Source organism: Hyperolius riggenbachi, chromosome 1 (genome assembly GCF_040937935.1).
Source record: "Hyperolius riggenbachi isolate aHypRig1 chromosome 1, aHypRig1.pri, whole genome shotgun sequence".
Classification (NCBI taxonomy): Eukaryota; Metazoa; Chordata; class Amphibia; order Anura; family Hyperoliidae; genus Hyperolius; species Hyperolius riggenbachi.
The window spans coordinates 168,484,533-168,556,621 of record NC_090646.1 but is presented as its reverse complement, the minus strand read 5'-3'; the positions used below and the strand labels follow the sequence as shown (position 1 = coordinate 168,556,621).

At 45.2% G+C, this 72,089-nt stretch overlaps 1 protein-coding gene across 1 annotated transcript; it reads left to right on the top strand.

The window, feature by feature from the left end:
* Positions 1 to 15,400: 15,400 nt before the first annotated feature.
* On the top strand, positions 15,401 to 33,345 carry MSMO1 (methylsterol monooxygenase 1). Its single transcript, XM_068278834.1, has 6 exons — positions 15,401 to 15,557; positions 16,976 to 17,272; positions 20,081 to 20,229; positions 24,375 to 24,501; positions 24,881 to 25,035; positions 30,036 to 33,345. Exons 2-6 carry the CDS (start codon positions 17,024 to 17,026, stop codon positions 30,232 to 30,234), a joined length of 879 nt encoding a protein of 292 aa, XP_068134935.1. The 5' UTR covers positions 15,401 to 15,557; positions 16,976 to 17,023; the 3' UTR covers positions 30,235 to 33,345.
* The last annotated feature ends 38,744 nt before the right edge of the window (positions 33,346 to 72,089 follow it).

Genomic DNA, 72,089 nt, shown 5'->3' with positions numbered 1-72,089 from the left:
GCCCTGGCTACCTATATGGGGGGGATGCATCTGGTTACCGAATACTTTTGGCTACCTATAGGGGGCTGCATCTGTCTACCTAATATTGGAGGCCAGATGCAGCCTATACATTTAGGGCCCTTTTCCACTAGAGCGTTTGCGGTTGCTAAATTGCAAATCGCTAGCGATTTTAAAATCGGTACGAGTTGCTAAATAACATAGGAATCGTGGTAGGTAATTTCCACTACTGCGATTAGTTTTTTGCTAAATCGCGAACGCGCTGCGAAATGATTTTTGCTGTGATTTTGCTATGCAGTGCATAGCTGTAATGATCCGCTCAGCTGGCTGCAAAGGCAGACAGCTGTTTGACCATTCCTCAAGTCTGTGGGCTGCAGGTCTCTGGAAGAGAGACCTGTCTTCACTTTGCAAGTTTCAGACCTGCTTTGCTGCTGAGGAATTTGCATATATTTGTCATGCAAATTGCCTAGTCGCCTCCCTTGAAGGCTTGCAGCATAAATACCATGTGATCCCACAATCCTTTGCTGGTCATGATGGTTTGTTACTGATGAACTCTCCTAGAGTATCAGCCCTGTTTGTTTGTTAAAGGTTATCTTAGAGTAATTCCTTGGGACTGTACTAGGCAGCTCCTCTAGTGCAGTCAGGTTGCATGATCTGTTTTGCCTGTGTTGTCTCTCTGCTGCGATTGTTCTGCTGCCAGCGGCTGTCGACAGGAAATCGTTCTGTCTGTCTGGGGGTGCTAACCAGAGCAGCGGTTGCTACTGGTAGCCCCTTCTGTTCATCTGTCTGGATTGCATTAGTCCTAATGGTAGTGGCAGTGCCTCCTTCTGTATTCTGCCTCAGGGGTGCTAATCAGAGCAGCGGTTGCTACTGGTAGCCCCATCTGTCTGTCTGTTTGGATCGCACTCGCTCTAGCGGTAGCAGCGGTGGATCTTCCGTGGCGGAGTTCCTGGAGTGTAGACCATAGTCGCGGTGACTACTGGCTGCACTCATCTGTCTGTCTAGTCTTGTGTTTGCGCCTGCTGTTGCCTGGTGTGAGGCAACCGATTAGCAAGCGTCTACGCAACCTGTTTGTCTGTGTTGATCGCTTGCTTTCGCAAGCGTTCATTCTGTTGGTCTCAGTCTATTTGTGTTCATTTATATTACTTGTGGTTAGTTAGGGTGGCACGCTTATCACTGGGTGCTTAACGCGCGGTGATCGTGCCGAAACGCGTTCGCTGTTGCAAATGTATGGTGTTCGCGTTTAGCTAGCGTTTGTTATTTTCCTTATCTTCTCATTGTTGTTTGCTGTGCCTTTGCTACTCTCGTGCTCTGTCCTGCTCAGTCTTGTGTCACTTCTGGCAATCTCCTCTCTCGCGATTGCGTTCCTACTTTGTTTCTGCTGTTGTGGGTTCACCGTCGCTGGTTGGCGACTAGATTGGTGCGCACACATACATTCTGTCCCTGTGCTCATTCTCATTGGCAATCACATCTCTTGCGATTGCGTTCTCACTTGGTTTCCATTGTTGTGTGTTCACCGTCGCTGGTTGGCGACTAGATTGGTGGACATACATACATTCCTTCTCTGTGCCTATTCAGTCTTGTGTCGCTGTTATCGATCGCCATCTCTTGCGATTGCTTTCCCACCTGGTCTTCACGGTTGTGTGTTCATCGTCGCTCTGGCGACTAGATTGGTGTACACCCATACACCCTGTCTCTGTGCTCTCTCTCTTTAAGGGCTATCTTGCCCTGCATCGCTTCCCCTCGTACAATTCCTATCTGGCATCTGTGGCTGTGCAGAGGATCTGTTCCTCTGCACTCCACAGCTCCATCGGGCGGCAGAAATTCCCCTCTACAGGTGCATAGCACCATTGCTGGGTTCTTTCAGATTATACGCTTGTGGAGGATTTCCGCAGTGTCAGCGCGCATCCTGTGCGCTGACCACGGAAATAATTCCACAATCGTTACAATAGCATAACAAAATCGCGATCGCAAATGCTGGTAAATCACCTGGAAATTTTGGACGACTTTTGCTGAATCGCAATCGCTAGCGTTTAGCGTGAATGCTAGCGATTGCTAGTGGAAAAGGGCCCTTACAGGGTGAAGAGCTACCTCTGACAAATAGTGGGGGCCACCTATAGCTAGCTATATTGGGGCTACTGAATACTGGGGGGGCAACTCTGGCTACCGCATTGCAATCGTACGCTCAACTCTATGGGTGGGGGGGGGCAATTTATACACCCTCGCCCTGGGAGCTCTATAGCCTAAAAACTGCCCTAAGCATCATAATGACAAATGGAAACTCTGGAAACTCCCAAATGGCCTTGATCCTCTAATCGTGATGTCATGCACAGAGCGCTTCCGGCTACGCACACAGCCGGGCCCGACTCCGGTGACCTGGAAGAGGCTGCCGGAGGGACTTTAGGTATGTAAAGAGGGATTCAGAGGAGAATGGGCTGAGCGGTGTGCATCAGGACAGCTCCCCATTCATGCCTGCTCCCCCCGTTTCTCCTAATGTTTTAGGCCTCGTTCACATCATTTAACGCAGATGGCTGTGCGATCGGAACGCAACGCGTCCGATCGCACGCCATCTGCGCTCCTATGCGCTGCGCTGCAGATCCCATTCATTACAATGGATGGGATCTGCGCTGCGATTCACAAAAATGCCATGCAGCGCATATGATGGGACCAGCAGAAGGGCTGTCTATGCCCTTCTACCGTTCTTGCGTGTCGCACACTATATGCGCTGCCAAAATGCGCACGGCAGCGCGTATAGTCTGAACGAGGCCTTAGGCTCTGGTATCCTTTTAGAATTCTGTTGTTATTTTAAGGATTAAAACCTTGACTTTAGAAATCACTCCTTAACTTAAAGGGAACCAGAGAGGATTCAATATACATACCTGGGGCTTCCTCCAGCCCCATACGCACGGATCGCTCCCACGCCGCCGTCCTCCGCTGCCTGGATCCGCCGCCACCGGGTCCCGTCATTGCCGCGAGTCGGCAAGTCGGCCGGCGGACGTGGCCAATTCTCCGCATTACAGGGTGCTCTCTCTCCATACAGATACGCATGTGGCTGCTTACTGCGCTGCCGCATGCGTACATGTATGGAGGAAACCCCTGTGATGCGGACAATTGGCCGCGTCCGCCGGAAGTGACGGGCCCGGTACCGGCGGATCCAGGAAGCTGAGGACGGCGGCGTGGGAGCGATTCAGGCTTATGGAGCTGGAAGAAGCCCCAGGTATGTATAAAATCATTTTCTTTTTTCAACCCCCCGTTCCTCTCTGGTTCCCTTTAAGGACAACATCCTTATTTTAAGGTTTGCCTGAGGTAAATTGCTTAGTAAATACTAAATGCTTTATCACCATGGTGATAACAGTAAAAACAGCACAGAATTGTTATTAAAGACAGGAGATGAGCTTAGTGAATGGTGGCCATTGTCACCGGAATGGCAGTGCAGAGACCAGGTAGGAATGTATCCCTGTAATGTAGTCGCAGTGCAAGCTCAGGGGTTAATATACTAACTAGAGATGTCGCGAACCGCCGATTTTCGGTTCGCGAATCGGGTTTGCGAACTTCCGTGGAAGGTTCGGTTCGTGGAAAAGTTCGCGAACCGCAATAGACTTCAATGGGGAGGCAAACTTTGAAAAATAGAAAAAATTATGCTGGCCACAAAAGTGATGGAAAAGATGTTTCAAGGGGTCTAACACCTGGAGGGGGGCATGGCGGAGTGGGATACATGCCAAAAGTCCCGGGGAAAAATCTGGATGTGACGCAAAGCAGCGTTTTAAGGGCAGAAATCACATTGAATGCTAAATTGCAGGCCTAACGTGCTTTAAAACATCTTGCATGTGTATACATCAATCAGGGAGTGTAATTAGAGTACTGCTTCACACTGACACACCAAACTCACTGTGTAACGCACCGCAAACAGCTGTTTGTGTAGTGACGGCCATGCTGGACTACTGCGCAACATGGCGAGATTGCTCTTCCTCACTCAGTGATGTCAGGTAATGTGTGACTTCCTTCTCAACTTTCCATGGCATTGTTAAAAAGCTTACGTTTTGTTTTTAAATTACATTTTCTACTTGCTGTGTACTTGTTCAGTACCGCTACAATGAGAATCCTGTGGAGGCGGGCAAGTCTGCCATTGTGACCCCGGGTAATGGCCGGGGAATGAGGGGTTTGAATCTGGTGTGGAGCCTGAGCAACGGCTACCACTACACATCCAAGGAGGGCAGCAGGCAGGCATGCACGCCCGCCCGTCCCGAGCTAGTGACCCAAAATAACAATACAGGAGGAGGACTTTCGAGGCCCTGCTGTGTATTTGAAATGAATGTACTTTAATTCCTTTAACGAGAACCAGTTATGGCGGGCAAAGATGACACCACATTCCTTTCACGAGAATCATATGGAGGCGGGCAAGTCTGCCATTTGTGACCCTGGGTAATGGCCGGGGAATGAGGGGTTTGAATCCGGTGTGGAGCCTGAGCAACGGCTACCACTGCACATCCAGGCAAGGAGGGCAGCAGGCAGGCAGGCATGCACGCCCGCCCTGAGGTAGTGACCAAAAATAACAATACAGGACTCAGGAGGACCTTTTGCGGCCCTAATTGTCATGAATCAACTTTAAGGGCTCGATTCACAAAGCGGTGCTAAACCAGTTAGAGACTTTAGGCATGATAACCATTGCACCACACTGGTGAAAAGCCAGTTTAGGCGTGATAAGTTTAGGCGTGATAAGTTTAGGCGTGATAAGTTTAGGCATGCTAAGTTTAGATAAGTTTAGATCGCGCGCAAAGTCCTGCACACAAAGCAGCGCCATTAAACTCTATACGAAGTGCACCAGACTTTGCTAGCGCAAAACTTTTGATCAGCTGTGCACTGCGGTGCTAACCCAGTTGGTGCTTAAACTTATCACACCTAAACTTATCCCACCTAAACTTATCATGCCTAAACTTATCACACCTAAACTTATCACACCTAAACTTATCATGCCTAAACTGAGTTTAGGTGTGATAAAGGGCTTTTCACCAGCGTGCTAACTGTTAGCACCGCTTTGTGAATCAGGCCCTAAATCCTTTAACGGGAATCCGTTATGGCGGGCAAAGATGACACCACATTCCTTTCACGAGAATCATATGGAGGCGGGCAAGACTGCCATTTGTGAGTGACCCCGGGTAATGGCCGGGGAATGAGGGATGGAATCCGGTGTGGAGCCTGAGCAACGGCTACCACTGCACATCCAAGGAGGGCAGTAGGAAGGCATGCAATACAGGACTTTGAGGCCCTAATTGTAATGAATTAACTTTAAATCCTTTTAACGGGAATCCGTTATGGAGGCTAAGTCTGCCATTGTCACCGCGGGGAATGAAGGTTAGATTCCGGCCCGAAGTGGGAGCCTGCTGAGACCCATGCTGTAGCTGCCCTGACCGTGCTTTGCAGACCAGGCATCTGTGGTCAGATGGACCCTTGACCCAGCGGAAGACAAACCAAGACGAAAGCATTTGCCAAGAATGTTTTACGGAGGGCAAGTTTTTTTGCCCTTTTTTTAAATTGTTTAAAAATGATAGATGGTTGTATTTTTAAATTGTTTTAAAGTTTAGATGGTTGTATTTTTAAATTGTTTGAAAGTTTAGATGGTTGTATTTTTAAATTGTTTAAAAGTGTATCCATTCAAGTGCAAGTTATGCACTGACTGCCAGGTATAATGTGCAGTCACAGATGCAGTGAAAGGTATGCAGTGACTGCAAACAGCCGTTTGTGTAGTGACGGCCGTGCTGGACTGGTGCGCACCATGACGAGAGTGCAGGTGATGGTGGCTTTTCAGCCCATATGCTCGCCCGGCTGATGTAGCTGAATGACAGAACAGTGACTGTCCAGCTGATCAAATTTGGTCTGACCACAATGAAGCAACGACCTTATTATCTTTTGTGTGCCACCCCCACCCGAGACCCTCAAATAGCCGGCGGTCATTGCTTCATTGTGATGCGCAAGCCCCTTCACCGCGGCAAGGTAATGATCACGAAGGGGGATGGGCACATGTACACGCACCAGAAAAATTACTAGCAGCGGCCTTAAAAATTCAGGAATCCGCCTAGAGTCCTGGACCCTGTTGGTGGTGGCAGTTAAGCGGCCTGCAGGCAGAGATGCTGTGTGTGGGGACTGACTTAGTCTTCGGTCGTGCAGTAGCCCTCCGTGATCCATTCCTCATTCATTTTGATAAAGGTCAGGTACTGAACACTGTCGTGACTTAGGCGACTTCTCTTCTCAGTAACTATGCCTCCAGCTGCACTGAAGGTCCTTTCTGACAGGACGCTTGCGGCAGGGCAAGAGAGAAGTTGTATGGCAAATTGGGACAGCTCTGGCCACAGGTCAAGCCTGCGCAACCAGTAGTCCAAGGGTTCATCGTCGCTTTTCGCAGAGTCTACATCCACACTCAAGGCCAGGCAGTCGGCTACCTGCCGGTCCAGGCGTTGGTGGAGGGTGGATCCGGAAGGATTATGGCGAGGAGTTGTACTAAAGAACGTCCGCATGTCTGACATCACCCTGAAATCGCTGGAGCGTCCTGTCCTTGCCTGCGTGGACTTGGGAGGAGAAGGGTTACTGCCAGTGGTACCTTGATTGCGTTGTGCAGCCACATCACCCTTAAATGCATTGTAAAGCATCATCGACAGCTTGTTCTGCAAGTGCTGCATCCTTTCCGCCTTTTGTTGAGTTGTTAAGAGGTCCGCCACTTTGTGCCTGTACCGAGGGTCTAGTAGCGTGGCCACCCAGTACAGGTCATTCGTCTTGAGTTTTTTGATACGGGGGTCCCTCAACAGGCTGGACAACATGAAAGAGGACATCTGCACAAAGCTGGATGCAGACGTACTCTCCATCTCCTCTTGCTCTTCCTCAGTGACGGGACGCAACGCCTCTTCCTCCCCCCAGCCACGAACAATACCACGGGAACGTGGAGCAGCAGAAGCCCCCTGTGATGGCTGCCGCAGTTGTTCTCCTTCCGCCGCCTCTTCCTCCTCCACAGAAACACCTTCCTCATCATCACCATCATCAGAGTCTGACTCCTCCCCTTCCCCACACGACTCCTCTTCTTCCTCCTCCTCCCCCCTCTGTGCTGCCGCTGGTGTTGTGGAAACATCGGGTTCGTGTGTAAATGGCTACCACGACTCCTGCTGCCCTAACTCTTCTTGTTCACGCTCCTCCACAGCTGTATCCACCACTCTACGCACGGCACGCTCCAGGAAGTAGGCGTAGGGGATCAAGTCGCTGATGGTGCCCTCATCGCGACTCACCAGTTTGGTCACCTCCTCAAAGGGCTCCATGACCCTGCATGCATTTCGCATCAGTGTCCAGTTGTTGGGCCAGAACATCCCCATCCTCCCAGATTGTGTCCTTGTACTGTAATTATACAGGTACTGGGTGACGGCTTTTTCCTGGTCTAGCAGGCAAGAGAACATCAGCAGGGTGGAATTCCAGCGAGCGCAAATCAGGCGTCTCACCGGCAAGTTGATTCTACGCTGAATCTCCGCAAAGCGTGCCATGGCCTTGTAAGAGCGCCTGAAATGCCCACACAACTTCCTGGCCTGCTTCAAGACGTCCTCTAAGCCTGGGTACTTGGACACAAATCTTTGCACGACCAGATTAAGCACATGTGCCATGCAGGGTATGTGTGTCAGCTTTCCCAAATTCAACGCAGCAATGAGATTGCTGCCGTTGTCACACACCACGTTGCCGATCTCAAGCTTGTGCGGGGTCAGCCATTGCTCCACCTGTTTGTTAAGAGCAGCCAGGAGAGCTGCTCCAGTGTGACTCTCCGCTTTCAGGCAAGACATGTCTAACACTGCGTGACACCGTCGTACCTGGCATGCAGCATAGGCCCTGGGGTGCTGGGGCTGTGTAGCTGGAGAGGAGATGGCGGCACCAGCCAAGGAGGAGGAGGAGGATGACGACAGCGAAGCGGTGATAGCAAGTGGAGAGGAGGTGGCTGGAGGCCTGCCTGCAAGCCGTGGAGATGTGACAAGTCGGTCCTCTGCGCAGCCACGTACTCCCTGCTTGCTGCCATCGGTCACCAGGTTGACCCAGTGGGCTGTGTATGTAATGTAGTGGCCCTGCCCGTGCTTGGCAGACCAGGCATCCGTGGTCAGGTGGACCCTTGACCCAACGCTGTGTGCCAGAGATGACACCACTTGCCTCTCAACTGCACGGTAGAGTTTGGGTATGGCCTTTTGTGAAAAATAATTGCGGCCTGGTATCTTCCACTGCGGTGTACCAATGGCCACAAACTTACGGAAAGCCTCCGACTCCACCAGCTTGTATGGTAATAGCTGGCGAGCTAATAATTCCGCCACGCCAGCTGTCAGACGCCGGGCAAGAGGGTGACTGGCAGACATTTGCTTCTTCCGCTCAAATACTTCCTTCAGCTGGGTACTGCTGTGGGCAGAGGAGAAGGAACCGCTGAAGGGAAGAGGCGGTGTGGAGGAGGGTGGCTGTGAAGGTGCAAGGGAGAAAGTAAATGAAGATGAGGGGGAGGGGGAGAGGAAGAGGGGGAACAGGTTGGAAGAGGATTTACGAAAGCGGGGGGGGGGGGGGGAAGAGGAACAACTATAAGGCATTTGCCCCACTAAACATGTTTTTACAAAAAGCAAGTCAGATCATTACGCTCGTTAAGCCCTAATGGACCTAAGGCCTCTGTGATGCTAATTAACCAGGCCTCCTTTTGTAACAGAATTTTCTCTCTATCACCTCCACGTCTAGGATTGTATCTTTACAATATAAATGCAAGCCTTCTGGGTAAATGTCACAAAACCCTTGGGAATAAAAAGACAGCATACCTGCCTAATAAGTCATTTACCTCCATGGCTCTTCCCCAGTGTCCAGGTGTGATTGCCGAAGACAGTGCCTCAGGGTCCGTTCCATCCCATGAGACTGTGCTTTGTGCAAGCCACTTGATGCTGCTCACACACCTTCCATTCATGCAGGAGCAGCAGGCAGGGGTGCCTCCAGCCTGTAACACTAGGGTGCATGCCATGCACTTTGACATCATTATGGATATTCAAACAGGCTCATTGCAAGATGTAGGGGTGCAGGCTATGGAGAGGCTATGAAGCCACCCTGAAATGTGAGTGGGGTAGGAAGTCGTATGACTGCTTAGACCCAGCCTTACTACTCACTAGTGAGGGACGATTGGATAGGTACATATTAACCCTTATTAGACTGCCAGCTTTTTTTTTTTTTTTTTAAAGCTACACACCATTGCCAACAATGTTTGAATTATGTTATCTAAATGTCTTGCCCAAGTCTACTCACTTCAGGTAAGATACTCTCCAATGTAGAGTGAAGCCTCTGCATACCCTAGAGCCTTGATCCCTCCCCCCCAAGTCTCCCCATAATTTAACTCCCCAGGGCCCCTCTAGAGTGTGGCAAAGTAGCATGCCACCTGTTCTTACTGTTACACTCCTCTGTCAGTCAATGGGCTCCCTGTCATCCACCACTGGCTGCATCTTTTCTGTGACCCGCACAATGTTACCTAATAACATCTGCCAGGTTATGTAGGAGAGGTGTTCCCGTGAGGATAAAGACAGGAGCGTACAGAGCCATGGACAGACAGAGGAGTTTGCCCTCTAAGACAGGTGAGACGCTACTCTGCTGAGGACTGCAGGGGGCCTGGGGAGCAACAGTTAAGTTGGGGGGAAACCTGGTTGGGCCGGAAGCCAGGTAGCTCAGGGTTGGCAATTGCCCAGGTTGCCCCTATTGTAGCGCTGGCCCTGGTCCCCGATGAAGCTATTTGACCTGCTAGGTCAAATGCATCCTGTAATGATCTGCTCAGCTGTCTGCACGGGCAGACAGCTGTTTGTCCATTCTTTAGGTCTGAGTGTTGCAGGTCTCTGGAAAAGAAACCTGTCTTCGCTTTGCAACTTTCAGAGTTGCTCTGCTGGTGAGGAATTTTCATATCCTTGTCATGCAAATTGTTTAGCTGCCTCCTTTGATGGCTTGCAGTATAAATACCTTTTGCTCCCAGAATTCCTTGCTGGTCATGATGGTTTGTTCCTGCTAAACTCTCCTGGAGTGTCAGCCTTGCTATTGTTTGCTAAAGATTATCTTAGAGTATTCCTTGGGACTGCACTAGGCATCCCTTCTAGTGCAGTCAGGTTGTATTATCTGTATTGCCTTGTTCTGTCTCTCTGTCTCGATTGTCTTGTCGCCAGCGGCGGTCGACAGGAAATCGTTCTGTCTGTCTGGGAGTGTAGGCCAGAGCTGCGGTTGCTACTGGCTGCTCCATCTGTCTGGATTGCATTCGCCCTAGTGGTAGTGGCTGTGCTTCCTTCTGTATTCTGCCTTAGGGGTGCTAACCAGAGCAGCGGTTGCTATTGGTAGCCCCATCTGTTTGTCTGTCTGGATCGCTTCCGCTCTAGCAGTAGCAGTGGTGGTTCCTTCTGTATTCTGCCTTAGGGGTGCTAGCCAGAGCAGCGGTTGCTACTGGTAGTCCCATCTGTCTGTCTTGTCTGGTACGAACGCTTGCTGTAGGCTCGGTGAGGTAACCGTTTAGCAAGCGTTCGCATTCTCTATTTCATGTTTGTGTTTCATTGGTTAGTTAGGGTGGCACGCTTATCACCGGGCGCCTAACGCGAGGTGATCGTGTCTTAAACGCGTTCACTGTTGCGAATGAGTGCGGTGTTCGCGTTTAGCTAGCGTTCGTTACTTTCCTTGTTGTTTTGATCGTTGTTTTGCGCTATGTCTTTCTTGTTGCATTTGTGCTCTGTCTGATTCAGTCTTGTGTCACTATTGGCATTCGCTACACTTGCGATTGCGTTCCCACTTCGTTTCCGTTGTTGTGTGTTTACCGTCGCTGGGTGGCGACTAGATTGGTGGACACACATACATTCTGTCTCTGTGCCCTTTCTCTACACTTGTGATCTGTCCTGCTCGGTCTTGGGTCACTGTTGGCAATCGCCAGTCTTGCGATTGCGTTCATACTTTGTTTCTGCTGATGTGTGTTCATTGTCGCTGGGTGGCGACTAGATTGGTGGACACACATTCATTCTGTCTCTATGTTCTCTCTCTTTTAGGGCTATCCAGCCCTGCATTGCTTCAACTCGTACAATTCCCATCTGGCATCTGTGGCTGTGCAGAGGCTGTGTTCGTCTGCACTCCATAGCTCCATCTGCCGGTGGGAATCCCCTCTACAGGTGCATAGCGCCATAGCTGGGTTCTCTCAAATTACACGCTTGTGGAGGATTTCCGTAGTGTCGGCGCGTGTCCTGTGTGCTGACCACGGAAATAATTCCCCAATCGTTACACATCCTTAGACAGCCTTGAGAAGTACGTGCATCCCCGAGTACTTCAAAAGCACCCAGGAACATAAGTACTTCCGAAGATGAGCACATTCGCATTGCGCACACTCAAGCCCAGTCTCCCATATGCGCAGTGTAGATGCACCCTTCTTCAGAAGCACCCAGGAACACGAGTACTTCCGAAGCTCGTCTGAAGAGTATCGAAGGCACACCCAGTCAAATGACTTCATCAGGGGACGGCACTAGAATGACGGGATGGACTATGCTATCTAGAGGCTTCCCTCTACATAGAGATGTATCTTACCTGAAGTAAGTCTACTGGACATTTATAGGCCCATATGCAATTCAATTTTTCACCGGAGTTTTCTCCCAGGTGATATTTTCATATCTCGTAAATAAAATCACCAGCAAGCAAGAAAATGCTCCAAATAATTTTGATAACTGTTTTACAGTTACTTTTTGGTACTTTTCCAATTGCAAAATGTTGAAAAGTTATTTTAAATACAAGATGAAAAATTATCACCTAACTAGGGAGAAAAATTGAATTGCATATGGGCCTATAAATGTCCAGTAATGCAATTCACTTTTTCTCCTGAGTTTTCTCCTAGGTGATATCTTTAAACTCGTGAATAAAATGCCTTTTAGGGCCAGTTCACATTACAAAACGCGGATGTGGAACGCAACGCGTACGAACGCACGCCATCCGCGTTTGTATGCGTTGCGTGGCTGATCCCATCACTGAAAAGCATGCGTTCCCGAACCGCACAGGTCCGGAACTCATGCAGTGCGAACATCAGACAGTGCACTCTATGCACTGTCTGATGTCGTGCGTGTCGGGCCATCCGCACGCGTTTCCAAAACGCGACTGTAAATGCCTGCAGTCTGAATGGGCTCTGCTGCTTTCACAGTGGGACGTTAAAGTCCCACGTTAGTGTAGCCCGTAACACAGCCCAACTCACAGTAATGAAAAATCAATGTGCTGTTCACAGTGCCCACGTTGCGTTACATTGTAACGCTACACGTTGAATGAAAGCGCAGCATGCTGTGCGTTATACTGGGCTTTAGCTGCGTTAGACTGCTTGCACATGCTCAGTGACTAGCCACATGGCTAATTAAGATTACTGCAGTGTGGTGACGTAACCTGGACTCGTAGTGTTGTCCGGATCATGAATGAATCGTTCATTTGACCCAGATCTTTTTTGAGTCAAATCATCCGGATCATCACAATGAACGATTCGGTTCACAGTGGATGTCTGCAAGAAACAGAAACATACAGAAAGTACAGTGCAGAGAAAGTAATGTCCTGCTAGTCATTTCACCCCCAGTCTGCTTCCCTAGTAAAATGATTTGGTTCAAAGATCCGGAACTTTTCAATGATCCGATTCGAATCATCCAAATACTTGAAAAGATCCAGACTTCCCATCACTATCCTGGAGCGCTGTTCTAGCAGTATATAGAGATGCGAAGTTCGGATCTTTTCAATGATCTGGATGATTCGAATCGGATCATTGAAAAGATCCGGATCTTTGATCTGAATCTCGGATCATTTTACAAGGGAAGCATTCGGGGGTGAAATGACTAGCAGGACAGGAGAAGGGGAGAGGGGTGGACACACAGAGAAGGGGAGAAGATGGACAGAGGGCAGGGAGTGGACAGAGAAGGGAGGAGGGACGAGCAGAGAGCAGAAGTGTTTGTTTGCACACAATACCCACATGCTGCAGTCATATGCTTTACATATATTTCACCTATATATTCATCTGTATACTTTGAATGCAAACGTGGCACAGTGAAAGAAAGCATTCCCCAAAGCATTCCCAGAAGTGAAGTGCAGCTGTATAGAGCAGTGCAGGAGGATCATATTGCCCTGCAATCACAGTGCCTGCCCTGTCCTAGCCCAGCACGCTGTCTGTAACGTTACTGAGCTGTGCCAAAAGTTTCCAATTTGTTCACTGTGCACAACTACGGAACAGACAGCCTATAATGAGCAGCACATTTCAGCCAGTATGTGTGCTCTACACATATCTGGCAGTGGCACCGATGTCCCCTCTCTCTCCTCTACCTGTGGCTGTGCAAGGCTGCCTCCCCTTCAACAGAGCGATCCATCTCTGCTCTGCTTCCAGGACCCCGCTGCCCGCTGAGAGGGGGGCGTGTCGCTCCTGGCCCCGTCCCATTTGCGATCCGAATCACTCATTTTGATGATTCGCATGATTCGACTCTCAAAATAGATTCGGATCAAAGATCCGAATCGTTCATGATCCGGACAACACTAGCAGTATAGATAGAATGAAAACAGCGCACCAAGAGCTGCATAACGCTACTCAATCTGACGTCCAACTTTAACACCTCCATGCGTTGCGTTAGGGGCACGTTATGCGACCTTAACGTCCCCTAAAACGCAACGTCTTGGTGTGAAAGAGGCCTTAAGCTTCTAGAAATCAAGATAATACTCAAAATATTTTTGATAGTACCTTTTCACCTACTTTTTGGTACTTTTTTAATTGAAAATGATGTAAAGTTATTTAAAATTGAAGATGAAAAATTATCTCCTAGGAGAAAACGCAGGTGAAAAAGAGAATTCCATATGGCTTATAGTGTCTTAAAAAAAAAAAACATGCAGTTTTAGTCCCTACTTATCTGGAGCTAATGGGTCACCAGGTCAGTGGTGTATCTAGGGAAATTGACACCCGGTGCTGATTATTTACAGACCCCCTCCCCCCCCCCCCCCAAAAAAAAAGGGATGGGTTGACGAGTTGGGGTGCCAAGCGTGTCGCTGCAAATTTTGGGACTTTTGGCAAAAAGGAATCGTCAGGATGTGGAGGGGTCACCTCAAGCTCACTAGTTCCCAATTTACAGGTAGGTCACCTAAGGCACACTAGCTCCTAATTCATACCTCCCAACTTTTTGAGACGAGAACACTCCTGGTCATGCCCCTAGTCACGCATACCATAAAGATTTCATAACAAAAACATGTTGTTTTTTAATTCAAACAACACTGGTCCTTTCTATCTTGGTTCATTTTCCTTCATAGTAACATTTTAAAATTAGTAATATATCAATTTAAACGATGGGAATAAAGTTTAGAGTCAATCAAACACATTTTTACTATAAATATATATATATTTACATAGAAAGAGGGACAAATGAGGAGGAAAGAGGGACAGAGGGATAGGGCTCCCAAAAAGGGACTGTCCCTCTGAAAAAGGGACAGTTGGGAGCTATGCTAATTTACAGGTGGGTCACCTCAAGCTCACTAGTTCCAAATTTACAGGTGGGTCACCTCAAGCTCAATAGGTCCCAATTTACAGGTGGGTCGCCTCAGGGGCGTAGCAATAGGGGTTGCAGAGGTTGCGACCGCATCGGGGCCCTTGGGCCAGAGGGGCCCCGAAGGGCCCTCCGTCAACTACAGTATTTGCTCTCTATTGGACATGTGCTCATAATAATCACTTTTATAGATGCTTTGAATAGTAGTAATCATTAACAAGCTGTTCCCCATCCCCTTCTTGCACCTCTGACACTGTAATTGCCATTGGCAGGTTTTGGTGCGCTATATCAATTTATGTATAGAGTGCTTGGGGGGCCCCATTGTAAAACTTGCATCGGGGCCCAGAGCTACTTAGCTACGCCACTGGGTCGCCTCAAGCTCACTAGTTCCCAATTTACAGGATGGGCATAAAGTTTAGAGTCAGTAAGAAAGCACATATACTGTACAGTATTTACATATATCAGTATATATCATCAGTCCTGAAGTAGGTGCAAATAAGGAAGGACAAAACGGCTTGGTTCTCAAATAGGAAGGAACAACTGGGAGCTTTGTGGCCTGAATACATGAGAACATTTCTTTTTTTCATATAGGCGTATAATCAAAGTGCGACCTCCCTACGCTACATTCCCGCGACTGAGATTTAAACCCACGTGCTGTTTCCATAGCAATCCGCCCAGCTATCTCATCTCAGCCTTAAGCTCCGCCCACGTAGCGGGCTTTCTGAATTACGCTACCCATGGGGGCGCGGTAACGTTATGGTGAACAGAGGAAACAGCAGCAGCCGATTGGTTACTTGCGGAAGTCTGCCTAGGCTCACTCCATGCCAGCAGCCAATGAAAGTCCGAGCCGCTCCCATGACGTGTGGAAGTGCAGCAGTGCTGGCCAATCAAATGCTGAGAAAGGTATCGCTCGGTGTTTGCGTGACAGCTATGACTTGTCTGTCCCGGTGCAGAAGAGGAAAAAGAAGAACGTATAAAGAGTAGAGAGACGTATAGGTTGCGCTGACACAAGCCTGCTGACTCGGGAGGGTGAGTGTTACCATATACAGTACATACCTGTAACCGCATATACATGCCTGTGTGTGCATTATACACACCTGTCTTCACCAAATATTATACATTCTGTATTATACATACCTGTCTCCACAAATCCACATATACATACCTGTCCGTGTATTATACATACCTGTCATCACCAAATATACAGTACATACCTATCTCCACATATACATGCCTATGTGTGCATTGTACACACCTGTCTTCACCAAATATTATATATTCTGTATTATACATACCTGTCTCCACAAATCCACATATACATACCTGTCCGTGTATTATACATACCTGTCATCACCAAATATACAGTACATGCCTGTCTCCACATATACATGCCTATGTGTGCATTGTACACACCTGTCTCCACCACACATATACACCTGTCTGTGAATTATACAAACCTGTCTTCGCTACACATACATACCTGTCTATGTATTATACATACCTGTCCCCTCATGCCTGCATTCTGCACAGGTGACTGCAGCTTCACAGTTGTGTTCTAGAAAATGGTGAACGTATCTGTTATACTAGCACAGTGTATAGTACTTATTGCTAGCACAGAGTGTCTCTATTATTACTAGCATTGTGCATATTTCTTATTACTAGGACCATGTATATCTAATATTACTAGCATTGTGCATATTTCTAACTGCTAGCAGCATGTATATCTATTATTACTAGCATTGTGCATATTTCTTAATGCTAGCACAGTGTGTATGTATATATATATATATATATATATATATATATATATATATATATATATATATATATATATATATATATATATATTACTACTAGCATTGTATATATTTATTATTACCAGAGCAGTGTATATTATTACTAGTGTTATGCAAAGTGATGTATGTGTGCATAACTGTTTAGATCTTCGCATGTTAAAAGGATGTGCTTTATTTATTTTTTTGTCATTTCTTGTAGAGATCAGGTGTTAATTATTGGTAGATCAATGGATTAATGCCACCAGGGAGTTTAGTGGTAGCAGGGAGAGCCGTCATTCGGCTTTCCCCGCGCCGAAGTGAGCGGTGCCCATACAATATGTATTTCCTAAATGTATGGCGTTGTGAACACATATTTTGCAATGCAAATAAAACATATAATAATAATAAAAATGAGCATTAGCATGTGTAGTTATGACAATTTAATATGATATATACACATAGATACTCAATAAGTATTTATTGTTAATAGAATAGAATTAATAGAACTACTTTTTACATATAGGTATATTGTGATCATATACAAATGTGGGTTACAACAAATTGTTTCAAATGTTCATAGCCAGACAGATACAAACCGAGAATCTAGCGCTGCTTATTATTTTTAAAATGAGTGTTTTAATAACCATCATTTTTTGTATCTTTCTCATGCAGGATCCCTGAATATTACCCCTGCCAGTCTTCATTTAATAGCAGTTATCAATGGCGTCTAATGACAGCGTGCTGACATCAGCTTACCTTGCTGTAGAATATATTGACTCTCTTCTGCCAGATAATCCTCTGCAGCGACCATTTAAGTATGCCTGGACCTACATGTTAGACAACTACACCAAGTTCCAGATAGCCACGTGGGGATCCCTTCTTGTCCATGAAGTCATCTATTTCCTCTTGTGCCTACCTGGCTTCCTGTTCCAGTTCATACCTTACATGCAGAAATATAAAATTCAGCAGGTGTGTCTCTTCTCTTTACATGGCTTGCTTAAACAGTCTTCTATTTAGAGTCACTACACAATGCTAGTAAGGAATATGGAGACTGAAGTACTTGGGATTTGCAGTTCTCTGGATAATGCACTTTCTCTAATATTACAGTGGAATTCTGGGCAAATGGCTAAATGAGCAATTTAAAGAGAGTCTGAAACGAGAATAAATCTCGCTTCAGACCTCATAGATAGCAGGGGCATGTGTGCCCCTGCTAAACCGCCGCTATCGCGCCGCTAAACGGGGGTCCCTCACCTCACAAATCCCCTCCGAGCAGCCGGGGATCTCTTCCTGGTTGGGGCAGGGCTAACCGCTGCAGCCCTGCCCCACGCGCGTCTGTCAGCGCATATCTCCGCCTCTCCCCTGCCCCTCTCAGTCTTCCTTCACTGAGAGGGGCGGGGGAGAGGCGGAGATGCGCGTCTGATAGACGCGACTAGAGGCAGGGCTGCAGCCATTAGCCCTGCCTCCAGGAAGAGGAAATATATGACCAATTTTACGACCAACTTTTGCGGGGGTGGGTTTGGGGGTGAAAGGACCCCCGTTTAGCCGCAGGATAGCGGCGGTTTAGCAGGGGCACACATGCCCCTGCTAACTATGAGCTCTGAAGCGAGAAGTATTCTCGCTTCAGAGTCTCTTTAACCACTTTACCTCCCTTGCTACGCTTATCTACTCCCCACAAAACTTTACTTGAAGCTCAGGGGAGTAGATAGGTGTACTTGTGGTAAACAGTGTGCTGTATGCCCAATAAGATATCTGATTATGCATATAGGGTATCATTTTAACCGTGACAAGTGAGAGAATAGATTTTGTGTTGTTTGACAACTGAGGGCTAAGTCATGTGATTTTTTTTTACCGGAAAACTGAATGAAAAGCAATAAAAATGTTATTTTCATGTACTCTATACCCCTAAATAAATACTTGTAAAAACAAAAACAAAAGTGACAGCATTGAAAAGGGAGAATACACAGTTACCGTAGGGACTTAGCTTTTAAAATATGTATGCCATGAGAGTGTATTACTGTTAATCATGAAGATAAGGGCTTTTAATTACTGATAGAGTACAATGAGAAAACAAAAAACACAAACCAGAAACTAATATATTATCGCCATACATTGTACTAGGAACATTATTTAAATGTTGAGATAACCAGGACAAATTAGCAAATACAATGTGTGGGTTTTACCTATGGTAACATTGTTTATTTGAAAACTATAGTGCATGGAAATGGAGAAATAGTGTATTTTTTCTTTTTTTTCTAATTTTTCCCTTTAAAATGCACAGATAATAGCATAATTACTAAAAGCAAATATCACCCTCACAAAGCATAATTTGTGGCAAAAAAACAAGATATAGATCATTTACATCTGATGAGTAGCAATAAAGTTATTGGTGAATGAATGGGAGGAGCGCTGAAATGTGAAAATTGCTCTGGTTTTTAAGCAAAAAACCCTGTGGTGCTGAAGTGGTTAAGAGAAACCCAAGGTGGGGGCATATGAAGGCTGCCATATTTATTTCCTTTTAAACTATGCCTGTTGCTGCCAGACATGCTGATCTTTCTGGACAGCAGTGTCTGGAAAAAAAGCATGGAGCTAATGTCACATTTTTGTCAGAAACATCTGATCTGCATGCTTGTTCAGGGTCTATGGCTAAAAGTATGAGGATCAGCAGAACAGCCAATGTGCATTGTTTAAAAGGAATTAAATATGTCAGCCTCCATATGTCTCTCACCTCCAATTACATATGTTGAAGCTGTTGTATCTGTAGTAAACCTCTGGATATAGTAAACTCAGTCCTCAGGTCCCAGCAACTGTATTTGTATAAATATACAATGTATCAATTCTGATATAGTAATCTTCTGTTCCAGGAAAAGTAGTAAACTACTTTTCCTGGTCCATTGAAGGAAAGGGATTCTATTGTTTGGTGAGATAATTACATGGTTCTGCATAGAAAGGAAGTGAACACCCCTGTTTTTTATTTAATGCTACAGTCTCTTGTGTCACCTGCCTGCTCACTACACCAAAAAATGACCTGTGTGATTATTTCTGTTGCATGTTAAGTACTACTACAGTGCTGGCATATTACACAACTCTTTACAAAGGAGCTTGCAGTCTAATGCCCCAGCATAGTTTAGGGACAGTCTTGGCAAAATCCTATTCATTTACTAGGGCAGGATGATGATATAGTGTCTAGGGTTCTCATCTTAGAGCACTACAGAGCCAAGATGCTATCTGTATGGAGTTTTTGTGGGTACTCCATTTTCATCCCAAAAACATGATCAGTAATTGGTTCCTCTTAAAATTCATGGCTTTATGGTGCATACACCCTTCCAATTTTGATTTGCTAATATAACCACCTCCATGTATTATGAAGACCAACAGATCTTGAATACTATGAGCCGCTTGTGTAGATAAACCCTCATACTACATGAATGTGGTAAAATATTAAAATAATTGAAAGTGTGTACCAGGCTTTAGACTGTGGTATGGACTTTTGACTATGACTACAGTGTCTCTTGTATGCCGGGAGATGTAGTTTGTGGATGTAATCGCATCCATGGACTACATTTCCCGGCATGCATTGCTGCACATGCAAGAGACACTGCCATAACCATATGTTCAAAAGTAGTAAACAAAATACAATAAGATAAAAAAAAGAAAATGCCAGATTTTTTGTACAGCTCTAAATGGAACATTTGGGTGCAGTGTATTGCTTCATGTGCAGTATATTATGTATATATTTTAGCAGCTCTTCCTATGATTGTATCCATGTGTTTATTACAGGACCGGCCAGAGACATGGGAAGGCCAGTGGAGATGCTTTAAGATGCTTTTATTCAATCATTTTTGCATCCAGTTGCCTCTGATTCTTGGCACATTCTACTTCACAGAGTTCTTCAGTATTCCCTATGACTGGGATACCATGCCTAGATGGTGAGGATTTATTCATCTTATGTATTTTCTCATTTATTGGATTGTTCTCTCAGGGGCATGGCCAATGCTTAGCAAATCCCCAAGCTTACAATATAACACCTACAATATATCTGTTGTCTCGCATCAGAATACAAATAGTTTGTAAGTATATTTCTAGCAGTGGTTCTCTCAGGGGCATGGCCAATGCTTAGCAAATCCCCAAGCTTACAATATAACACCTACAATATATCTGTTGTCTCGCATCAGAATACAAATAGTTTGTAAGTATATTTCTAGCAGTGCACTAAAGCTATGTTCACACTGGTGCAATGCTAACGCAGTGTGATTGTATTGCAGTGGTACATTCACATCAGTATGTTAGCCAGTGTGGTGAAATCCAGCAGCATAACAGGAGACATGCTGTGTGGTAGCAGACAAAGTACATGCTTACAGTTGCAGTGAAGCATACCTGTAATTGATTGTATGCTTCACTGTGTGCATTGCATCACATACCAAACGCACAATGTGACTTTTCCCTTCTGTTGAGTTGCAATCCTGTTTTTACAGGAAAGGCAAGGCCCCAGTGTAAACCTAACCTAAGGGTCCTTTCACACTGTGTCCATTGCGTTACGTCGCAAGAGACAAAACAATTGCATCCAATGTAATTATATTTCTAAGCCCTGGTGCACACCAAAAACCGCTAGCAGATCCACAAAATGCTAGCAGATTTTGAAACACTTTTCCTTCTTTTTCTGTAGCGTTTCAGCTAGCATTTTGCGGTTTTGTGAAGCGTTTTTGGTGTAGTAGATTTCATGTATTGTTACAGTAAAGCTGTTACTGAACAGCTACTGTAACAAAAAACGCCTGGCAAACCTCTCTGAAGTGCCGTTTTTCAGAGCGGTTTGCGTTTTTCCTATACTTAACATTGAGGCAGAAACGCCTCCGCAATCCAAAATCTGCAGCAGCCTGGGAGTATGCGTTTCTGCAAAACGCCTCCCGCTCTGGTGTGCACCAGCCCATTGAAATACATTACCCAAGCGTATCCGCAGCCGCAAGCGGATCGCAAACCGCAGCAGAACCGCTCTGGTGTGCACTAGGCCTATGACATGTTCATATCAGGTGCTGGGTTCCATCTGAGTAATGCACAGCATGCTTTGCCCTTACTGGACAATGTACACGTTTACAGTGGCAGTGAAGCACACTTTCAGTGTACTGTATGCTTTATTGTTTGCGTTGCATCACACTTCTAATGTGCGTTGTGACTTTTTACCACTATTGCAATCTTATCGTTAGCAATGTGTATAGTGTGAATGGACCCTTAGAAAAATATGGCTGCCACCATGACAGAATCATGGCATAATGCCCTATGACAACAGTGCCAACGTATTACCAATACAGCAAAAATAAGATTTTTTAAGACAAGTACACAGAAACTGGTACAATTTACCACAGCAACCAGTCTTTTTTTTTTAATTCAGCATCTTAAATACAGTTGCTCTGGGCGACTGATGCACTTCTGCCCCAGGCCTCATTCACATTATCAAATGTAGATTGCCATCCATAGCACTGCTGATCACATTCACTACAGTTACACTGCATTTAGGACTTCAGCGGGAACATGTCATGCTTCCAGTTCTCTACATTCTTAGACTAGCTGCTGGTGGTGCAGTGCTTGGGCTGCTGCCAGCTTGAAGCTACAGTTCTGGTTCTCTGTTTCCTGCTCTGAAGAGAAAGGAGAAATCCCACATTGGTGATACAGCCTGCTTGGGGAAAACGGGGAGATTTGCAACACATCTGTCTCATTTCAGCACAATTCCCTGTATAGTCTGTTGTTGTGTTAATCATCTGTGTACAGTCTACAGAATCTGTCCTTGATCATGAACCCTCTGTCACCAGTAGTATGTGAGTCGCGGTTATGTACACAAAAACATGCACGTCTACAGATTGCATGCTTATCTGAAATATCTTTAGGCATGACTTATGTGTTTTTGTTACTGTCATTAGTCGAACTGCCTTCAGTGTCTAAAGGATGAGTGCATTTTTTGCAGTAAAGGAGTTACCTTTTCCCTTAACCTGCACTTAAAGAGTACCAGGTGACACGATGGGTTAAACATAGGTCTATAGGTGTAACATAGGTATATACTGTGTGTGACATATATATATATATATATATATATATATATATATATATATATATCCAGGGCTGTGGAGTCGGTAAAAAATCATCCAACTTCGACTCCTCAGTTTATGAAACCTCCGATTCCAGGTACCCAAAATTGCTTCGACTCCAACTCCGACTTCACAGCCCTGTATACATCTGAAATGCTTGGGGCACACACTGATAAGGCAGGGCACATTGGAGAAGACCCTGTTGCTGGATAAGGTGCTAGGAAAGATTGAAGACCAAAGGAGTGGGGAATGGCAGAGAATGAGATGGCTAGATAGTATTTTGGATGCAACACACAGTAGTCTGGACAGACTTCAAGATGCAGTGGAGGATAGAAGGGCTTGGCGGGGTCATGTAAATTTGTATGTAATATGCGCCATTACCTTTGGGCGCAGCCATAAACGCCTATAGTGGCGCCCTGGGGGTCTTAAGGGTTAGGCATGGGGGGGTGTTAATGTTAGATGCCCAGCAGGGGACAAGCGCAGGAGATTTGACTGCACACTGAGTAAATTTGATGCCGCCAGAAGACTGAGCAGAAGTTACTGTACATTTTAAAACACTACAATTCATATATACAGCAATTATATCATTCCCCACTACCCACTTAGAGGGGGAATAGTAATTCACGTTGCCAGGACTTGTGCTGCAGCAGGATAAGCCATATACCGGCTGTATCCTGCGCCCAAGTCTCCCAGTGGCGATTACATATGTACGCACAGGGGAGTTTTAGTGTTAGGCACAACCTGGGGGGATGAGTTAGTGTTAGGCATTAAGAGGAAGGGTTCTGTGTGAGAACAGGGTAATAAAACATAGTAAACTATCAGTAAAATTACCGATATTCGACTATAGTGGATAATAGAAGATTGGTAAAATGACCGATATTCTTTTACCGTTATGTCGCACCCATTTCTACTTGCAGCACTGACATATGTATGCACCTGGGGGGCTGTGGTCAATGGCGTTGCAATGAGTCACAAACGACTGTATAACGACTGAATAATATATAGTACTACTAGTCCTGCTAAGAAATTGTCTGAGAACAGTTTCTGTTTTACTGTACAGCAAGTGTTAAAGTGACACTGAAGCAAAAAAAAAAAAAAAACCTCATGATATAATTAATTGGTTGTGTAGTACAGATAATTAATAGAACATTAGCAAAGAAAATATTGTCATTTTTATTTTCAGGTATATAGCTTTTTTTATAACAATATCATTGCAGTTTCCACAATACACTCAGAATTTTAAATGATTTCACAGAGCAGGCTACTGACCCTTTGAACTTTTCTCTGTAGAAAAACCATAAACAAAGAAGAAACAATGAGAGACAGTTGAGATAAGTGCTTCAAAAGACAGTGCTGTCCACAACTTTATAAAGTCGCAGAGCTCACAGAAGCTCTTTTGCATATATGACAACTGAAGTTTATTAACTCTTCCTGTACTGGAAACAATATGAGACTCATATCTGTGCTAATAATGTTTTAATTCTTTCTACTACACATACAAATCATTATATCATAAGTTTATTTTCACTTCAGATTTCCATTGAAAAAAACTCTTTAGTGATATTTAGTCTGATATCCTGAAAAGTAAATAGAAGGGAAACCCCTGTTATCTGGCTTAAAAAGAACTGATTATAACATTGTAGTGCTGAAAAGTCATTACACCTGTTTGATTTGCAACTGAAAGAAGCAGATTTTACATCAGACTGCAGTGGCTGCTGTTTAGAACACAGTTTTACAAATGGAGCCTTTAAACTGAAAATAAAAGTATGCGGCTCATCTCTCTGTTACTGGTGTTCTATTTACCATTAGTACTACTCATTCATACATTTAATTATCTCATACGTTTTTTTGTTTGTTTGTTTTGTTTCTGGTTTGCATTTGGAAATGTAGTGTCCGGACCACTGGTGGGTGGGGGTCATTTTATGACACTGATGGATTGTTTGCAGTAAATAACATCTGTGTGTAGCTGGTTAATATCTGATTTGATATATTTGTAGGTATATGTTGCTAGCCCAGTGTCTCGGCTGTGCTGTCATTGAAGATACCTGGCACTACTTCCTGCACCGACTGCTGCACCACAAGCGTATCTACAAATACATCCACAAAGTGCACCACGAGTTTCTGGTAATCACAGCTGGATTCTGATTTATTAATATTCAGATTTCTCAGAGCTAGTATGGCTGAGGTGAGCCAGCAAGAACGTCCATAGGGAACAGTTCTCCAGTCACAGCAAAATCTACAACTTGAAGCATTGTAATTGTCAGAATAGTGTGGGAGTACTATTACTACAACCTTTCTGAAACCTAGCAGTTTGAGAGAGTGCTGTCCACCCAATCACGTTAGCAGAACTTCCCTATGGACATTCTCGCTGGCTCACTTCAACTATACTGGAGCTGGTTGAAAGATAGAGAGATATAATCATAAAAACACACAGGCTTGAAGAGGATAATAGTGTCCTGGTGAATTGGTGGAAATGTCTGACGTGTTTGTATGTATTTCACAGTCCCCATTTGGGATGCAGGCTGAATATGCTCATCCTCTGGAAACACTGATACTAGGAGCTGGATTCTTCATCGGGATCATGGTGTTCTGCAATCACGTCATTCTCTTGTGGGCGTGGGTTACTTTCAGGCTCATGGAAACAATAGATGTCCACAGGTAAGAAGAGTTACCATCTGCAAATGACTATATACTGCAATAGCTTGCTCTTGCCTTGTGAATTAATGTGTGACTTTGCCACAGTCTTTGTGGCATAGGAAAAAAACTTCTAATTAGGTTATGTCTGTAGCTACCATAAGTCTGCTTACCACCCACCAGATTGTCTTCCTAGCCCTAGACCCCTTCAGGCCTCATTCACACCTAAAATCGCAAGCGTTTTGCGTTTTTGTGGGTTTTTTTCCCCCTCCCGGCGCTCCACTGCGCTCTGTGTTTCTGGTAGAAGCTGTTTTTGAAGCACTTTTCCAGAGCGGATTTGTAATTCACTCCCTGGCGCAAGTCAGGAAGTGAACCCTTTGACCCGGAAAAGAATAAATACAATTGTATCTATTCTAAAGAAACGCGAACGCAATCGCCACATAAAGCGGTTTTGTGAGCATTTAACACTCTTCCTATACTTTCCATTATAGCAAAAATGCCCCAAAAATGGTACAGGCACCGCTTTGCTGAACGCACAGCGCATGAACCACGCTGATATGAACCTTCTCATAGAGATTTATTGCATAAGCGTTTTGTGGGTGATTTTAAAAATCTCCTGCGCTTGAAAAAAGGCAGAAAACGCCCCTAGTGTGAATGAGCTTCAAGTACACCATCATTGTTGATGATTTGTTATTTACAAGATGAGTTGTTCTTACAAGATATTTATAGTTTCCCTGCATTGCTTTTTTTTTACACTTGGGCCCATATGCAATTCACATTTTCTCCTGGGTTTTCTCTTAGGAGATAATTTTACAACTTCGATTTAAATTGACTTTTTAGCACTTTGCAATGGAAGAAGTACCAAAAAGTAGGTGAAAAAGTACTGTCAAAATTATTGTAAGTATTTGTTTGCTTGCTGGTGGTGTAAAATGCATTTACCGTATATACTCGCATATAAGCCGACCCGCATATAAGCCGACCCCCCAACTTTTACCTGAAAAAACAGGGGAAAATGATTGACCCCCATATAAGCCGGGGGTAGAAAATGCTGGCCGCCTTATTCCCCTAGTGTGTCCCAGTATAGCTAGTAAAGTGCCCAGTATGGGTAGGTAGTGCCCCAGTATAGCTAGTATAGTGCCCAGTATAGCTAGTATAGTGCTCAGTATAGCTAGTATAGTGCTCAGTATAGCTAGTATAGTGCCCCAGTTTAGCTAGTATAGTGCCCCAGTTTAGCTAGTATAGTGCTCAGTATAGCTAGTAAAGTGCTCAGTATAGCTAGTATAGTGCTCAGTATAGCTAGTATAGTGCTCAGTATAGCTAGTATAGTGCTCAGTATAGCTAGTATAGTGCTCAGTATAGCTAGTATAGTGCTCAGTATAGCTAGTATAGTGCCCAGTATAGCTAGTATAGTGCTCAGTATAGCTAGTATAGTGCTCAGTTTAGCTAGTATAGTGCCCCAGTTTAGCTAGTATAGTGCTCAGTATAGCTAGTATAGTGCTCAGTATAGCTAGTATAGTGCCCAGTATAGCTAGTATAGTGCTCAGTATAGCTAGTATAGTGCTCAGTTTAGCTAGTATAGTGCCACAGTTTAGCTAGTATAGTGCTCAGTATAGCTAGTAAAGTGCTCAGTATAGCTAGTATAGTGCTCAGTATAGCTAGTAAAGTGCTCAGTATAGCTAGTATAGTGCTCAGTATAGCTAGTATAGTGCTCAGTATAGCTAGTATAGTGCTCAGTATAGCTAGTATAGTGCTCAGTATAGCTAGTATAGTGCTCAGTATAGCTAGTATAGTGCCCAGTATAGCTAGTATAGTGCTCAGTATAGCTAGTATAGTGCTCAGTTTAGCTAGTATAGTGCCCCAGTTTAGCTAGTATAGTGCCCCAGTTTAGCTAGTATAGTGCTCAGTATAGCTAGTATAGTGCTCAGTATAGCTAGTATAGTGCTCAGTATAGCTAGTATAGTGCCCAGTATAGCTAATATAGTGCTCAGTTTAGCTAGTATAGTGCCCCAGTTTAGCTAGTATAGTGCCCCAGTTTAGCTAGTATAGTGCCCCAGTTTAGCTAGTATAGTGCTCAGTATAGCTAGTATAGTGCTCAGTATAGCTAGTATAGTGCCCAGTATAGCTAGTATAGTGCCCAGTATAGCTAGTATAGTGCCCAGTATAGCTAGTATAGTGCTCAGTTTAGCTAGTATAGTGCCCCAGTTTAGCTAGTATAGTGCCCCAGTTTAGCTAGTATAGTGCTCAGTATAGCTAGTATAGTGCTCAGTATAGCTAGTATAGTGCTCAGTTTAGCTAGTATAGTGCCCCAGTTTAGCTAGTATAGTGCCCCAGTTTAGCTAGTATAGTGCTCAGTATAGCTAGTATAGTGCCCTGCCCCGCACTGCCCCACACGCTCCCTCCCTCCCTCCGCGGCCGCTGCTGCTGCTGCTATTACCTGCTTCAGCGGCCGCTTCCTAATACGGGTTCCCCTCTTCATCCTGCGGACTCCGTAAGTGTATCACAGCAGCAGCGCCGGGCGCGCTGCTGTGATACACTTACGGAGTCCGCAGGATGAAGAGGGGAACCCGGATTAGGAAGCGGCCGCTGAAGCAGGTAATAGCAGCAGCGGCCGCAGAGGGAGGGGGCGAGCAAGCGGGCGGGCGGGGGGCGCAGACCACCACCCACGACTCGCATACAAGCCGACCCCCCAACTTTTGGCCCCCTTTTTGGGGGTCAAAAATTCGGCTTGTATGCGAGTATATACGGTATTTATTGAAAATATCACCTAGGAGAAAACTCAGGTTAAAAAGTGAATTGCATATGGGCCTTGGTGCTGGACACATAAATAGATTTTGAGGTTTAGTTGCCTCATTCCTACCTGAGCTCTGGCAGAGATGAAAAAGCCGTCTTTTGGTCATTTGACCAAAGCTGGTGGGGTGAAGAATACTAGGACCAAATGGGAGATATTGATGTCTTCTTATCAACTGTGATCCTATTTGATTTAGACTAACATGTAATTAGAAGTGAATGCTTTCATTTATACATTTAATTTAACATGTGTGTGTTACCGGTATGTGATAGTGCCAAGACTACACTGCAAATTTATAGCGATATTTGATAGTATGTTTGTTTGTTTTTTTCTTACTAAGAATAAAGTAGTGTTGTGTCATCTTTTCTCCTGACACCTCTTGAATTCCCCTCTTATACCTTTTCTTATGTTACCACCGAGACAATAGTTTGCTATGAGGAACATCATTTTTCAGAAACCCGTAAACAATAGAAGTATTTAGCTGAAATGTCAATGAGCCAGATTCAGTAATCGGTACTGTATGCAGAAAGCGCATGAAAACATTAAAGGGACTCCGAGCAGTGCAGAAACTATGGAAAGATGCACATCATTTTAAAGCTCTCTTTCTCCTCTTTCCAATGATATATAAACCGCCACCCTGTGCCTTTTAGTTTTCGCTATTTTCGAGATTGAAATTGCCGCGGCCGCGATTTCGATCACGAAAATAGAGAAAACTAAAAGGCGTAGGGCAACGATTTAGGTGTCGTCAGAAAGAGGAGAAAGAGAGCTTTAAAATGATATCCATCAAGCCATAGTTATATTGTATTACACAGGGCGACTTTTTGTCAAAGTCAGCAGCTGCATTCAGCAGAATGGAGCTGCTGACACTCTGGAAAGTGTCGTCCTGTGTAATACAATATAACTATGGCTTGATGGATATCATTTTAAAGCTCTCTTTCTCCTCTTTCTGACGACACCTAAATCGTTGCCCTACGCCTTTTAGTTTTCTCTATTTTCGTGATCGAAATCGCGGCCGCAGCAATTTCAATCGCGAAAATAGCGAAAACTAAAAGACATAGGGTGGTGGTTTATATATCATTGGAAAGAGGAGAAAGAGAGCTTTAAAATGATATGCATCTTTCCATAGTTTCTGCACTGCTCAGAGTCCCTTTAACGGGCTTTACACAAACTGCGTAGCTTGCATTACACCAGTAGTGTAACTCACGATATACATCCAACAGTTCTCAAAGGTGTGGCATCTGCTTCCTGTTAGGGCATTACTTCAGCTTTCTGCAAATAAAAAAATCCCAACCCTTCTGTACTCTCCCTAAATCTAAAAATAAAACCTGGAGACCTAGCTGGGAAGCTTTGTGTATGGGGAGGTGTGCAGTCTCTTACCTCACCTCCCTTGTGGCTGCGTCCCCCTTCGTTCTTTGTAACTTCTCCGGTGTAGTGGCAGCATATTGATGTTGTGAGGGTGCCCTCACACTGACACGTAGTACGCTGGCGCTCCTCTCTTGTCATAATCAATGTGCGCCTGGTTGATGCGTTCCAGGCGCACATTGATTATGACAAAAGGGAGGCACCAGCGTACCACGTACAGTGTAGGCGTGAGGATAAAGGGCAACCTCACAGCTTCAATAAGCCGCCGCTACAACAGAGAAGTTACAAGGAACGAAGGGGGACGCAGCCACAAGGGAGGTGCGGTAAGAGATCACACACCTCCCCATACACAAAGGGTCTCCCCCTCTCCTAACTCCTAAAAAGTATGGTTTTTGTCTGTCTATCAGTCCTTCAGTATCACAGTGCCCAGGGTGAGTGCCCGGTTGTTAGCTGTATTCCAAACTGCTCCTGCAGCATTTACTGCTATGCAGAGGAGTAGCTTGTAAGACAATATGAGCAGTCAGGTTATTGAAGGTGCTGTACTGGCTGACTACACACAATGCCAGATCTAATTTCTGCAGAGAAGGCCTACTTGTTAAGCATGCATAATGCTCTTTGATAGGGTGTCACCTATGAAGGTAGACTGCATAAAATGCAGTGGGCAGAGCGATAATCCAATAGTCAGTGATTGGGATTCTTTTCCTGCCTGTGAAAGACACCCTTCCTATGACTTTATGGAGGGTTACATGTAAATATTGACTTATTTATTGACTTACTGTAGAAAAAAAGACAGTTTCATGGATTGGTCAAAGTGTAACTTTGCAATGATCTGTTCTGCAGATTGTAACACTGATATTGTCTTCCTGTTCTTTAGTGGCTATGATGTTCCCCTGAACCCATTGCACCTGATCCCGTTTTATGCTGGAGCCCGCTTCCACGACTTCCACCACATGAATTTCGTAGGTAACTATGCTTCCACATTCACATGGTGGGACAAGATCTTCAGCACAGACTCTCAGTACCACAACTACAGAAGCAAGGTCAAAGCACAGGAAGGAAAGAAGACCAAGTAATTACATTTTACAAGCACTTCTTGATTTTTCAGACTTACAGATCATCAATTGCTCTTAAATCCTTCGGGCTATCACAGATTGGTGAAGACATGGACTGGCAGCCGGTCCATGATGGTAAAAATGTGGAAACCAGCCACAAATCCAACCGCCGCCAGCTAACCGAAGCCACATCGGGCCTTAATGTCACAGTGAGAACCCCATGTGACCCAGAACTCAAGCACACCTGACCGCTACTTGCCAAGTGCAACTTTTTAAAATCGTACCAAGACTGCAAGAACAGTTCAGCATTTGATGGCTTCCATTTGGTGACTGAGCTGTCCATAAAAATGTAGTGTCCACTTTGTGAAATATTTACTTTATTTTTTTTACACATTTAACATTTTGTTAGAGACCGCAGGGGGCAAACAAACTCTGCTTCATTCCTCCAGTTCCTCTGATACAGGATCTGTAAGCACCTTACTCTGTACAGCGGGTCTCTACCTGTTGGAATCAGGGCCTCATCACACTGGATTCCTGGCTTTATTTTACAAGGCAAGGAGCAGCAACCGATCTTCAGTTATCTTTTACTGCTAGGATCGGGTCACTGCATTTACTTTTCTTATTGCTTATTAAAAATGGTATTGTAATGAGAAGAGTATGGAGGCTGCTATCTTTAATTCTTCGTAAAGCTTTATAAATACTTGTTGGGCTGTGTTGCTGATCCTCTGCCTGTAATTCCTCCCGATTCACTGACCAGAACAAGTGTCCAGATCAGGTGTCTTGACCAGGGCCTGACTACCCTGACTGCATGCATGTTGCATATGTGTCTCGATCTGCTGACGCTAAATGATCAGCGTGACACGTGGGGTTTATATAAACAAATACAAATGTCAGCTTTCTTACTCCTCTCACTGCAGGACCACTAAGCCTATCTCTTTTGTATAAACCAGCGCTTGGCTTTGCAGGGATTACATCATCAGTAAACATGCTTAAACTCAGATTATGACATTTGTGGGTGAGGGTTGAATGTTGCACTTTGAATTAAAGAATACTGTTTGGCTTCATGTAACCATTTTTTCAGTAAGGCAGAGGGCACACTTGTCTATTTCTATGTGCATTTTTTGCTCAGAAAAAACGAATTAAACTGAGAACTCATGCTAATCACACCTAATGCGTTTTTCAGACGTAGAAAACAACTGACATCCTGCAGCATAATTCTGCCCTTTTTGCCCATTTTGTATATCAATTACAGTAACTGCTGCTGCGGTGTTTTTCTGTATAAAAACATATGGTTTACAGAAAACGCACACAAAAACGTGCCCACTAAACCTCCCGCCATGCTCAGAAGACCTAGGGCTGGATTCACAAAAGCATGCTAAGTGTTAGCAGGCCTGTGAAAGGCCCTAAGCACGCCTTAAGAGCTTTAGGTCGCGCTAGGCTTCGCACGCTAAGTTAACGCGCACAAAGTTTAGCGTCGCGCGGTCCGCCGAACCGGGTGCGCCCGAATCGGCGCACCATGCGACGATTCGGGCGCACCCTGTGTGATGTGTGCGCCATTTTTGGCACACCCGGTGCGACGCACCGCGCGGCGCTAAACTTTGCGCTCGTGAAGTAAATGTTATGAGCGTGCTAACTACTGAGCACTGTAGTTAGCACGCCCAAAGCTTTTAGGTTTTGTGAATCGAGGCCCAAGACTGACGCGAATGAGCAAGTTACCAGGGCTGATAGCGGTTGAACAGCAGACCGCGGGAGGATGGCGTGGGACTCACATATGCTTAGAGGGCTGAAGGTTCTCCGTTTAAATCACTTTTTCTATGCAGAAAACGTGTACGAAAATAGACAAGTCCAAAGCTTTGTGGGAAAGGCCACACTTTTTTTCCTTTTATGCTTCTTAACTGCATTCCAAATTACTTGTACATTGTACCACGTGGCGAACCTTCAGGTATCAGCTCTAATAGTCACCAGGCAGACTGACCACTTGTGCTGGATAGTAGAGTGTGTCTTCCTTTGTGCAGCCTGACAGCGCAGCCTGAATGACCAGACCTCGCACACAATGAGCTGGGGTGTACTCACTAAACTGCAGTAAGCAGAATAATGTGTGTAAAGGTTTCCTGCAGAGCAGAGTTTAATACATTACATGAATATGCACTACTCATTGTGCGGTAAGACTTTATGCACATAATTTTGTTCACTGCATCTTATCACATGCACTCAAATAAGACTGAAATACTGCATATTCACTTCAGGGGAATCTCATGGGATTTGTTCCCTCAGTTTTAATTTTGAATATATATATTGTGCCCAGAAGTATTTAAGAAATGCATTGATCATTGGCTTCATTTGGTAGCCACACACACGCCTTGTGTTATGGTATTTACAGATTTAGTCTTGCCATAATACAATAGGGATGATCACTGAGATTCAATTCATTCTGACTTAAAAACTACCTCCAATGGGAAAAGACAGAGCAGTGTCTCATTGTGCAATACTTACCTGATCCAAAGTAATCGGGTCACAGGTGACGCTCCTCCTCCCCCCCTCCTCACAAACACACCCATGTTTCCGAAGTCTGCCAAAGCTTTTCGAAAACCTCTTTCTGCGTTGCCACAGCCCACCCTCACCTCGGCAGCCACCAATAGCCAGAGCCTTGACAGAGAAAACACCCCGGCCGCAATATCGAGGGGGGCGGAAAGATCCCCTGCTTGGAGGAGTTACATCTGTAAGTATTAAACCCTGAGACCCCCCTTCTCCTGTATCATTAAGACCTAGCCTTACATGAGAGGCGTTGTCTTTTTTACTTTAGGTACTCTTTAATGCAGCATTATAACTATTGAAGGCATCTTGACAATGGACCATTTGAATCCCCATAAGGTAGAATTCGATTGGTCCATTTTCAAGGTGCATATATTTGCATTCAACAATTGTATACACCTACATCAGCTTGGAATAATTTGCTCCTCATTAACCATCCCTATTAAGTCTGTGTGTGTCTGCTACTGAGAACCTCTGATCTTAGACCCCTTCAGAAATGAACGAGCACTTACATTGTGTTGTGTATTGTCTTTAACTTGTTTCAAGCCTTCTTTGTTTTTGTTTTGTAATGGTGAAATAAAAAAAAAAATCATCAGTCAATGCTTCTGCTATCTATTCTACTGTGGAGTTTGTGAAAGTCAAACTCAAACACAAAACGGGCTGAAGTTTAACACAGGACAACCTCCCTTACAAAGTTCCCTGGTGTCCAATGGACCCCCTCACACCCCTATACAGTTCCCTGGTGTCTATTGGCCCCCCCTCCCTCCCCTATACAGGTCCCTGGTGTCTATGGGGCCCTCTCCATACAGGTCCCTGGTGTCTATGGGCCCCACTCCCTCCCCTATACAGGTCCCTGGTGTCTATGGGCCCCACTCCCTCCCCTATACAGGTCCCTGGTGTCTATGGGGCCCTCTCCCTCCCCTATACAGTTCTCTTGTGGCCCTTCTCCCTCCCCTATACAGTTCCTTGGTGTCCAATGGCGACTCTCCCTCCCCATACAGTTTCCTGGTTTCTAGTGGCCCCCTCCTTCTCCTATATAGTTTACTGGTGTTTAGTGAAATCTCCAAAATACCCCCCCCCACACACACACACACACAGTTCCCTGGTGTCTAGTGCTTTCCCTCTCACCCCTCATATGATTTCCCTGGTGATTTAGTGCTTCACCTTCAATATTCCTTCCTGGTGGTCTAGGGCATAGGTTCTCAACGTGTGGTATGCGTACCCCAGGGGGTACTTCTGAGGGTTCTAGGGGGTACTCGGGCTTGATTATACTTAACCAAAAATAACAAATTTAGAGTTTTAGAAAATGATAAATCTTATTTAAACAGCACCAAATGAGTATTTTAGCTAATTAAAAGCAATAGTTAATGCTTGGAAATGGTTTAGAACCAATTATAATGTACTACGATTAAATATATATTTGTCAAGGGGTACGTGTGATAATGTTTACTATGCTAGGGGGTACTTGGTGAGTACAGGGTTTTAAAAGGGGTACATACCAATAAAATGTTGAGAAACACTGGTCTAGGGTGAGCCACACAATGGAAAGTGGGGAAACCACTTGCGGGCCAAATTTGAAGGCTCTGTGGGCCAAATTTGAAGGCTCTGTGGGCCAGAGATTGACGTGTATATTTTAGACTGTTTTACAGAAACATATAATTTCAGAATATAATTTACAGAAACATATTTTTTTGTAGAGAATTGCTCATGCTCCTGTAACTCACATCAATGCAATTATGGAGGTGTGGCATCCATCTGTAGCCACAGTTGGGCATCCACCAACAGAAATACTCAAGGAATAATGACAATATAGAGCTTCAAGCGTTATGAGGACATCTGTGGTGTTTGGAAGTTTACCTGCACGCTGCAGCTAAGTACAGTGGCTTGCATAATTATTCGGCCCCCTTTGAGCTGAGTGCTGTCAGTTGCCCATAGACATTGCCTGATGGGTGCTAATGACTAAATAGAGTGCACCTGTGTGTAATCTAATGTCAGTACAAATACAGCTGCTCTGTGACGGCCTCAGAGGTTGTCTATGAGAATATTGGGAGCAACAACACCATGAAGTCCAAAGAACACACCAGACAGGTCAGGGATAAAGTTATTGAGAAATTTAAAGCAGGCTTAGGCTACAAAAAGATTTCCAAATCCTTGAACATCCCACGGAGCACTGTTCAAGCGATCATTCAGAAATGGAAGGAGTATGGCACAACTGTAAACCTACCAAGAAGGCCGTCCACCTAAACTCACAGGCCGAACAAGGAGAACACTGATCAGAAATGCATTGAAGAGGCCCATGGTGACTCTGGACCAGCTGCAGAGATCTACAGTTTAGGATGGGGAATCTGTCCATAGGACAACTATTAGTCGTGCTCTGCACAAAGTTGGCTCTTATGGAAGAGTGACAAGAAGAAAGCTATTGTTAACAGAAAAGCATAAGAAGTCCCGTTTGCAGTTTGCCACAAGCCATGTGGGGGACACAGCAAATATGTGGAAGAAGGTGCTCTTGTCAGATGAGACCAAAATGGAACTTTTTGGCCAAAATGCAAACGCTATGTGTGGCGGAAAACTGACACTGCACATCACTCAGAACACACCACCCCTACTGTCAAATGTGGTGGCAGCAACATGCTCTGGGGGTGCTTCTCTTCAGCAGGGACAGGGAAGCTGGTCAGAGTTGATGGGAAGATGGATGGAGCCAAATATAGGGCTATCTTGGAAGAAAACCTCTTGGAGTCTGCAAAAGACTTGAGACTGGGGCCGAGGTTCACCTTCCAGCAGGACAACGACCCTAAAGATAAAGCCAGGGCAACAATGGAATGGTTTAAAACAAAACCTATCCATGTGTTAGAATGGCCCAGTCAAAGTCCAGATCTAAATCCAATCGAGAATCTGTGGCAAGATCTGAAAACTGCTGTTCACAAACGCTGTCCATCTAATCTGACTGAGCTGGAGCTGTTTTGCAAAGAAGAATGGGCAATGATTTCAGTCTCTAAATGTGCAAAGCTGGTAGAGACATACCCTAAAAGACTGGCAGCTGTAATTGCAGCAAAAGGTGGCTCTACAAAGTATTGACTCAGGGGGCTGAATAATTACGCACACCCCACTTTTCAGTTATTGTTTTGTAAAAAATGTTTGGAATGATGTATGATTTTCGTTCCACTTCTCATGTGTACACCACTTTGTATTGGTCTTTCACGTGGAATTCCAATAAAATTGATTCATGTTTGTGGCAGTATGGTGACAAAATGTGGAAAACTTCAAGGGGGCCGAATACTTTTGCAAGCCACTGTATGTCCAGTTTGTTATGTTTTCCTTAAAGATAACCCGAGGTGAGAGTGATGTGGAGGTTGCCATAATTATTTCCTTTTAAGCAATACCAGTTGCCTGGCTGTCCTGCTGATTCTCTGCCTCTAACACTTAACCATAGACCCAGAACAAGCATGCAGCAGATCAGGTGTTTCTGACATTATTGTCAGATCTGACAAGATTAGCTGCATGCTTGTTTCAGGTATTATTCAGACACTACTGCAGCCAAATAGATCAGCAGGGCTGCCAGGCAACTGAAATAAATATAGCAGCCTCCATGTCACTGCCACCTCAGGTTCACTTTAAAAAGGAAATGTATTGAAAATAACATAATTAATAGAATTGCTTATTTTTTACAATACTCATTTATAAATTATTTAGTCAGTGTTTGGCCATTGTAAAATCTTTCCTCACCCTGATTTGCATTCTGAAATTTAGAACTGGTGGTGACATCTTTAGTGCTGTCAGGTGATCTCGTCGGAATGTTTGTTAACTGAGTTGCCAGTAGAATTAATGATTCATATCCCAGAATGCTCTGGGAGGAAAATTCAGCATTGTTTAAGAGCCTAGCCTATGACCTCACTGGGAGGGCACTGCTACACACCAATATACAAATATAGGAAGTGTCTCATACTGTAACCAGTAAAGTTAACATAAAAGTAGGTATTCTGAACAATTTACTGCATTTTACTATGTCACTACAGTGTCTCTTTACTGAAATGGCGTATATTTATCATTTCACTTTAGATAAACCCACATAAAAAAATTATTTTGCATAAATCTAGGAAAGCCTGGATTAATTGAATAAAGTTCTTTCTGCAGATGCTGATTGTAATAAAACTACTGATTCACTAACTGATTTGACCCTGGAAAGGGCTCCACATGTATTTCACCTAATAATCAGTGTTGATAAATCTTGTCTAACCATGCTAAACCAGTGGCTGGATAGTGTATTAGTTAATGAGAGCCTGAGGTGTGCTGAAATAAAATAAAAAAAAGTAGGCTAACTGATCTGGGGTAGGGATGCTCGGAAAATTCCGCGGAATTATAAATTCCGTGATTCCGGCCGGAATTAGGTTATTTCCGATTCCGGTAGTCAATCGGAATTCCTATACCTCTCAAACGGAATTCCGCGGAAATATTATAATTATAATATTATAATTCCGACGGAATTTTCCGAAATAGCACAAAAAACTCTCTCTCTCTCTCTAAACATTTATATTGTTCTTTTCTCCAGGCGGCTTCAAAGCGCCAGAGCTGCAGTCACTAGGATGCGTTCTATAGGCAGTAGCAGTGTTAGGGAGTCTTGCCTAAGGTCTCCTGCTGAATAGGTGCTGGCATACTGAACAGGCAGAGCCCTTAAAGAGAACCCGAGGTGGGCAGATGGGCGTTAGACAGGACACAGAGGTATGTTCTCTGCCTCATGACATGCCTCTGTGTCCCCAACACGCCGCTCTCTGCATACCCACCGCTGTGCTATAGCGCCCCCCCCCAAGATTAGTAACAATATTTATTGCTAACTGCTGCAAGGAGAGACTGTGTGTCTTTCACAGTGTGCAGGGAGGAGGGGGAGTGGCAAAGGGGGGCAGCCAGGGAGAGAGAGAGCTGCCCAATGGCAGCTCTGGAAACCTTGCAGGAACGCCCATGGCAGGCATTTTGAACAGGGAATCCCTCTCCCTGTGTTTACCTCAGAGTTAGCAATAAATATTGTTACTAATCTTGGGGGGGCGCTATAGCACAGCGGTGGGTATGCAGAGAGCGGCGTGTTGGGGACACAGAGGCATGTCATGAGGCAGAGAACATACCTCTGTGTCCTGTCTAACGCCCATCTGCCCACCTCGGGTTCTCTTTAAGGGCTCTGCCTGTTCAGTATGCCAGCACCTATTCAGCAGGAGACCTTAGGCAAGACTCCCTAACACTGCTACTGCCTATAGAACGTGTCCTAGTGACTGCAGCTCTGGCGCTTTAAGGCCGCCTGGAGAAAAGAACAATATAAATGTTCTGTGTCTGTGTGGCTTATGTTCTCCAGTGTTTGCCATCTTTAGTGGCTGCCACTTCAGCAGTGGCAGCGCTCACCCACTAATTACTATTAGAAAGCTGCACAAAGATGACAGGACAACTCCCTCTCCTGCCCACAACAAAGGAAATATTTTTTTAAAATCTGCGCTTACCATCAATGTTTTATTAGACAATTTGTAAAACCACACATATAAAACCATAATTAAAGATCCGTAGTCACCAAGTCAACAAGAAGATAATCTCATAGCATCACCACCATACATTCACACGCACCATATAGTGCTCATATAGCGATCACTAGAGCTGTAGGTCAGCAACCCTACACACTACTGCACTGAGCAATAGTCAATGCATAGGATACTTCCCCTTAACCTCCCTGGCGGTACAATAAATCCACCAGGGGGCAGCGCAGCACTTTTTAATTTTATTTTTTTTTAACCATTTCAGCCCGCAGGGATTTTTCGCCTTATGCATCAGAGCAATTTTCACCTCCCATTCATTCGCTAATAACTTTATCACTACTTATCACAATTTATTGATCTATATCTTGTTTTTTCCGCCACTAATTAGGCTTTCTGTGGGTGGTACATTTTGCTAAGAGCCACTTTACCGTAAATGCATTTTAACAAGATTAATAAGAAAAAAATGGAAAAAATTCATTATTTCTCAGTTTTTCGGCCATTATAGCTTTAAAATAATCCACGCTACCATAATTAAAACCTATGTATTTTATTTGCCCGTATGTCTCGATTATTATACCATTTAAATTTTGTCCCTATCACAATGTATGGCGCCAATATTTTATTTGTAAATAAAGGTGCATCGTTTCCGTTTTGCGTCCATCACTATTTACAAGCTTATAATTTTAAAAATGTTTGTAGTATACCCCCTTCAAATGCATATTTTAAAAGTTCAGACCCTTAGGTAACTATTTATGTCTTTTTTTTTTTTTTCTAATTGTAATTTTTTTTTTTTACTATTAAAACTTTTATTTGGGTAATATTTTGGTGTGGGACATAAACTGTTAATTTTTAATGTTGTTAGCTGTGTAAATAGTAATGTAAAAAATGTGTAGCTGTAGTTTTACTATTTGGCCACAAGATGGCCACCTTCATTTTTTGTTTCCCTCCTTGTACTTCTCTCTAAGCGGAAGTACAAGGGGGATGCGGAAATCTCTCCAGGCAGAAGAGCCGGAGCCTCACAGGTGAGCGCTTCGGTTTTTCTGCGGGGGAAAGGGATCGGTGATCGGGAACCATGTTCCCTTTCACTGATCCCAGGGCTACCGGGCGGCACAGCGGGGATGCGGGGGCGCGCCCGCGATCGCGGGCGGGAGCGCGCCCAAGCGCGGGTAGCGCGCCCAAGCGCGGGAGCGCTGCAGAGCTGCCGCCCGGACTTGGGCTTCACGTCCGGGCGGCTGAAATGGTTAAAGCATGTAGCTAGCCTAGCGCTAGCTACATGCTTCCCTCCTCCCTTCGCTATCCCTCCCACCCCTCCGATCGCCGCCAGCGCTTTCACCCTGCAGGGAATCCCGTTCTGAACGGGATTCCCTGTATGGGCTTCCCCGTCACCATGGCGACGATCGAGATGATGTCACAGACGTCGTGACGTCAGCGGGTATTCTGATCCACCCCTCAGCGCTGCCTGGCACTGATTAGCCAGGCAGCGAAAGGGGTCTGGGGGGGGGGGGGGGGCGCGTCGCGTCGGATAGTGGCGAATCGGCGGGTAGCGGCGGAGATCGTTATGCAGACGCAGCTAGCAAAGTGCTAGCTGCGTGCAGCAAAAAAAAATTATGTAAATCGGCCCAGCAGGGCCTGAGCGACACCCTCCGGCGGCTTACCCCGTGTCACCCAAAAGGACATCCAAGGTGAACATTTTTTAGAAATCCCACAGTTCTATTTTATATGTAAATCTAGTTTTTAAGTTTTTACTGTTTCATTGTCTTTGCTCAATAACACCTTGTGAGTCAAAGCTCACATCTATGAATTATTGACTCTTTGGCTGTATTCACAGTGGGACGGTGCGGTTTAATGCGACGTTAAAGTTGCAACGTGTCTGCGTTAAAGCCAATGGGTACCGCTTATAAAAAAAAAAAAAGTCAGATACTCACCTAAGGAGAGGGAAGGCTCGGTCCTAATGAGCCTTCCCTCTCCTCTCCCGGTGCCCTAGGTGCTGCGCTGGCTCCCCCGTTCGCGTCCGCCCTCGCAGGGACTTCGGAGGTCTTCGGGAGCACTCGGGCTTCCGAAGACGGGCCGCTCCATACTACGTATGCGTGGTATGGAGCAGCCGCGTCCTCGGGAGCCCGAGTGCTCCAGAAGCCTTCCGAAAGCTCCCTTCGGCATGCGGAAGTGGCAGTATTTGACCGAACTGGTCGAATACTGCCACGGGGGATCCTGCGCGGGACCGGGCACCGGGAGAGGAGAGGGAAGGCTCATTAGGACCGAGCCTTCCCTCTCCTTAGGTGAGTATCTGACTTTTTCTTTTTTAAACCGGTAAACATTCACTTTAAGAGTTAACGCACTGTATGCACTGAGCTACAGCAACGCAACAATTTTTTAATGCGACCTTAACGTCGCACTGTGAATGGCCCATAGGATTAGCATCGCAGTGCGGTAAACTGTGTTATAAGACTTTATAACGTGCGATCATAACATCCCTATATGAATGAGACCTTTATCTCTTTCCTGCTCTCAGAAGCCATTTACTGACAGGAAAGTGTTTTATGGCTGTAATTGCTTATCAGTGAGGGTTATGCTATAGTCTGACCCAGTCCCGACCCGGTCAGAGGCCTCTTGCACACTGCACGGGATTCAGATTCAGATTCCGCTTTTTAATCAGTTTTTACATCCAATTCAGATTCTGATTTGCAGTTTGCTCCCTGCACACTGCAAATCGGAATCTGAATCTGATGTAAAAACTGATTAAAAAGCGGAATCTGAATCTGAATCGCGTGCAGTATGCAAGAGGCCAGAAACTGTCACTTGCATACCTGATGTTTAACTTTTTCAGGCAGAAAAAGGAACACAGCCTATTAGTTTGTGTGCTTGACACTGTACATAATCATGTCTATCTCATCTTGTCACATATCACCTCGGTTGTCCTTTAAGGCTTGGATTATTAAAGCTCTGCCATATTAGTGTAAACAGCTAAAATACAGTCAATACTGCAGCTACCACATGTTGTTTGGGAACAGAAAACAATTAAGATGAAATAGGGCTCTGGGCAAGATAGCAGTTTTTGCCCAGCACTGATGATCACCTGGCTTTTTGTCTAATAAGATTTGGTGGGGAGTAGCATCCACCAGGCCCCTAGACTCTCTACAGGCCCTAGGCAACCGCCTAGGTTTGCCTTGTGGATTATCCAGCTCTGTGATCCCAGCTTGTCAGGGAATTCAGGGAGACCGGGATGATAGTTCCACTGCTGGATCTCACTCGGCTGACTATCAGCTGAAGGAATAGTCAGGAGTCCAGATTGTGAAGCAACAAGTGCATACAGCATCACTAGAGGCCAGATCTGTATGCGCTTGTTGTTTCAAAATCTGGACTTGTGACTCCTATCTCCAAGGCTTTGCATATAATGGAAGTCTATTGGCTGCATTGAAAATCACAGCTCTCTGCAATTTGCAATGTAACTTTTTAAAATTGCACAGGTTGGATGTACCTGCATAGTGTATTTGTTTTGCTTGCATTTTTTTACAAAAGAAATATGGTACTGTATTTTTCTCCTTTAAAAAAATGCAGATTATTTAAATAAAGCATGAAAAATGCAAATTTACCCACAAACACGTAGAAAACACAATTCAAAAAGTGCATAGAAAAATGCATATGACAGAAAACACATGGTTTTCCACACAGACAAGTGCGCTCCCAACCTATCTGGAGAGGAGTTAATATGGGACATAAGTCTGATGTCTACCTCGCAGGATATTTGGGAGGATGTGTGAGTTGCATCTTCATGACATCTGATAGCTATGGTGCGAACTTCACAGCTTCATCTGGGGTGATGAATGGTGCAGACAAGACACGTCAGATGACTGGCAGCGGGCAATGATTAGACAGAATGCAAGTCCCCACCACAACCCCAGCAGCAGAATAGTCACTCCAGCATCCCTTTTACTGCTCACAACTCAGGTCGTGTTAAAACAGAGAAATATTGTTTTGTTTTTTTAAATATAGTAGTCCCAGGGAACAGCTTTGCACCCCTCAAAGCACAATGTAGATGTCACGTAAGGGAGATACCGGGATAGCCATTCACATAATCATTTTACCCTATAAACTTTTGTTTGTCCGATAAGTTGTAAATAGTAACAGTCACGTCCATCACTGTATTAAATGATTTGTTGTAGCAATATCCAGACTGCTGAGGACAGGTTCACATTGGGTCTGATTTCATTTCAGTTATAAAGTTACTTTATATGCATCCTCTGCAGTTTTGTTACCCCTCCCTCTTTGTACCCATTATACTCAGTCACATCAGGTGCTCCAATATTCCCTCCTATAGGCAATGTTACAGTCTCCACATTCCCAGTGCGCCTTTATCCCTGTGCACTCATTAATCTTTTATTCCCTCAGTCATCCCTAGTAGCTAATGCTTCTCTGTCCCCTTATGTGGTACCCCATTCCCAATATCTGTAATAGAAGGTCCTTTGTTTCTCCCCTTGTTGGCACAGCTCCTGTGTCACCCCCACCTGTGGCCTTTCCATTTCCTGTGCTATTACTGCTCAACCATTACCTTCTCATAATAAATGCATCACCATTTATTCCCCTTTAAGTCTACCGTACTGGCAATTACTTATTCAGCTACCGGACTGCAAATGGAGAATACTTGTCTTTGCATTAGCAATAATAGTTTTGCTAATGAGGGGAGCAATGCTGGTACCCCTAACAGCAGTGTTCAGCCAGCAATGGAGCAATATCACCTCTTTGCTAACAAGACAGGGGAATAAATGAATGCTTCTTTGCCCTCTCCAGAACAACATTCATGATAAAATGCTATGTGCCTGTATGTCTCAGCTCAGTAATTAGTAGCAGGATGGATTATGTTACAGAGGAAAAAGCTTCCTGTATGTAAATGTCAAATTAACCACTTGAGGACCTAGGGCTTTCTACCCCTTAAGGACCGGCCACTTTTTTTCCATTCAGACCACTGCAGCTTTCACGGTTTATTGCTCGCTCATACAACCTACCACCTAAATGAATTTTGGCTCCTTTTCTTGTCACTAATAAAGCTTTCTTTTGGTGCTACTTGATTGCTCCTGCGATTTTTACTTTTTATTATATTCATCAAAAAAGACATGAATTTTGGCAAAAAAAAGATTTTTTTAACTTTCTGTGCTGACATTTTTCAAATAAAGTAAAATTTCTGTATACATGCAGCGCGAAAAATGTGGTCAAACATGTTTTTGATAAAAAAAAACCCATTCAGTGTATATTTATTGGTTTGGGTAAAAGTTATAGCGTTTACAAACTATGGTGCAAAAAGTGAATTTTCTCATTTTCAAGCATCTATGACTTTTCTGACCCCCTGTCATGTTTCATGAGGGGCTAGAATTCCAGGATAGTATAAATACCCCCCAAATTACCCCATTTTGGAAAGAAGACATCCCAAAGTATTCACTGAGAGGCATAGTGAGTTCATAGAAGATATTATTTTTTGTCACAAGTAAGCGGAAAATGACACTTTGTGAGAAAAAAAAAAAAGAAAAAAAGTTTCCATTTCTTCTAACTTGCGACAAAAAAAAAATGAAATCTGCCACGGACTCACCATGCCCCTCTCTGAATACCTTGAAGGGTCTACTTTCCAAAATGGGGTCATTTGTGGGGTGTGTTTACTGTTCTGACATTTTGGGGGGTGCTAAATTGTAAGCACCCCTGTAAAGCCTAAAGGGGCTCATTGGACTTTGGACCCCTTAGCACAGTTAGGCTGCAAAAAAGTGCCACACATGTGGTATTGCCGTACTCAGGAGAAGTAGTATAATGTGTTTTGGGGTGTATTTTTACACATACCCATGCTGGGTGGGAGAAATATCTGTGTAAATGACAATTTGTTATTTTTTTTTACACACAATTGTCCATTTACAGAGATCTTTCTCCCACTCAGCATGAGTATGTGTAAAAATACACCACAAAACACATTATACTACTTCTCCTGAGTACGGCAATACCACATGTGTGGCACTTTTTTGCACCCTAACTGCGCTAAAGGGCCCAAAGTCCAATGAGTACCTTTAGGATTTCACAGGTCATTTTGAGAAATTTCGTTTCAAGACTACTCCTCACGGTTTAGGGCCCCTAAAATGCCAGGGCAGTATAGGAACCCCACAAATGACCCCATTTTAGAAAGAAGACACCCCAAGGTATTCCGTTAGGAGTATGGTGAGTTCATAGAAGATTTTATTTTTTGTCAAAAGTTAGCGGAAAATGACACTTTGTGAAAAAACACAATTAAAATCAATTTCCGCTAACTTGTGACAAAAAATAAAATCTTCTATGAACTCGCCATACTACTAACGAAATACCTTGGGGTGTCTTCTTTCTAAAATGGGGTCATTTGTGGGGTTCCTATACTGCCCTGGCATTTTAGGGGCCCAAAACCGTGAGGAGTAGTCTTGAAACGAAATTTCTCAAAATGACCTGTGAAATCCTAAAGGTACTCATTGGACTTTGGGCCCTTTAGCGCAGTTAGGGTGCAAAAAAGTGCCACACATGTGGTATCGCCATACTCGGGAAAAGTAGTACAATGTGTTTTGGGGTGTATTTTTACACATACCCATGAGGGGGGGGAGAAATACCTCTGTAAATGGACAATTGTGTGTAAAAAAATCAAAAGATTGTCATTTACAGAAGTATTTCTCCCACCCAGCATGGGTATGTGTAAAAATACACCCCAAAACACATTATACTACTTCTCCCGAGTACGGCGATACCACATGTGTGGCACTTTTTTGCACCCTAACTGCACTAAGGGGCCCAAAGTCCAATGAGTACCTTTAGGATTTCACAGGTCATTTTTGTTTCAAGACTACTCCTCACGGTTTAGGGCCCCTAAAATGCCAGGGCAGTATAGGAACCCCACAAATGACCCCATTTTAGAAAGAAGACACCCCAAGGTATTCCGTTAGGAGTATGGTGAGTTCATAGAAGTTTTTATTTTTTTGTCACAAGTTAGCGGAAATTGATTTTAATTGTTTTTTTCACAAAGTGTCATTTTCCGCTAACTTGTGACAAAAAATAAAATCTTCTATGAACTCACCATACTCCGTACGGAATACCTTTGGGTGTCTTCTTTCTAGAATGGGGTCATTTGTGGGGTTCCTATACTGCCCTGGCATTTTAGGGGCCCTAAACCGTGAGGAGTAGTCTTGAAACCAAATGTCGCAAAATGACCTGCGAAATCCTAAAGGTACTCATTGGACTTTGGGCCCCTTAGCGTACTTAGGGTGTAAAAAAAAGTGCCACACATGTGGTACCGCCGTACTCAGGAGAAGTAGTATAATGCGTTTTGGGGTGTATTTTTACACATACCCATGCTAAGTGGGAGAAATATCTCTGTAAATGACAATTGTTTGATTTTTTTACACACAATTGTCCATTTACATAGAAATTTCTCCCACCCAGCATGGGTATGTGTAAAAATACACCCCAAAACACATTATACTACTTTTCCTGAGTACGGCGGTACCACATGTGTGACACTTTTTTGCAGCCTAGGTGCGCTAAGGGGCCCAACGTCCTATTCACAGGTCATTTTGAGGCATTTGTTTTCTAGACTACTCCTCGCGGTTTAGGGCCCCTAAAATGCAAGGGCAGTATAGGAACCCCACAAGTGACCCCATTTTAGAAAGAAGACACCCCAAGGTATTCCGTTAGGTGTATGGCGAGTTCATAGAAGATTTTATTTTTTGTCACAAGTTAGTGAAAAATGACACTTTGTGAAAAAAAACCAATAAAAATCAACTTTTGACAAAAAATAAAATCTTCTATGAACTCGTCATACACCTAACAGAATACCTTGGGGTGTCTTTTTTTCTAAAATGGGGTCACTTGTGGGGTTCCTATACCGCCCTGGCATTTTACAGGCCCAAAACCGTGAGTAGTCTGGAAACCAAATGTCTCAAAATGACTGTTCAGGGGTATAAGCATCTGCAAATTTTGATGACAGGTGGTCTATGAGGGGGCGAATTTTGTGGAACCGGTCATAAGCAGGGTGGCCTTTTAGATGACAGGTTGTATTGGGCCTGATCTGATGGATAGGAGTGCTAGGGGGGTGACAGGAGGTGATTGATGGGTGTCTCAGGGGGTGGTTAGAGGGGAAAATAGATGCAATCAATGCACTGGGGAGGTGATCGGAAGGGGGTCTGAGGGGGATCTGAGGGTTTGGCCGAGTGATCAGGAGCCCACACGGGGCAAATTGGGGCCTGATCTGATGGGTAGGTGTGCTAGGGGGTGACAGGAGGTGATTGATGGGTGTCTCAAGGTGTGATTAGAGGGGGGAATAGATGCAAGCAATGCACTGGTGAGGTGATCAGGGCTGGGGTCTGAGGGCATTCTGAGGGTGTGGGCGGGTGATTGAGTGCCCTAGGGGCAGATAGGGGTCTAATCTGATAGGTAGCAGTGACAGGGGGTGATTGATGGGTAATTAGTGGGTGTTTAGGGTAGAGAACAGATGTAAACACTGCACTTGGGAGGTGATCGGACGTCGGATCTGCAGGCGATCTATTGGTGTGGGTGGGTGATCAGATTGCCCGCAAGGGGCAGGTTAGGGGCTTATTGATGGGTGGCAGTGACAGCGGGTGATTGATGGGCGGCAGTGACAGGGGGTGATTGATGGGTGGCAGTGACAGGGGGTGATTGATGGGTGATTGATAGGTGATTGACAGGTAATCAGTGGGTTATTACAGGGGAGAACAGATGTAAATATTGCACTGGCGAATTGATAAGGGGGGGTCTGAGGGCAATCTGAGCGTGTAGGCGGGCGATTGGGTGCCCGCAAGGGGCAGATTAGGGTCTGATCTGATGGGTAACAGTGACAGGTGGTGATAGGGGGTGATTGATGGGTGATTGATGGGTAATTAGTGGGTATTTAGAGGAGAGAATAGATGGAAACACTGCGCTTGGGTGGTGATCTGATGTCGGATCTGCGGGCGATCTATTGGTGTGGGTGGGTGATCAGTTTGCCCGCAAGGGGCAGGTTAGGGGCTGATTGTTGGGTGGCAGTGACAGGGGGTGATTGATGGGTGATAGGTGATTGGCAGGTGATTGACAGGTGATCAGTGGGTTATTACAGGGAAGGCCAGATGTAATTAATGCACTGGCGAATTTATAAGGGGGGGGGGGGTCTGAGGGCAATCTGAGCGTGTGGGCGGGTGATTGGGTGCCCGCAAGGGGCAGATTAGGGTCTGATCTGATAGGTAACAGTGACGGTTGGTGATAGGGGGTGATTGATGGGTAATTAGTGGGTGTTTAGAGAAGATAACAGATGTAAACAATACATTTGGGAGGTAATCTGACGGCAGGTTTGCGGGCGATCTAATGGTGTGGGTGGGTGATCAGATTTCCCGCAAGGGGCAGGTTAGGGGCTGATTGATGGGTGGCAGTGACAGGGGGTGACAGGTGGTGATTGATGGGTGATAGGTGATTGGCATGTGATTGACAGGTGATCAGTGGGTTATTACAGGGAAGAACAGATGTAATTAATGCACTGGTGAATTGATAAGGGGGGGTCAGAGGGCAATCTGAGCGTGTGGGCGGGTGATTGGGTGCCCGCAAGGGGCAGATTAGGGTCTGATCTGATAGGTAAAAGTGACAGGTGGTGATAGGGGGTGATTGATGGGTGATTGATGGGTAATTAGTGGGTGTTTAGAGGAGAGAATAGATGTAAACAATGGATTTTGGAGGTGATCTGATGTCGGATCTGCGGGCGATCTATTGGTGTGGGGGGGTGATCAGATTGCCCGCAAGGGGCAGGTTAGGGGCTGATTGATGGGTGGCAGTGACAGGGGGTGATTGACGGGTGATTGACAGGTGATGGACAGGTGATTGACAGGTGATTGACAGGTGATCAGGGGGGATAGATGCATACAGTACATGGGGGGGGGGTCTGGGGGGGGGGGGTCTGGGGAGAATCTGAGGGGTGGGGGGTGATCAGGAGGGAGCGGGGGGCAGGGGGGGGATACAAAAAAAAAATAGCGTTGACAGATAGTGACAGGGAGTGATTGATGGGTGATTAGGGGGGTGATAGGGTGCAAACAGGGGTCTGGGGGGTGGGCAGGGGGGGGTCTGATGGGTGCTGTGGGCGATCTGGGGCAGGGGGGGGGGAGAAATCAGTGTGCTTGGTGCAGACTAGGGTGGCTGCAGCCTGCCCTGGTGGTCCCTCGGACATTGGGACCACCAGGGCAGGAGGCAGCTTGTATAATACACTTTGTAAACATTACAAAGTGTATTATACACTTTGTATGCGGCGATCGTCGGGTTAACATCCCGCCGGCGCTTCCGTATGGCCGGCGGGATGTTGCGGCGGGTGAGCGGCGCCAGGCGGAGGCGGAGGATCGCGTCACTGATGACGCGATCGCTCCGCCCATGCCCCTACAAGGACCGCCGCCAATTGTCAATACGGCGGTCCTTGCGGGGTGCACTTCCCGGCCGCCAATTGTACATACGGCGGTCGGGAAGTGGTTAAACAGGTGACCTTTCAATCTTGGTTTAAACACCTAACAACTGAATGCCTATAAGAGAGGAATAATACAAAACTTAACATGTATTAAATCTGATAAAATCGACATAAAGTAGCCCCTTAAATTATCAGTGACTATAGGAAAGCTTTCTTATGCCCTTATTTTGGAGCTTCTGACCTTACTTTACTGTCTGTATCAAAGGCCCTTCATCATTTCCCTTTCTTATATTAAACATGTTAAAAAAAGACACATCAAAACCCTCAACATGTTTTGCCCCGAATGTGGGGACTTCATCAGAGGTAAACAGTAAAGTGCAGTGTTGCTAAAGTGCTAATATACAAGTGCTGAAGACAAATATAATCTAGTCACATCAACATAGCCTTGCAGCTGGAGATCAAGCTTAGGTGTTAGCATATCAATTACATACATCGGGCTTGATTCACGAAGCGGTGCTAACTGTTAGCACGCCTGTGAAAACCCCCTTAGCACATCTAAACGAGCTTTTCGGCGCTCTGCGCAAAGTGCCCGTTAAAGCCTATGGGACTTAGCACGCGCATATGACTTTGCGCGCAAAACTTTGCGCGCGATCTGATTGAGAAATCCGGTGCTAACCTACTTAGCACCCTGGTTAGCACGTCTAAAGACTTTAGACGTGCTAAGTAGGTTAGCACCGCTTTGTGAATCAAGCCCATCAAGTTTTTTGTATGACTTGTTCAAGTGGTAGCAGGTGAATAGCAAAGAGGACAGGACTACACCCTTGGGCACACCATATTTTAATAGCACTGGGGTGGCAATGACAGATTGCAAAGATACCCTTAGTGTTCTGCCAGGCAGAACCGATCTGAACCACTGGAGATCTGAGCCATTGACATCACAGCACTCCTTTAGCTGCTAGAAAGCATCTTATGAGTGTCAGTTATTAAAGGTATCCAAGCAACATTTTTTTCTGCAGTTTGTCCTGGTTTCTAATAGCTGTAGGAGCTGCCATGACCCCTCCCCCCTCTGCCCTTATTCAGAGGCAAAGTGTGAAGGTAATCATGTGCGACTTCTCTAAACTGTTTGAAGCAGTGTCTTATCTACCCTCTCTGGCTTCTAATGCGTGCCAGTGCACATGCTCCCTGTTTTAAATCGATTTCTCAAAAGCTACAAGTCCAATTCGAAAACATGTTTTTTTACTTGTTCCCATGAAAACACAGAATCCATGCCGTTCGTATCAGCAGGTCATTCGTAAGTCGGCGTTCATAAGTTGGGGACTACCTGTATTTCCAAAATGTCCGATCTGCTCCCGATCGACAACGGGATCGATTAGGAGCAGTTTGGATACAGATAATAATGAGAACAGCCGACATTGCTAATGAAGGGGAAAGTGAAGCATTCACACAGCAGGGCACAGGGCTTTGCTCATACCTGACTCTGTTAAGTTCCCCAGAGCTGTTCCATGCTCTGTACAAATGCTGCTGCTCCATGCTCTGTACACACGCTGCTGCTCCATGCTCTGTACACACACTGCTGCTGCATGCTCTGTACACACACTGTTGCTGCATGCTCTGTACACATGCTGCTGCTCCATCCAAAGTCAATAGTAGCTGGGAAAGAAAGGGGGCAGTGCTGTGAGCTGCAGGATACCTGCAGATATTCTGGTGTCTCAACTGTGTTTGACCCCAGACACTGCACCGGCCCTGGTCTGAGGGGAGATTCTGGGCAGCTGTAATCCCTCCCTGCGTTTGCCTATGGGACTGTTATCTGCAAGAGATCTTATATGGCCACTTCCCAGCTCCAGACGCCACAGTAACTATACCCTGACTTCAGACTGCTGCACTTTCTATGTCCAGCAAAAGTGTGACTGGCCTAGGCACAGCATGAATCAGCACTGCGAGACACCCAACAGCAGTTTCTTTTCATGCACTTATGACTAAAGTAGTGCAGCTTTGCTAATAACTATTAGTGATTATTAAAGAGGCACTGTAGTAGTGACATGTAGTAGAATGCAGTAAATTATTCAGGATACCCACTTTTATGTTAAAGCATAAGGCATTTAGGCATGAGAAACATTTCCTAGATCTGGTATATGTCCTCGCCCTCTCAGTAATGCTTAGTCTAGGTTTTTTTTTTATCTACTGTATACAGAACTCTCCTCCCAGAGCATTCTAGAAGACCAAGCATTCTTTTCACTAGCTTTGGAATGCTTAAAAACAAACATTCCTCAGAGCTGCACCTGACAGGACTAAAGATGTTGCCACTTGTGATTAATTTCAGAATGTAAATCAGGGTGAAGAAAGATTTTACAATCGGCAAACACTGATTAAATAGCAGGGAGGGAAATAGGCAATTGTATTCATTACGTTATTTTAACTGCAGTTCCTCTTTACAGTAAATCAAACAAAGTGGTAGGTCAGGAGTGGCACTCCTTTCCAAACATCAAAGATGGGTGCATAACCTGGGTGTCAAGCCACACCCAATTTGTAACAACAAAGTCCAGGGTCCACACCAATTTGTAAATTCCAAAGTGTTTTATTATTCTTCACATCATAAGTCAACACACAGATTGACAATTGTTTTGGGTTCACGGAGGCAGGGCCGGATTTCTGGGAAGGCCAGAAAGGCCATGGCCTAGGGCGATAAAATCAGATAAGATAAGAAGGGCGGCAAGACTTGGAGAGAGAAGAGGTCATATGTCTGTAATAGATTGCGGAGGAGCCGCCGCGCGGACTGACAGCAAGGCGGCTGATTCCACGGCCAGCCCGGCGGTTTGCACGCAGCAGCAGTCTGATGTGGCTGGGTCTGTTAGTGCACACAGATTGAGGAATACGCTGAGAGGCAGAACTTTTATGGCAAACGAGGAGGGATCAGCTGACCAGGTGGACCTGGAAATTCACACTGAGCCAGATTACTTCTGTATTATTATTGTGTTATACTTCAGACTAGTTCCAGGGTGTTGACGGTAGGGATACTGTGTTATCTTTGTGTTATACTTCAGTACTATCTGATTACCTGTTGCCAACCCTGCCTGCCCCTGGTTACCGAATCAGCCTTCTGTCTTTGTACTTTATCTGCCCGTGTGTTGCCGATCTGGCTAGCTCGACCTTGAGAGCTATCCCTCTCCATTGAGAGATTAGTCTCCAGACCTGTTTGTGACGCCCACTTTCCAGGTGTCACTCAGCCACAGGGCCTTCCTGCTATTCAGCCTGGGGCTCCACCCCTTTGGATGTCTCAGGCTGCTGAAAGGTCCTTGTACTTTCCAGAGGGAAGTATTTCCCATACTGCCAAGGACCACCTGCTCCTAGGGTGGTCCCACTCAAAGTCATTACTGTTGCACTAAACACTCACACTATATAGGTGTCCAGAGGTTAGTTATACTTGTATTATTGGTGATTCTGCAGATCATCAATAATCAGGTATATATCTGTATTCTTGGTGATACTGCAGATCACCAATAATCAGATTCTCTCTGTGTGCTGACACTGATCGTTACAGAACGGCAGACCAAAACCAAATGGACGCACTTAACAGCCGTCTTGATGCACTCACCACCTCGGTGGAAAATTTCATCCAAGTGCTGGACAGTCATCAGACCCAGATCAACGCTTTGTCTGGGTCTGCACAAGTCCTTCAGACGGCTGTGAATATAGTGCGATCTCCTCCAGGTACAGACTTACGTATGAAAACGAACAAAGAACAAAACCAGTATATGCTGCTCAAAAAAACTGCACTTTATTGAAGATAAGTTAAAAAGGCACACACATATATAATCGAAGAAATGTCAGGGAGTAGCCTGACATATAAATTGGTGTATTGATAGATACAATACTATGTGCTGCAAATGTCTAGGACAGTAAAAACCAATCCCATAATGAATAGCAATTAGTCAAATTTATAGATCAGGTCACAACTAACTAACAATGGCATGATATTATCCAACTGATCTGACAAAACCACAACACTGGCAATGAGCTATATGAAGCCCAATGAATATAAGCAGATGCCCATAGGACCTGAACCAGGTAATCCATTGCACCTTGGTGACGCCAACATAGTATTCCCGTGAGGAGACCCAGATATATTAAGCAGAAATAGTCATAACCACTCACAAAGGGCAAATATCGGCACAACCAATATGGTCAATGTCTAGGGCTACCAGTATGATAGAAGACAGTCATGGTAACACCAAAATCTTGTCTGATTATGATGGAATTATTGGGGACACCATAGCCAGCCACTGTGAGGAAACCAATGTAGTTAGTGTTAGAACCTATTCTATATCACCTTGCTTCGACACCATTAACTTCTTACAGTTGCGTCTCACAGACTGTGAGACCACTTGACTCTCACCACAGCAAGCAGGAGATAGACTTTACTCAGGCTTCTTCAATGCTTACGGAGTTTATTCAGGAAACAGAAATACAGAGAGATACAGTTCATCCTACCCTAGCCACGCCAATCTTCATGTTGCGTTACAAGCTTCTTGATTAGACTTCCTGCTGAAGTCAATCAGGTACCTTCTTCCTAACTACGTTACACTAGACTACCTATGTACAGCATACATTATATAAGATTACATATAGAATGGAAATACTTAGAGGTTCCAGTCAGCCTTTAGATCTAGTGGAAAAGTCAGAAGCATAGTGAGCTCTGAGCGCCCACCTAGGTTTTTAATACCGACTAGGAAAGAGTTAAACATAACATCATCTTCGCCATCCCCTAGATCCGACTATTGGTGGACCCACTCGTGGTGTCATCATACACACCTACTCGATTAATAGTCAATGAGGCATTTGACCTACATGCAGGAATGTGGATATTTACAAAACATGGCTGATGTTTATTGTTCTAGTGGCGGTACATGCCCAGGTCAGGGAGACCTGTGGCCTTGTCCATAGAACAGCTTCTTGGTATGTTCTAGTTCTGCTGACAGAACTGCAGATTTTCTCTCTAAGAGAAAATCCCCTTAAAGGGCAGGTCTGCTCATCAAGCCTTTTTGACTAACTCAGTCCAAATAACTGAGGCCTACTTAAATTATAACAATCCCCCCTAAAAAGGCTTGACCCGCAGATCCCAGCTTCTGAACCTCACCGTACCTGGTTTCTTTCCTTTATGTTTCACTTTTCGATGTTCGTGCTCACACAACTTCTCTGCTCTCGGCGGTTATCCCTGGAAGAGAGAGAGCAAGACCTCTTGGTCTTCCTGTAACCAGGCTCTCTGGGGAGGCCCTACTTCTAAATCCCTCTATACCACATGCTCAGCATTTGCGTCACTTGCGTATCACTCACAAACTTGCATGACCACAGAAAAGTGAAACTCCTTTGTTTGTTACTCAATGGAGCAGTGCCAGGTGCCTTCTAAAAGAGCGCCTTTATACAATCAACTCCATCACCGGTACTACTAAACCTATACCCGTAACCCTGTATATCCCTTAATTTGAAAATATTGGATCATGAGATTGTTTATGAGGCACCAATCTCTTGACCAGGTTAATTTGTTTTACGTAATTTTAACACACAACCTCACCTGGATAATGATGCCTAAAGTTGTCATCCCCATCCAGACGACCAGTGGGTGTGGGAAGAACCTTTGAACTGCAGAGGCCCAGTCCGAGTGTCCCTGGAACATCACCGGAAACCTTTTCCACCAGGTCAGACTGGAACTCACCTGCTTATTTTTGTGTTCTACCTCGTTAAAATCACCTGGATCATGGTGAAATCTTACCTCTAACTTAGTGTACTGTTTGTTTAACCTTTGTAACAAAATGTGGTCGTCTTGGATCAAACCCTGTTCCCCTTTGTCCCATGTCGTGTTCTCTTTTAGGACGGGAACTACCCGTGAAACTTTGACCTTAAGAGTTCTCTTAACAATTTGAGAAATAACGTCATCAAACCTGGATGACTGGATCCATATGGGATCTCCGCTCCCTCAATATGTTCCCCTTGACAGACCCCCCTTATTGGAACACTTATGAAAATGTACCTTGAATGTGTCCTTAGACATGATGCTAAAACAAACCTTTCCTTCAGCCACCGGAACTATCGGTTTGGCTTCAGGGTGGATCTTTTGAATGGTAGCCTCGCATTCTGCGTTATTGAGCCTGCAGGCTTCTTCACTAAATTTGACTTGCCCCGGCAAACACAGGTACCTCTGTGAGAATTGCCCGCATGAGGACAACTCTACTCATTTCACCTTCTCGTCTAGCACCAAAAAAGGTTGACCTCTCAGGTCCTGGTGTAAGACATGGGTTGAGGTGGGAACTAAGGAAGTGGCGGTGCCTAACGGAATGTTGCACCGTTTCCATTTGTTCACCCAAACATCTCGAAGCTGCCATGCAAAAGATCCTTCTCCAGAAAAATTGATATACCTCCCCTTGTCCAATCTCAGTTGCACAGGATCTTTTAGCCTCTCCCTGACAAAATATGCCCCCAACTGTCCTGATTGGACCTCTTCCCCCCTTATGTCCTGAGGCACAATATGTACCTGAGGTCGGGAAGACTGTACTCTCTGCAATCTTTCAATTAAGAGTACCTCTTCACTTACCCAACTAGCATGAGGATCAGGGGCATAGCAATAGGGGGTGCAGAGGTAGCGACCGCATCGGGGCCCTTGGGCCAGAGGGGCCCCGAAGGGTCCACCCTTCATCACAGTATTAGCTCTCTGTTGGTCCTGTGCTGGTAATAATCACTTTTATAGATGCTTTGAATAGTAGTAATCCTTAAAACACTGTTCCCCATCTCCTTCTTGCAACTCTGACTCTGTAGTTGTCTTTGGCAGGTTTTGGTGCGCCAAGTCAATTGTTATGTATAGAGTGCTTGGGGGGGGCCCATGTAAAACTTGCACCGGGGCCCACAGCTCCTTAGCTACGCCACTGATGAGGATAAGTGGCTGCATATGGACTGTGTAATATCGTCCCCTGTGGTGACCCGTGTGGTGTGAATGGGGTTCCCTGTGCTGGCTTTCCCTCCCCCGGGACTGCTCTCCCCACCCTCTTTGTCACCTGGAAATGTGGCTTGATCTCGATTTTTACTTCTTGTTTCGAGAACCACCCACCCTCGGCTTTCCAGCCTTTACGTGTGTATAGTTGTTTCAGAGGCACTCTCTGTTGGTAGCTCCAGAGTGCAATGTTGTCCCCTGCGTCTCTCTGGTAGGATAATTGACGCCTCCTGCTCGTTCCTCTCCAATCTGGAACCATCTCACTCTGCATAACCAAGACAAGGTACCCCTGAATCACACACTCCACCTTTTGCATGTACCCATTGTACTGCAATGTACCTTTTAACAAACCTTTGGATCGGTGCATCAATTCTGGGAGTGTGGCATTCAATAGCAGATTTACACTGCCATTCAATTCCCACTGCCCGCACACCTGACCCTTCAGACCTTTCACCCACATTGTGCCATGAAATTTGTTTTCTCCTGGCACAAGTGCTCTTTTTCTCCATCCCTGCTTGGTCCATCTGTGCCAAGCGGAGGGAGGTGTGAAAGGATTAGTACCTTTGTCACCAAACATCAACATGCTTGGGCCTTGCATTCTCATTAACCCCTTATTATACATGAGAATGTCCTCTCTTCGTTCTCCTAGGACGAAATGGCAACCTAGGATCACCATCAGCACGGTACTCTTCATTATAAAAGCACCACCTTGGGAAAGAAAAACATTAGCAATTTGCACTATGCTTTGCTCAGTCAGTTTTTTTAGTTGTTTTCCGTTTTTAGTCTCTTTCCAATTTCAGGAATCTCGTGTTTTAGTCTCTTTCCAATTTCAGGAATCTCGTGTTTCTCCAAACTTAGATTGGCATCTGGAACCTTTCGCTTATCCGACTGACATCTCCATCTTTGCTGCCAGCACTGCAGCTGTCTCGAGTCCATATTGCCAAACTCCTGAAATCGAAATACAAACAAATCAATTCTTATTAATGATTTGGGATTCGCCCTGCGGCTTGTACTATGTACACTTTAACTTGATCAATATATACCGTAATTGATCTCGTTGCTTTATGGTTCTCATCTCATGAACTCTGTTTACTCTTTTTGGTAGATTGGAGTTAAACTTCACCCCCCTACCTCAGTACTATCCTCAGTACTTACCTGTTTAAAATATGCTCCCGCGGACTTCACCTCTGGAAGCTCTCACCTCATTGCAGCTACCTCCACATCCCCCCCTATCTGTCCATGTGCGGCCGTCGCATGCACAGATTACGGATGCCACACCTGTTGCTGCTTTGCAGGTGAGCCTGCAATGCTCTTACTCATTTTCGCATTTACTTATCTCGAACTTCCTCGCGATACCAGCTCTGCTAGAAGTTCTGTGTGTTGTACCCTCTGATCAATGTTTGCCGTGCCACTACCCCCAGACTTCACAAAAAAAATGGCTGCCTCCCTGTAGGAAGGAGCACTTTGCACTGAAACTACACAGGGTGCAGGGCTAAGCATACCAGCGTCACATGCCTGTATGCAGATCCCTGAATGCCCACGTGGTAGGTAGTCATATGGCAAACACCGTACTGATACACTGTTACTCTGTACATGGCAATTCTTTTATTTGTATAATTGCCCCATGAACTGCTGTCAGTTCTTGTTCTTTGTGCTACAATTGATAGGAGCTGGAAAAAACATATTTGACCAATCAGTGGACGGAAAAAAAAAACGCACAAAAATCAGCCCCAGCCCAGCATAGACCTCTAAGTCAAGCTCTGGCCCTGTCCACGACAAAAACCGGAAAAAAACGTTACCACTCTGCAGCAGCGGCGACGGAAACCCGGATTGGTCCACTCCCTTTTTTCCAACTCTGGCACCCCCTTGCTGCACTGTCCCCCCTTTTCTCTATTGGGAACTCATGCTGCAACACCTATTAAGGTGCCCCACTTACAGGAATAATCCCATAAGCAACTCAGTACAGACCCATTCCTGATCTGCGCTGTTCATTGTCTCCCTGCACCTAGCTGGGAAACATTTCCTATTCGTGACCATGCTAGTCTTACAGTAATAGCTTGGTGCACGTATTCTGGCATTCCTTTCCATGGACTCAGGCTATGGGGAAATATTCTGAAATCCGAGATACTCAGTAGAATGTCTCTGTATTTCTACCCCCCTCCCTTTCAGCTGCTCTGCCCGGAGCCACGAGCCCAGCCTGACGTGACGTGGATCCCCCAGCCCCTCCTCCCCCCTGCCATGACGTGTGGGAGCCATGACTCTTGGGGGCGGGCCCTCTCCACTGCCGCCATTTTGAGTCCTGGACTGCCAGCTAAGATGGCTGCTCCCATAGCAACCTCTCGATCCTATAAACCTTAGGAGAAAAACCAAACTCACACAGAACAACATTTTATGCATAGTTACACATAGCATCGATACATAGTGCAAAAAAATTCCGCCACACACACTGTCTTCAAAACCGGGGAAAACTTTGTCCCAGCTGCAATTCTACAGTAGAATCACCCAGGAACCTGGGAAACTCCCTCTCTACACAAATCATCTGCAGCCTATCTCAGCCATAACTCAGAACTACTAAAGCGCGCAGCATAACTCTAAACCACATTAACAGCTAGTACTTCTGAGACGAACATTTTATCAGCCGGAGCTCGCCACACAACATAAAACAGATGCAGACATTTAAAAACATGTTAGCAGCACTGACTGGAAACGCACCGAGGAAAGACAAACAAAAAACAACTCACCCATTATCTCAGCTGTAGCTATAAACTTACTTACACAGCCACCCAGAGACAAGGGCTGTGCTCTCTTTCCTTTCTTCTCTCCCCTTCTCTCTGCTGTGGGGGACCCCCCCCATCTGCGGGGCGCTCTCTGCTAGACTAAAACACCGCTGGCATCACTCCCAGAATCAGTACACTGGTCAGACCGTAGAATACCATTGTTAACAAGCCAGAGGGAAGAGAGAGAGAGAAAAAAAAACATCTGTCCAGCGACAGAACCCATGCCTGTGAACGGACAAACATATAAAAATCCCCACTATGTAAGCCCTAGCAACACAGGAACATTGAATCCTAAGACAAAATCAAAGCACATAAACTCTGAAAACGGCACTATGCATTTACAACGGAGCTGCTCCTATCCTCACCCCTCCCACCACGCACGGGAGAGATGAGAAGCCCGCAGCCTCCAAGCTGCAATTAACACAGAATGTACACATATTAACAACGTAAATCATACTTGCCTGATCAGTGGACCCTTCGCAATTCACCAGCTCTCGCAACTTTCCCTCCGCGAACCTCAAATTTGGACTCCGGAACGTCGGGGGGGGGGGTCTCCCACCTCCTATCACAGTGGATCGATCTCCAGCGGCAGTTGCGAGCAGCCGTCGCCTCGGAGGGTTCCTTCCGTCCCAGGTTTAGGCTTGTAACTGTGTGCACATTCAGTTACAGTGTCACGTCCAAGAGTTTCGCTGCTGATTCCTCGAATTGCAGCCCGTGTGTGCTCGGCTCCCACACACTCCCACACCACTTATCAGGTTGATAAGCTTTTCCAGTCCGCGTCTATTCCGCTTTTTTTGCTGTGGAATATCTTGAAAACTTCTTCGGCCCCCTGGCCCCTGTTTGCTTGTTCTGCTAGACAGTGTTTACATAGTTACATAGTTATTTTGGTTGAAAAAAGACATACGTCCATCGAGTTCAACCAGTACAAAGTACAACTCCAGCCCGTCCCCCACATACCCCTGTTGATCCAGAGGAAGGCGAAAAAAAACCCCACAAGGCATGGTCCAATTAGCCCCAAAAGGGAAAAATTCCTTCCTGACTCCAGATGGCAATCAGATAAAATCCCTGGATCAACATCATTAGGCATAACCTAGTAATTGTAGCCATGGATGTCTTTCAACGCAAGGAAAGCATCTAAGCCCCCTTTAAATGCAGGTATAGAGTTTGCCATAACGACTTCCTGTGGCAATGCATTCCACATCTTAATCACTCTTACTGTAAAGAACCCTTTCCTAAATAAATGGCTAAAACGTTTTTCCTCCATGCGCAGCTCATGTCCTCTAGTCCTTTGAGAAGGCCTAGGGACAAAAAGCTCATCCGCCAAGCTATTATATTGCCCTCTGATGTATTTATACATGTTAATTAGATCTCCTCTAAGGCGTCTTTTCTCTAGACTAAATAAACCCAGTTTATCTAACCTTTCTTGGTAAGCGAGACCTTCCATCCCACGTATCAATTTTGTAGCTCGTCTCTGCACCTGCTCTAAAACTGCAATATCTTTTTAGTAATGTGGTGCCCAGAACTGAATTCCATATTCCAGATGTGGCCTTACTAGAGTGTTAAACAGGGGCAATATTATGCTAGCATCTCGAGTTTTTATTTCCCTTTTAATGCATCCCAAAATTTTGTTCACTTTAGCTGCAGCATTGAGTACGATTATTTAACTTGTTGTCGATGAGTTCTCCTAAGTCCTTCTCCAAGTTTTATGTTCCAACTGTATCCCATTTATTTTGTATGGTGCTAGACCATTGGTACGACCAAAATGCATGACTTTACATTTGTCAACATTGAATTTCATCTGCCATGTATGTGCCCATATAGCCATCCTATCCAGATCCTGTTGCAATATGACACTATCTTCCTGAGAGTTGATGATTCTGCACAATTTTGTATCATCTGCAAAAATAGCAACATTGCTCACTACTGCATCTACTAGGTCATTAATAAATAAATTGAAGAGCACTGGACCCAGTACAGACCCCTGTGGGACCCCACTGCTAACAGTCTCCCATTTTGAGTACGATCCATTGACCACAACTCTTTGTTTTCTGTCCATTAGCCAGTTCCCTATCCATGCACACAAACTCTTCCCCAGTCCTTGCATCCTCAACTTTTGCACCAGACTTCTGTGGGGAACAGTGTCGAAGGCCTTTGCAAAGTCCAAGTATATCACATCTACAGCATTCCCAATATCCATATTAGCATTCACTACCTCATAAAAGCTGAGCATGTTAGTCAAACAGGACCTGTCTTTAGTAAACCCATGTTGATGCTGAGAAATAAGATTATTTTCTACTATGAAGTCATGTATAGTATCTCTTAGTAACACCTCAAATAGTTTGCATACAACTGATGTTAAGCTTACAGGTCTATAATTTCCTGGATCAGATTTTTTGCCCTTCTTAAATAATGGGAAAACGTGGGCTGTACGCCAATCCACTGGGACTCTGCTAGTTGCAAGAGAGTCACAAAAGATAAGATCAAGGGGCTTAGCTATAACTGAACTTAATTCTCTTAGGACCCGAGGATGCATGCCATCCGGGCCAGGTGCCTTGTCTATTTTTAATTTATTTAGTCTTGCCTTTACTTCTTCCTGCTTTAAGTATTTAATATTACAGTTAGAAGATTGAGACTCAGGGTTTAATCGGCACCATTGTTAGAACCTATTCTATATCACCTTGCTTCGACACCATTAACTTCTTACAGTTGCGTCTCACAGACTGTGAGACCACTTGACTCTCACCACAGCAAGCAGGAGATAGACTTTTCTCAGGCTTCTTCAATGCTTACGGAGTTTATTCAGGAAACAGAAATACAGAGAGATACAGTTCATCCTATCCTAGCCACGCCAATCTTCATGTTGCGTTACAAGCTTCTTGATTAGACTTCCTGCTGAAGTCAATCAGGTACCTTCTTCCTAACTACGTTACACTATGTTACACTAGACTACTATGTACAGCATACATTATATCAGATTACATATAGAATGGAAATACTTAGAGGTTCCAGTCAGCCTTTAGATCTAGTGGGAAAGTCAGAAGCATAGTGAGCTCTGAGCGCCTACCTAGGTTTTTAATACAGACTAGGAAAGAGTTAAACATGACATCATCTTCGCCATCCCCTAGATCCGACTATTGGTGGACCCACTCGTGGTGTCATCATACACACCTACTCGATTAATAGTCAATGAGGCATTTGACCTACATGCAGGAATGTGGATATTTACAAAACATGGCTGATGTTTATTGTTCTAGTGGTGGTACATGCCCAGGTCAGGGAGACCTGTGGCCTTGTCCATAGAACAGCTTCTTGGTATGTTCTAGTTCTGCTGACAGAACTGCAGATTTTCTCTCTAAGAGAAAATCCCCTTAAAGGGCAGGTCTGCTCATCAAGCCTTTTTGACTAACTCAGTCCAAATAACTGAGGCCTACTTAAATTATAACAGTTAGATTGAATATGGTTATAACCACTCACAGAGTATAGAAAAGATGTGACCAATATGATCGAACATAAGCTATTCATAGAATATCAGGGAGCCGGGAGACTGATAACAGTAAATAACAAGCCGCTTAATAATCATAGAGCCAGAGCCACATGCGATAATCAACCAAATAAATGGCCGGTTAGGGCCATAAAAGTTCCTATATCTGCAGCTGTAAAGTAAAGTTCTGGAATAGCATTGAACATCAATCCGATAAGCTTGAGTCTTGTCACAGTAAAGTTAATAAAACAGTGCTGCCTCCATTGTGACAACAGTGAGCCGTGACGTCATAGCAATTGACTCAAAAAGTTCTCAAATCGGTATAGTAATAATGTGCACATTTCAGATGCTAAAGGAAATATATAAAGTAGAGCTGTCCGGAACAAGACCTATGCAAAGCGAAGATCCTGTTTATCAGAGAATGCAGGGGAATCCTTGTACCAGACGTCCATTATAATCCACAAAGCTGTCAGGTATTAGTGGTTATATGGCATTTTTTATGGCCAGACAGTACTTTGAAACGGCTGGTAATGTCCCAATCCCGTCAGACCACCTGGACTGTAACATAGTATGATGAATACCGCAAGCAGGCGTCTGGATGCAAAGTCATTGTATTGCGGACGATATCCCCTGCATGTAAAGAATTGCACTTATCTGATCCGGTGATATCGCTGTAAGCGGCCAGCTGCATAGGTTGAACGGCGGCTCGTAATGGCTCCAGTGTGTTGCCCAGTCGGGGACTCCCACATGTGGCAATGGCGGCGGCCTGTATCAGTCAGAGCACGGCTCCCAATAGCGTACTGCGTAGCATAGCGTCTACGCGTTTCGCTCCGCCCACCGGAGCTTTGTCAGGACTTCGTCAGAACGTGCTGACTGGGCAACACACTGGAGCCATTACGAGCCGCCCTTCAACCTATGCAGCTGGCCGCTTAGAGCGATATCACCGGATCAGATAAGTGCAACTCTTTACATGCAGGGGATATCGTCCGCAATACAATGACTTTGCATCCAGACGCCTGCTTGCGGTATTCATCATACTGTGTTACAGTCTAGGTGGTCTGACGGGATTGGGACATTACCAGCCGTTTCAAAGTATTGTCTGGCTTAAAAGATGCCATATAACCACTAATACCTGACAGCAATACTTGTGAACATATGTGTATTTGGCTGACAATCCAAACGCATGCTTTGTGGATTATAATGGACGTCTGGTACAAGGATTCCCCTGCATTCTCTGATAAACAGGACCTTCGCTTTGCATAGGTCTTGTTCCGGACAGCTCTACTTTATATATTTCCTTTAGCATCTGAAATGTGCACATTATTACTATACCGATTTGAGAACTTTTTGAGTCAATTGCTATGACGTCACGGCTCACTGTTGTCACAATGGAGGCAGCACTGTTTTATTAACTTTACTGTGACAAGACTCAAGCTTATCGGATTGATGTTCAATGCTATTCCAGAACTTTACTTTACAGCTGCAGATATAGGAACTTTAATGGCCCTAACCGGCCATTTATTTGGTTGATTATCACATGTGGCTCTGGCTCTATGATTATTAAGCGGCTTGTTATTTACTGTTATCAGTCTCCCGGCTCCCTGATATTCTATGAATAGCTTATGTTCGATCATATTGGTCACATCTTTTCTATACTCTGTGAGTGGTTATAACCATATTCAATCTAACTACATTGGTTTCCTCACAGTGGCTGGCTATGGTGTCCCCAATAATTCCATCATAATCAGACAAGATTTTGGTGTTACCATGACTGTCTTCTATCATACTGGTAGCCCTAGACATTGACCATATTGGTTGCGCCGATATTTGCCCTCTGTGAGTGGTTATGACCATTTCTGCTTAATATATCTGGGTCTCCTCACGGGAATACTATGTTGGCGTCACCAAGGTGCAATGGATTACCTGGTTCAGGTCCTATGGGCATCTGCTTATATTCATTGGGCTTCATATAGCTCATTGCCAGTGTTGTGGTTTTGTCAGATCAGTTGGGTAATATCATGCCATTGTTAGTTAGTTGTGACCTGATCTATAAATTTGACTAATTGCTATTCATTATGGGATTGGTTTTTACTGTCCTAGACATTTGCAGCACATAGTATTGTATCTATCAATACACCAATTTATATGTCAGGCTACTCCCTGACATTTCTTCGATTATATATGTGTGTGCCTTTTTAACTTATCTTCAATAAAGTGCAGTTTTTTTGAGCAGCATATACTGGTTTTGTTCTTTGTTCGTTTTCATAGTTTCTAGCTACCAGTGCTGGTACCTGCACATAAGGCTACACTTCTCAACACTTAATCTTTATTGTTTTTTGTATCACAGACTTACGTATGCCTGTGCCCGAAAGGTTTTCTGGTCACAGATCTGACTTTCAGAATTTTAGAAATCGAGTGTTGTCATACTTTGAGTTGAGCCCTATTCATCAGGAACCGTGGCACAGAGAATTACGTTTATTAAGACTCTGTTGTCAGGGGATTCCCAGACCTGGGCATATAGTCTCCAGACAGGGCATGAGGCCCTAACCTCTGTTGAGGAATTTTTTAAAGCAATGGCTATAATTTATGATGATCCGGACATTGCTTCTACCGCTGAGCGGAAGCTCAAGACTTTTCGGCAAGGCAAGGATCCGGTTTAAATTTACGCAGCTGAGTTCAGGAAATGGGCAGTATCAGCTAGATGGTGGTCATTTGCACTTCTGGACTGTTTTTTGTCAGGGTTGTCAGACGCGGTCTGTGATCTAATGTTGGGACATCCTGAGCCGAAATCTATTGATGAGGCCATTTCATTAGCAGTCAGGGTTGATCGTCGCCTACGCTACCAGAAACAGACTCGGAGTAGGAACAATGTGAGATATGTTTCCTACGCCTCTCCTCCACCCGCTTCACCTCCGCCGGAGCCAATGCAGATTGGTCAGTCAAAATTGTCCCGGGTGGAGCAGAATCGCAGAAAAACAGAACAGCTCTGTTTATACTGTGCAGAGGAGGGTCACAGAGTGCAGAATTGTCCCAAGAAGTCGGGAAACACTGCCGCCTAGGTGTAGTCGGAGGTAATACCCTAGGCGCGCAGTCTTTACCTCTAAACGATAGATGTTTGCTCCTCCCTTGTTCTATATCGTGGGAAGATCAAACAGTTGCTACTGAGGCCTTCCTAGACTCGGGCTCAGCAGCCAACTTTATGGATTACGAATTTGCGAAGAAATTGGGGATTCCTATTTTCCCTTTGAATCAACAGATTCTGGTCACTGCAGTGGACGACTCTCCATTGCAAAGTAAATACCCTCTGTCTCAGACCCCAGAGTTAAGGGTCACGGTGGGGGTGTTACATAGAGAGAGTCTACAATTTCTGGTTTTGCGGATGGCAACTTCCACGATCATTCTTGGCATGCCATGGTTACAACTTCACTCCCCTCAGATCAATTGGGCTTCAAGTCAGCTAACGAGCTGGTCTACCCATTGCCATCATCATTGTTTAGCGAAGGTAACCTTGGGTAACACCAAGATTCAGGTGGAAGGTTTGCCAAGCCAGTATTCAGAATTTGCCGACGTGTTTTGTCCCAAATCAGCGGATAAACTTCCTCCCAACCGTCACTTCGATTGTCCCATCGATCTCAGGTCTGGTTGTATGCCCCCTAGAGGTCATCTCTATAATTTATCTGGGCCAGAGAAAATGGTTATGCAAGAATATATCCGAGAAAATTTGGCTAAAGGTTTTATTCGTCCCTCTCGGTCACCAGCAGGGGCAGGATTCTTTTTCGTGAAAAAGAAGGATGGAGGCCTCCGTCCCTGCATTGATTATCGGGGCTTAAATAAGATTACAGTAAAAAATCGTTATCCTTTGCCTTTAATTGACGATTTGTTTACCCAGGTCACCAATGCAAAGATTTTCTCGAAGCTGGATTTGAGGGGTGCATACAACCTTGTGCATATCAGGGCCTCTGTCCCTGCATTGATTATCGGGGCTTAAATAAGATTACAGTAAAAAATCGTTATCCTTTGCCTTTAATTGACGATTTGTTTACCCAGGTCACCAATGCATAGATTTTCTCGAAGCTGGATTTGAGGGGTGCATACAACCTTGTGCTTATCAGGGACGGTGATGAATGGAAGACGGCCTTTAACACACCCGACGGGCATTACGAGTACCTGGTGATGCCCTTCAGGTTGCGTAACGCCCCGGCCGTCTTCCAAGAGCTGATTAATGAGGTGTTCAGAGAGGTGTTGGGCAGATTCGTCTTGGTGTATCTAGACGATATACTGATTTTTTCATCCAACCTCTCAGAACATAGGAAACATGTTGGGTTTGTGTTACGGAAGTTAAGACAGAATCTGCTGTATGCTAAATTGGAAAAATGCGTTTTCGAAGTGACCTCTGTCGCCATTCTGGGGTACATAATCTCGACCTCTGGCCTCTCTATGGACCCTGGAAAGTTTTCTGCTGTCTTGGAGTGGCCTCAGCCTGTAGGACTGAAGGCACTCCAGAGGTTTCTGGGGTTCACCAACTACTGCAGGAGGTTCATAAAGGGGTACTCTACGGTGATCTCGCCCCTCACCAGTCTCACCAAGAAAGGGGCAGATACTCACCACTGGTCCACAGAGGCCCATGCTGCTTTTTTCCACTCTAAAGAAACTGTTCTGTTCTGCGCCCATACTGAGACATGTAGATGTCACTTTTCCCTTTATCGTGGAGGTTGATGCCTCAGAGGTAGGGGTGGGGGCTGTATTGTCTCAGCGTTCTAGTTTGCAGGGAAAACTCCACCCATGTTCCTATTTTTCCCGTAGGTTTTCACCCGCAGAGAAAAACTACGATATCGGCAACCGGGAACTTCTAGCCATCAAGTTGGCCTTTGAGAAATGGCGACATTGCTAGAGGGGGCAGAACACACCATTACAGTTTACACGGACCACAAAAATTTAGAGTACATTGAGGGCGCTAAGAGACTTAGCCCCCGACAGGCCCGGTGGTCGTTATTCTTTTCGAGATTCAGATTTGTAATTACGTATACCCATGGTAGTAAGAGCATCAAGGCTGATGCCTTATCCAGGTGTTTTGAGGCCGAGACAGCACAGCCCTCAGCCCCTGAGACCATTCTACCTCAGAAGGTGGTCCTGGCAGCCACTGAGACCTGGAAAGACTGGACTGTCACTCTGAGTCCATTCCAACAGGATGTTCCAGAGGGGAAGCCTGAGGGGGTCCTGTTTGTACCATTGCCTTTTTCGCCTACAACTGTTGCAGCTGTTTCATTCTCACAATAATGCTGGGCATCCTGGGACCACCAGAACTCAGGATCTACTTGCTAGATGTGCTTGGTGGCCATCATTGGCAACAGACTGTAAGGAGTTTGTAAGAGAGTGTGCAGTGTGTGCTAGGAGCAAACCCTCCTGTCAGGCACCTGTTTGAACATTACAGCCATTACCAGTTCCGAGTGAACCTTGGACCCATTTGTCCATGCATTTTGTGAGTGAACTCCCCAGGTCTGAGGGCATGACGGTCATTTGGGTGGTAGTTGATCGATTCAGTAAGATGGCTCATTTTGTCCCCCTGAAAGGACTCCCCTCGGCCCAGGAGTTGGCTGATCTCTTCATCCAGCACATTTTTTCCGGCTGCATGGCATTCCGGAAAATGTAGTGTCAGATCGGGGAGTCCAATTCGTATCTAAGTTTTGGAGGGCATTCTGCCATCAGTTAGACATGGATCTTTCCTTTTCATCAGGCTACCACCCACAGACCAATGGCCAGACCGAAAGAGTCAACCAGTCCCTGGAACAGTTTCTTAGATGTTATGTTGCAGATGCACAAACCGACTGGGTAAAGTTTTTGCCCGTTTGCAGAATTTGCACACAACAATCTGAAAAGTTCCTCTTCAGGATTTTCCCCATTTCAGGTGGTGTCAGAAAGGTCACCTAAGTGTGCCCCATTGCCAGTGGCTTCTACTCCGTTTCCAGCCCTGGAAGATTGGCAGAGGGCCTTGAAGCAAATTTGGGGAATGGTTAAAAGAAATTTGGGGAAAGCTTTTCAGAATCAGAAGAAACAGGCTGACAAGAGACGTTCCATAGAATAGGAATTCTCTCCAGGGGATTTGGTCTGGGTGTCCACACGACATTTGGCTCTAAAACAACTGTCACTTAAACTGGGCCCTAGATTCATAGGTCCCTTTCAGTGACCAGAAAAATTAATAATGTCACTTATGCAATTGATCTCCCTACCAGCATGCGAGGTGTGAGATCATTCCATGTGTCCTTGCTCAAGCCGGCGGTGCACGTGGATTCCGCTCCCCCCCCCTCTGTGTTGATTGATGACCAACCTGAGTATGAGATAGAAAAGATTCTGGACTCCCAGCTTGTGCAGAACTCCATGCAGTATCTGGTTCACGTTCACTGGAAGGGATATGGCATAGAGGAGAGAACTTAGGTGCCAGATTGTCGCATGCACGCAGAGGAATTAAAGAAGGAATTCCATGACTAGGATCCTGGAAAGCCTGGTGGGAAGTGTCCGGAGTCCACTCCTCAGGGGGGGGGGGGGGGTACTGTAATAGATTGCGGAGGAGCCGCCGCGCGGACTGACAGCAAGGCGGCTGATTCCGCGGCAAGCCCGGCGGTTTGCATGCAGCAGCGTGCGTCTGATGTGGCTGGGTCTGTTAGTGCACACAGATTGAGGAATACGCGCGCGCGCGTTGAGAGGCAGAACTTTTATGGCAAACGAGGAGGGATCAGCTGACCAGGTTGGTCAGCTGATCGCAGAGCAAGTGTCCATTGGCTGATCAGCGGTGGGTGGCGCCGGGGAGCGCCGCTCTATATATAGTTATTTCTGGTCAGTTTCAAGTTGTCTGCCGCTACGAACACTTACGTGAAAGCACACAGACCATAGTCAGACCCCACAGTGTGTTAGAACCAGAAGGACCTGGGAATTCACACTGAGCCAGATTACTTCTGTATTATTATTGTGTTATACTTCAGACTAGTTCCAGGGTGTTGAGACCACAGACCTCACACCCAAGACTAGGGATACTGTGTTATCTTTGTGTTATACTTCAGACTAGTTCCAGGGTGTTGAGACCACGGACCTCACACCCAAGACTAGGGATACTGTGTTATCATTGTGTTATACTTCAGACTAGTTCCAGGGTGTTGAGACCATGGACCTCATACCCAAGACTAGGGATACTGTGTACCATCATATTATACTTCAGACTAGTTCCAGGGTGTTGAGACCACGGACCTCACACCCAAGACTAGGGATACTGTGTTACCATTGTGTTATACTCCAGACTAGTTCCAGGGTGTTGAGAACACAGACCTCACACCCAAGACTAGGCATTGTTTGATATCTGTTATGACCTATTGCATTCCTGACTATCCCTCCGCTTTCTGATTTGGTACCTACGCATATCTGATTACCTGTTGCCAACCCTGCCTGCCCCTGGTTACCGAATCAGCCTTCTGTCTTTGTACTTTATCTGCCCGTGTGTTGCCGACCTGGCTTGCCCGACCTTGAGAGCTATCCCTCTCCATTGAGAGATTAGTCTCCAGACCTGTTTGTGACGCCCACCTTCCAGGTGTCACTCAGCCACAGGGCCTTCCTACTATTCAGCCTCCACCCCTTTGGATGTCTCAGCCTGCTGAAAGGTCCTTGTACTTTCCAGAGGGAGGTATTTCCCATACTGCCAAGGACCACCTGCTCCTAGGGTGGTCCCACTCAAAGTCATTACTGTTGCACCAAACACTCACACTATATAGGTGTCCAGAGGTTAGTTATACTTGTATTATTGGTGATTCTGCAGATCATCAATAATCAGGTATATATCTGTATTCTTGGTGATACTGCAGATCACCAATAATCAGATTCTCTCTGTGTGCTGACACCGATCGTTACAATGTCAAAGTAAATCATCTCGTCTGGTCCCGCAGCGCAGCCAGCCAGCGCCTGCTCTATACTAATAGCTGAATTCCACAGTTCCCCAATCCCTGCATCTATCTCACACAATTCCTGGAGTGTTATGACAATTAACATCTGCTGTCACCTCACCTGATGATCCATTCCTCTGTATGATGGACATACAGTATGTTAGGCTTGGAGGTGTATTCTCCACAGTCAGCATGCAACACATAAGCTGACGTGAAGGAGGTACACACACCAGCACAAGGAATCAGGATATCCCCAGTTTAGTGGAGGAGAGGACTGACTCCAATAGGAGATTGTGGTGCACAGAGCCGGTGCAGATCCGAACAGCCACAAACAATACTTTTGTGATAACGTCTCATCGCAAAGTAGCGCTGAGCGCATAAACCAGGACTGAGGAGATCAGGACAGGTTGACAGAATGAACGCTTGCTTAACTAGCCACTACTTAGTGACAGCAAGCGTTCACAACAAGACAGACTGGAATGAGGCAGCCAATGCTTGCAGCGATGGCGTGCCTCACAAAGACAGGACAGGATAGTCAGGAAATAGGAGGATCAAGATAGATGAACGTAACACAGACAAATATACAATAAGTATGTTTTCCTAGCGTATTACAATTACAGCTATCAATGAAACTATTTGTAACGTCTGACTAACATATGTATATATCGGCAATGAACCGATATATGACATAAGCAGGAACACTGACTAGAACTGGAGTAATACAGGGAACAGGACTCAGAAGGATTCGCTATCTCTTCGCAGAGATGAACGCAATCCACAAACAGAACCAGGAGCAGGATACTAACTCAGCACGGGTGATCACGATACGCGCAACCTACCAAAACGTGCTGGAAGGCTGACTAACTGAACACAGGAAATAAACAGTTTGTGTACGTATATATCAGCGACACTGATGTATCAACGTAACACGAATACAAGGAAAATAACAAAATGTGCAAGTATGCGTATATATTGGCGATGAACCAATATATGACACAAGACAAGCAGAGTAACAACTTCTAGAACAAGAGCAGAACTAGGAGGACTCGCTTACCCCTTCGCAGGAGTCAGCGCAGTCCACACGGACTAGGAACGAGGTGGGGCACGAGCAGAGTAACAGACAGAATCTGAGACTATGGTAGCCCATGAAGCATTGCAGGAAGCAGTTCTTTATACTGAGGTCATCCAATGGGAGCAGACCTGCAGATTCCCACACAAGTGAATGGCAATTAATCACAGGCTGACAGCAGGAAAAGGCAGACAATGATATGCAGCCTGCAGGAAAGGGATTGCCCCTCCATTGCAGCAGACAATGTTTGTTTACACAAAAGCATATTAAACTGTCATTAACTTCAGAGCGACTGCAGATGGAATCAGCAACTAGTTTAAGTGCAAACCAAACTATGCAAGCAAATGCATGTAATGACATCAGAACTGCTTGGGTTGCAATACCACTGCAGTCAGCAGTAAACGCTGCAGAAGCGATCATAACAGTACCCCCCCCCTTAAACGCGGCCTCTGGACGCCTATAAAAACTGACATATTTCTCCTGAACCACCCAAACCAAAAAATATGAAGTGGAAAATCCAGCAAACTGATCTGACTGAAAATTCATGAAGGTCGGATCAGCCCGACAAAACCAAATTCCTGAATCAGTCTCACCAAAACTAGACCAATTGGAACCAGAACCTACCGAACCATGCCCGTCAGCACTACAAGCCTCAGTGTGATACCCATCAGAACCACGACTTCCAGAAAAAAACCCCAAGAAACTCTCTGAGCGATACCCACCGCCTTCCAGGGACTGTCCAAAAACGCCAAAGCCTTTGCAATGCCCACCGGAACTGTCCTTACCAACACAAAACCCACTGTTGAACCAGTCCAAGGTACCAGGACAAGTTTCCTCAGAGATCTCCCAGAACACTTGGAAGCTCCAAAGAGATCCCCACAGGTTAGAACGCCCCTTAGGCTCACATGGAGAACTATCAAGAACCCCTATGGAACCCAGGGCAACTCCAGAGTCAGGGTCACAAGGACAAACATCAAGATGAGGGCTTTTAGGGACCAGAACCATCTCCGGGCATGCAGGCCAACCGGCAACATCAGAACATGTCTCCACTAGGGAAGCACGTGAGCACGCTAACACAGACACATCTGGGCACTCTGGCATAAGAGAAACCTCTGGGCATGTCAAGGAACTGCGAACCTCAAAGTCAGTCAAGACAGGACCGAAACCAGAACTGGGCAAA

What these genes read in the sequence shown, in the direction of transcription:
- MSMO1 (XM_068278834.1), top strand. Translation starts at nt 17,024, where the DNA reads ATGGCGTCTAATGACAGCGTGCTGACATCAGCTTACCTTGCTGTAGAA. An exon ending in TGGGATACCATGCCTAGATG is followed by an intron (nt 20,230 to 24,374) that starts GTGAGGATTTAT and finishes ATATATTTGTAG; the next exon opens with GTATATGTTGCTAGCCCAGT. An exon ending in GAAACAATAGATGTCCACAG is followed by an intron (nt 25,036 to 30,035) that starts GTAAGAAGAGTT and finishes CCTGTTCTTTAG; the next exon opens with TGGCTATGATGTTCCCCTGA.